The sequence below is a fragment of the Pinus tabuliformis genome, chromosome 7 (assembly GCF_031772625.1).
Source record: "Pinus tabuliformis cultivar Carrire ecotype Pingquan chromosome 7, CPIR1, whole genome shotgun sequence".
NCBI classification, from domain to species: Eukaryota; Viridiplantae; Streptophyta; class Pinopsida; order Pinales; family Pinaceae; genus Pinus; species Pinus tabuliformis.
Window position 1 is genome coordinate 1,452,545,284 of NC_142293.1, and position 72,089 is coordinate 1,452,617,372.

General features: G+C 35.8%; 1 protein-coding gene across 3 annotated transcripts; it reads right to left on the reverse strand.

The window, feature by feature from the left end:
- Window positions 1-20,430: 20,430 nt before the first annotated feature.
- Window positions 20,431-26,704, reverse strand: LOC149253180 (uncharacterized). Of its 3 annotated transcripts, none has more exons than XR_016266139.1 (4): window positions 26,462-26,704; window positions 26,100-26,181; window positions 20,824-21,308; window positions 20,439-20,724 (listed from the first exon to the last, which is right to left on the reverse strand). XR_016266139.1 is itself a non-coding variant. In XM_089456771.1 (4 exons), the coding sequence occupies exons 1-4, from the start codon at window positions 26,307-26,309 to the stop codon at window positions 20,668-20,670; spliced, it is 666 nt and encodes a 221-aa protein (XP_089312897.1). In that variant the 5' UTR covers window positions 26,310-26,377; the 3' UTR covers window positions 20,440-20,667. The 3 variants fall into 3 exon arrangements, 2 of the variants coding, with proteins under 2 accessions (XP_089312898.1, XP_089312897.1); XM_089456771.1 differs by lacking the exon at window positions 26,462-26,704 and adding an exon at window positions 26,268-26,377 and having other exon boundaries at window positions 20,440-20,724; XM_089456772.1 differs by lacking the exons at window positions 20,824-21,308; window positions 26,462-26,704 and adding an exon at window positions 26,268-26,377 and having other exon boundaries at window positions 20,431-20,724.
- Between the last annotated feature and the right edge of the window lie 45,385 nt (window positions 26,705-72,089).

Sequence of the window (72,089 nt, forward strand, 5' to 3'; positions counted from 1 at the left end):
CTCAACCTTGCAAACATGGACCTAGAAGACCAAGACTATGAGGAGGAGAACACAGGCAGTGATACCTCAGCTGATAGAGCCATGCAACCGAGAAAACCACACAAGGAGGCAGGATTATCAGAGAAGAGCCATTAAACCTTAGGGAATTGCAGGCCTTAGAGTTGGTTGTCACATGCTTCAAGTACCTTGGCTGCTATGAATTCTGTGAACAGGTTGAGAGAGTGCAATATCACCCGGAGCTCACTAGACTTTTTTTAGCACATCTTCATGACAACATGGTGACTCTTACTGGGGTAACTTTCACCATTTCATATTCTATTATTGCAGATGCTACCAGGATTCCTAATGTAGGGGAGAAGTGGTTCAAGCACCAGGATCTAGATGAGTACTATTATGAACCTTATATCAAACCCCAGTACAGAAATCAGGTGAAGAGACTATTTCCTTTCAAGTTTCTTGAGAACAAGTATGTCCCTGTGATGAAAATCATCATGAAGTATTTCACTTGTGAGGTCGGTTCTCTAGGTTGTATACTTATCATATCAGGCTCCTCATGCATTTTACCAGGGTGAGGATGTTAAACATCCCTTATTACTTGTTCAGGAGTATTGAGAAGATGGCTTTTATTGTCCAAAGGAAGCCTTACCCTCAGCAGATGAGCAACCTTTATCATTACTCCCTGATCAAGGTCATTGTGCTTCATCATCTCAGTCTCCTTAACATCCCTTGGGAGACCTTTATTTCTCATGAGATCTTCAGGGGTCCTCAAATTCCTCCACCAGTGCCTCAAGAAGCAGGAGGACCTTCTAGCCCAGTGAAAACAGATGAGGAGGCCAAGGAGACAAGAACTATTGAGGGCCCGTTTTCATGACATATCAGAGGGGTACTAGGAGATTATTTTGCAGCATATAGGCAAGTGTTTTCTCCACGGGATGTGGAAGGGGACTTGCCTTCTTCATTAGCTCATAGGCAAATGCTAGCTCCACGGGATGTGGAAGGGGCTTTTGCTTTCTTCATCGACACAGTAGGTACAGGTGCAGCAACTGCACAAAGGAAAGGACAAGATGCCGGATGATGATGAGGAGGAAAGAGACTTTGACTTGGCAGAGCATGATGAGTTTGAGCAGCATCACACTCAAACCATTGATGAGACTCAAGATGAAGAAACAATCAAAGACATAATCATACAGGAAAACGAGACTCAAATCCAAGCATTGATGGATAATTTAGAGAAGGCCAAGTATGTCATCACATACTTAGAGCAAGAAAACAAACAGTTGAGTGACAAACAAGTCCTCATGGAGTTAGAAATGCTCAAGGCAAAAAGGAAAAGTGGCAAAGAGACACAAGTCACATTGACTGCTATTGAGCAGGAGATTGAAAATGATAGGGAGAATTGGCTTGAGAGAGTCAACCTACATCTTGAGAAGCTGCTATGGAAGGCTAATAGAGACAACAAGATGATCTGACACATGGCCTATCATTACAAGACCCGAAACATAATTTGCAACATGAGGGTCAAGAAAATGAAATCTAGGCTAAGGCGGGTCTTAAAGGGCAAAAAAGAGGAGGATAGACTTAGAATGCTGGCTGAATCCTCCTTGGCTCATCAAAGCACATGATGGTGGTGCTTCACACCAATTTTGGGCAAGTTTTAAACAAATTTTGTCATTTGCAATTTTGAATTTCATTACACAGAAAAACTGCCTAAAGGTGGCGCTGCGCTTTTCCTAGGGGCACCCAATGAGGAAATGTCTTGCATTTTTGGATTCAGAGCAGTGAGGACATGCACCCTAGAAAGTTTCAAAGTTTTTGGGGCAGAATTGGTCCACCAAAAGGTCAAAAAACACCCTAAAAATGACCTTTCTGCCACTTTTTGGACACATAGAAGCAACCTTGGGAGAATCAAGTTTTGAGGGGTCAAATGAGCTCCAAATGCAGAAATTCCAGCTGTTTGGGCCAGTGGAATTGCACACCTTTCCAATGAGCTATCATGTGCTCAATTTGGATGCCGGGAAGGTTTCCAAAAGGGCCCTGAAAGTGGCGTTGCGCTTTTGCCCAGTGGCGCTGCGCTTTTCACAGTTTTTGCTCAGGGTTGCTATTTTCCAGTTTTTTATTGTAATCATGGATTCTCTCTCACAGTGGATGATTTACCATTATAAATTATGACTTGACATAATTATGATAGATAAATAGTAATAGAGGGTAGATTCATTACTTTAGTTAGTTTGAGCTCAAATGAATCAGTTTTTCGCTTTTAGAGGCAAGTTGTTGAGGTACCTATATTCCTATTTTCTTGTTCAGTGTTGGTTAGATTAACTATTCATCTTGGGGATTCGACCCCTGAGGATGGGAGGAGGTTGAAACAATGCCTATATTTTCTTCTTCTTCCTCATTGTAAAGGGTTGGACTCAGTTGGATGCTCAGAGCTTGATTGTACACCTTTGTAAGCAGTTTGGCAAGGAGATTAATAAGAATTGCAGCTATTTTTATGGGATCCCTGTGGTATGGAGTTTTAGTATAGTTTCTTCTTCTGTGATTATATGTTTACATGTTTTATGTATGCCATCATTCATTTCATTGCTTCTATTTGAATGTTTTCAAGTTTGATAGGTAGAATCCATTGTATCAGTGCTCTGCCTTGGAAATCATTCAACGTTTCACGTTTTCTGCAGTCTAGGAAGGATCCATGATTGTCACATGCCTTTCTTAGCTTCTCATCAGTCTTAAACACCTCATCCCATCAAGCCTAAAGTGCGAAAGCCTATGCCTATCTTGCCCCATATAACACCCTGCATTTCTAACCTAATTTCCCAGACCTTAACTATCCTGCTCCTCCTGATCTGACAAAACCTCTACAAATCCAATCAAATCTTTCGAGCTACTATACCTAGCCTAAAATCCTTTACCTGATCCAGTGATCTTGACTGAGATCCTTATAGAGAGAGCCCTCTCCCGCCTAGTAGGGCTAGCTACTTGGCTAAGCTTGGTTTGTGGTTACCTTGGCATTGCCTCCCTTCAGCTTGAGGTCAATCTAGGTGATAATAGTTTCCATACAAACTATTTAACATCAACATTAGAATACATATTACTATATTTCACTGGGATGACAAGCAAAAAAGATATATTTTTTATTTTTAAGAGCTTTTTTTCTTATTTATTATTGTATTTTACTAGGATGATAAGAAGGAAAATGGATGCAGGTATTGTTTTTGGAACCATTACAATCATTTGAAGCCCCATAACATAGTCATGGCCTTGAAAATCATGTAAGTGAGAACAGAGTTACTGATCAAATGAGAAAATTACCTTGTACCTGTTTTTTTGAGATAGCAAAAAATCACCCAATTTTGAAAATTGGTGATTCATAATACACATTTTTTCGAGCATATTTTTGGCACTATAAATTTTCTTATGTAGCAAGTATGATTTTTTTTTAAATGTTAGAGATTTTCATGTTGAATTTGAAAAGTGTTGATGCAACATCAACACATTTTTTTAGAGGGCTTATTTTTTACACTTTAAAGTATTTTATGTATCAAGTATGAACATCTTTTTTTTAACGATTTTCATCTTGATTTTGAAAAGTGTTGATGCAACATCAACCCTTTTTGTTTACAAAGCTTATTTTTTACACTTTAAATTTTCTAATGTATTAAATGTGGATATTTTTTTTTAAATGTTGGAAATTTTCATGTTGTAAAAAAAACATGACAAAAAAAAAATCAAATATAAGAAAATATATTAAATAAAGCAAAATATTTCAAAAAAACATATAATTTAAGGGAAAAATTAAAAATTAACCAAATAAAAAAATTCTAAAATATATATATTAAAAAAAAAATTAAAATAATTACAAAAAAAATAATTAAAAATTAAAATGTTAAATAATAATAATAATAATTACTTCGCCAACCGGCCCAGGGGTGGTAGGGGTCGATTCCAGGAATTAAGTATGAAAAATGAATTTTCTTATGTATCAGGGATGAACATTTTTTTTAAATGGTGTGATTTTCATGTTGATTTTGAAAAGTGTTGATGGCAGCATCAACACTTTTTTTAGAGGGCTTATTTTCGACACTTAATTTTTTTTATGTATCAAGTATGAACATTTTTTTTTGTTAGTGATTTTCAATACCTCTATCCACATAAAAAATCACCCAATTTTGAAAAGTGATGATTAAGAATACACCTTTTTTTTGGAGCATATTTTTGGCACTTTAAATCTTCTTATGTATCAAGTATGAACATTTTTTTTTAAATGTTAGTGATTTTCATGTTGATTTTCAAAAGTGTTGATGGAGCATCAACATATTTTTTTAGAGGGCTTATTTTTGACACTTTAATTTTTTTAATGTATCAAGTATGCACATTTTTTTTTGTCAGTGATTTTCAATACCTCTATCCACCTCAAATATTCAAGTATATATTCAAATAATTCTTTATGATTATTACTTAGCTTTTATATTTAATTTGGTTTGAGATTCATAATTATATATTTATTCACGATATTGTGTCTACAATAAAGAATATGCATCTCCTCAAAGCGATCTACATATAATAGATAGTGAGAAAGTGATGCAACCAAAGCCACATTGTTCACAACCATTACGATGTTCACGTCGCCTTCAAGGGAATTTAGGAGAAATAAATTGTATACCCTATACCATAGCTCATAATACAATGACATATAATTTATTATACATTATAATTACGTAGTTTTTCAATGCATTGTGTCTTCTTCATTTTGCATGGTCCCCATCTATTCATTATATCCATACCATTTCGCATTTTTATTGACCCATTTTTTTATTATGTTGATATCAATTTCCATATTTATTGAATATGTTCTAACTTTTGCAGAAGGAAAAAGGAATAATGATCTTGGGATAGTGAAAAGATCGAAAATTACACCAAAAGACTTGAAAGCATGTCGGATCAAGTCTCGAAAACAATACAAAGAGCATATATGCTCAACTAGTATTGCTCTTACTAAACCCACTAAGCTTACCATTTTGAGAACTAAAACAACTCACCATGTTTAGGTAACTTGAACAAGTTTACAGCGTTAACCAGTGTTTTGTGTAAAATAAGTTTCTCCTTTTATAATGAATATTGTGTTTTTGAATGATAGACTAAAATTTCTCTCGATATAGAACGGTGTGTTAGAGAAGTGTCTTTCACATTTGAAATTGTATATGCATTTTGTCTTATATTAATGATACACTTTAAAAGAGTTGCATATCAACTATACTTGTGATATATTCTTTGGAGTTCTCCTAAATTTCATGACGTAAATGTCCATGATTATAATACATAAATGGCCATGATTCTTTCCTTGATTACATGCTTGTTAGTAACTTGATCATGTCCTTTATGCACTGCTTTCACAAGATAGTAAATCTTTAATAGACACACTTAAATTTTCCTTTATATTTAAAAATTCTCAGGATTTAAGGTTTTTTATGGCCACCACATAAAGAATTATCATTGAAGAAAAAGATCAATTTTAGTTTACTCTTCATGCAATACTCTATTTTTATTATTTTTAATACAACATTTTACATGTTTATACTATATAATATTGCGATAGCTGCTTAGTTTCATTATCTAATCATTTTTCTTTGTTTTTTATTAAACAAGATAGTAAACTAAACCCTTGAAATTATTTAAAGAGTGTTGAATATATATAATATATATTTATATATATATATATATATATATATAATATATATATATATATATATAAGTTGGCAATAACTTTTGAACAATGGAAATGTCTCTTGTTTTATTATATTCTCTTGCATGAAATCTCAATTTGATACACAACCATAATAGCCTATTACACTTAACTATGGAAAAGAGACTGAATCTAAAGCATGCAAATACAATATAATTTTTAAGAACTATTTAATAACCTAAAAAGCCAAAGACAAAAATATTTAAAAATTTGTGAAAATCTCTAAATTGTATGATTAGACATTGGAACCATGTTTAGAAATGTTCTCAATATTGTTATATTTTGAACACCAACCAATACATAAATTACGATAAATCTTAGATCAGTAATAATTTATTAAGACAACACAAATTTTACATGGAAAACCCAATTGGGAAAAACCATGGGTTAAAATGTACATCAAATTTCACCTCCACTCCAATGTCCTCTACCTTCCGCTTTCTATTTATTTTGTGAGAGTCATCCAATATTTATATAGGCTATACAAAAAAATGCTACGGGAACAATACAATTTCCAACCAAAACCATGGTTCCAAAACCATGTGCAAATTATAAAACCGAATTATTATTTTTACATTGAAAACATAATTGCAGACATCTCACTTTATTTTATTTTATTATGGAGAACAAATACAACATTTAATTATTATCCATATGAATTATTTCAAATATATATTTTTTCAATTAAATGATTTATTTTAATGTTATTTATAATGATAATTTGAATAAATCTATTGTTATAAATGATAATATATTGAATTAAAGAAAATTTAAATGAAACATGAATTGTGAAAATATTAGCTTAATCAAAATTTCAAAACAATTATTCACCTAGTAATAACTCATTTAGTTTAGGAGAGAGAAAAAAATCTTAATGTGAAAAGAGTGCAAAATATTTAAAGTTTATGGCAACTATTAATGTAACTTAAATTTGTTTTATATTTTAATTTTTACAGTATGTATATATATATATATATATATATATATATACATAATTGTATTTTTTTTTAATAAGATTTTGATTTTTTTTAATGGAATATAAATTTTAAATGCAACCCCAAATTCTAGTCATTGTTTAAGCAAATTATAATAAAAAATTGTGAAAGCTTCATAATTACATTTGTTTATGTACATTGAATTTATATCATAGTTATTAATTGGCAATTAAATATCAATTATAATGAATTTGGAATGCATCAGTACAAATCTACATAGATTTCTTGGATCTCACATCTGACCTTTACATTATCAATAAAATATAATAAAATAAATTACATTTTAAAAATTGAAAAATATAATAACACAGTTAAAATTGATTTATCGTCTTAATGGAATTTTCAAGACTAGACGACATCATTATATACAAGCAGTAAATTGCAATAAAAGTTTAATTTAAAAGAAGTTTTATTTGAATGTTATTTAATTGTTATGATTTATTAGGAGCTACTTTTTTTTTAACATTAAATTTTCTGCAACTTGTTTTTATTAGTCATAAAACTTTTATTGAAATTAAGTGTAGGAAAACAAAATATGTACTTGACAAAGAGTGTCATATCATTCTTCAATGCATGATCTTTTTTTATTACTGGACCAACATGTACACATTCATCATGGTGGTACATTTGTCATGTGCATAGTATTCTTTTTCATTGAACATCATTTGTAATGTGCATGGAATTATTTTTCACTCTTTCGTATTACTTGAAATTGGTGAGGTGTCCTTCAAAAGAGATAATGTTTGTGGTCATTTCACTTCATTCTTATATGTAGAGTGAACTAATCACTCTAATTAGGAATTCAATTACAACTTGATGACCATGACCTAGGACCAAGTAAGTTTGTTTTTTTCCCTAAACAAACACTTATAAAATAAGACTCCTAATCAATGCCTTGATTTCAACTCCAGGTCCACATGTTTAATATGTAGGTTGTTCCATCCATATGTCTCACATGGAAGGCATTCATTTTATGTTAAGAGCTATAAAGGGAAAGTTTGGATAGGCCTCTCTTATCGTTGATTCCTAGTAACGCCCCTAGCACTGAAAGCGACTCAATTCTCAAGAGTACAGAAAAATATGTGATTCAACTAATTTCAAATACGATGTGCAAGTAAATCTTCCATATATCCACAAATTCCGTATATGCGCATATATGGAAGTTGCACATATATAGAAGATATGCAAATTACAAAACTTTGCATATATGGAAGAATGTGATATGAAAATACGCTTATACAAAATTTGTGTGACTTCTGTATATGTACAATTTTTGGTATATGCCACAACTTCTATATATGTACATATTTTGGTATATGCACAACTTCTATATATGTACATATTTTTGGTATATGCACAACAATAGTATATACACAACTTCTGTATATGGGCATATCTTCCGTATATGGGTAACTTTCGTATATGGGCATATTTTTTGTATATGCACATATATTGAAGTTGTCATATATGAAAATATATAGAAAATATGTGATACGTAAGATGCATATATAGAAGTTGTGTGGCTTCCGTATATGCACATATTATGTATATGTGCATGTGTTCCATATATGCACAACTTCAGTATATGTGCATATCTTTCATATATGCGCATCTCTGAAAATTGCACATATACCGTAGATGTGCATATACGGTAAATGTGCAACTTCATCTTTTGTATACGCACATGTGTTCCATATATCCACAACTTCCGTATATGTGCATATCTGAAATGTGTGACTTCTGTATATGTACATATTTTGGTATATGCACAACATCATATATACACAACTTCTGTATATGTACATATTTTTGGTATATGCACAACAATAGTATATACACAACCTCTGTATATGGGCATATCTTCCGTATATGGGTAACTTCGTATATGGGCATATTTTTTGTATATGCACATATATTGAAGTTTTTCATATATGAAATAATATAGAAAATATTGATACGAAGAGTGCATATATAGAAGTTTTGTGGCTTCCGTAATATGCACATATTATGTAATATTGCATGTGTTTCCATATATGCACAACTTCAGTATATGTGCGTAATCTTTCATATATGCGCATCTCTGAAATTGCACATAACCGTAGATGTGCTTATACGGTAAATGTGCAACTTCACTTTTGTATACGCACATGTGTTCCATATATCCACAACTTCCGTATATGTACATTTTTTTTGTGCTCTTATTCTTTTATTCCCACCATAGATAAATAAAGGAATTTTTAAAATATATATAAAAACAAAAATAAAAGAAAAAATATCTTAAATAACACTGGATCAACTTGCCAATAAAGTTTTCATCTTTACATGTTAGTATTAAAGTGGTAAAAGCTCAATCTTTATCTATTTTTGAAAATTTTATTGTAAGACATGTATAGTGTAATTTAAAACTTTAGTCTTCTTTTTCATAAATTTAAAATTAAAATAGATCTAAATAAATCATGCGTGTGTGTGTGCGCTCTCTCTTCATGTACATGATACATATATTATTACAATTAAGAAAAGTTCCATGGTAACGAGATGTTAGCCCATACATGTAACATCGAGTAAGATATAAATATATAAGTAGCTTAACTTGCAAATTTGATAATTTGTACATAAATAAAAAAAATTCATTCTAACTACATATATCAAAAGTAATGTAATATTGATAGAATATAACATCAAATCCACATCATGAATTTAAAATTCAATGAAGACATTGTCATATACACAAGTCCATATTCATATATTTGTATTCAAAATTGGTTCAACTATACATTTTTGTTTTTTACAAAATGGAACTTCATTCCCAACATAGATAATGGAAGTTCATGCCCATAGATGACATAATGGAAAATTGGCATCATGATTGATCTAGAAAATGGGTCTATAAGTCACCCTCACCACTCTTGGCACTCCCAAGTGCATTTCCAAATTGAAATTGCTGCAAAAATTACAATAATCAATTAGTTGTAAAAACCAAAATGCATAGAATCAATTCCATTAATTCATGATAAGATTTTGATCAACTACTCATTCTCACCGTGAAGATCTAAGGCAATGGAGAAGGCTGCCCTTCTTAGGTAGATGGTGGAGCATTTAGTGTTGGATATATGCGTGGTTCAAGGGTGATGGATAATGGCATGGCATAGGTGAAATATAAATAAGGTAGTGGGTGTGGGCGGTGATCCACCTGCATCAGTTGTACGATAGTGGGAATCACCCTAAGGGGGAAATTGGAATGTTCAGGATGGATAATTGAAACAATGAGAAGGGTGAGATGACTGAAGGGTAAGGGTGGGCATTGAGAAGGTTTTGGGGAGGTGGTTATAGTCATCAAAGAATTTATGAAAGAAAAAGGTGGTGGGTGTGGGGAATGATACATCCCCATCAATTTTAAAATAGGGTGAAGCACCCTCAAGGAGGAAATTGGGATGCTAATGCCTAGAGTAATGTTCCCAATCTTATATTTTTTTCAGCAATATGCCCACCAAATAATCCAAGTCGACAAGTTGGAACATTGTGATATGTGGGTCCCTTGATTGTAACAATAAAAAAGTTCATATAGTTATGCAAATGCATTGAAAATGATAATATATCGTATTTCACGTAAAATAATGCATAGTATCAAATTTCCATACCAATTTTGTGTATAATAGAATGTTTCACTAACTCAGGCATGTGGTCCACATTTCTTTGTTTTTGAGAAGATAACTCCAATTGTTCATCCATGCCTATTTTTTTGCACAAACTTGTCTAACCCTTTCAAATTGTAGTTTATCTTTCCCTGATTTTGACTTGCGACCACATCACATTTTCTTATTGAAGACCTGGAATAACATAATTTTTAGAGAGAATATACATTAAAAATATTTTTTGTCTCTTATAAAAAGAATAAACACTTCACCTTAACGCTTCAATTTCAGCAATAACATCATCTATGATGAAGGCTTGAACAACTAATCTCGTCACTCTTTATTTTCAATGGAAAATAAGGTAGAGATCCATTTACAAATATCAGCTATAGAATTGCGTTATGATATCACCCAAGCTACTGAATAAATTTCAAAAAAGTGAAATCAAAAATAGTATCATATTCACGAGTAGATAGGTTAAATTTCTTCTCTATATGTAAGGCAATTTTCTATTGAAAATGTCACTCAAACTAAGGGTTGATAGGGGGACAAAGCATTGGGATTGATCTTTCTTTCTCTTCTTAGGTGATTCTCATTCCATCACTTCAACAACTTATAAATGAACCCATCCACCTAGTTGAGTGAATGAATGAGATTGACCCCCAAATCAACCAACATATATTTGCTTCTCAACCATCCAATTAACGTTCAACTGCTTTATACAATGAATGGGAGGATCGAGATTTAGCCCAACCATTAGTTTCTTAGGTCAAATAAGTCTTATAGTGAAATGACAAAGGTCAAAGAAGGCACAACCAATAGGAGTTTTCGTCAAGTGCATAAATGTGAGGGAACAACAGACAAATCTAGTCAAGTCATCCTAAGAGGGATTAATGTCTCACGACTCTTGAGAGAGTGAGAAATTCCCAATGGGAAGACCTTATTTTTTCACCTATCTAACTAACCATATTAGTTAAGCTCTATTTGAGAAAAGAGTAAAAAATAAATAAAAGACCCACACAAGACCATCCCTTATTTTTCTATTTTATTAAAAGCGCAATAGGTTGAAGCATCCTCCATTTAAAAACAATTTCAATCGAGATAGTAATAAGAACTCAAAATATTTTAAAGAGAATGATTACCTCAATGCTAGTGTTGTCAATGAAGAGGGGAAAATATCAATGATGTGGTTGATCATGTGTGGCTTGCTAGTAATAATAGACCCCTTATTTACACTCAAATGTTGTCATTCTTGTGTCATAGCTTTGAAACAAATCAATGCAATGGACTAATGAGAATGGCAGTTTTCAATAATAAAGATGGCAAAGGAAAAAAGGGAAAAATGAAAGCACTAAATAAAGTTTTGATTTAAACAAACAAACAAAAACGATATCAAATATGTTTTATATGGCTTATTCAAATACCTATATAGATACTAACAACTGAAAACACTACATTTTTACCGTACAACATATATTTTCCTATATTTTTCCTTTTTAATTACTCCTTATGAATACACATTCTAATATTTTAATGTAAATTTCAAATACCCTCATTTTTCTTTCTATACAAGGACCAACAGAGTTTATAATCCAAATTATCCAAATTAGAGGACAACAATGACCAACCAAAATTACTGACGACCCAATAAAACACGGCAACGCCTATTTCCAACTCTATAAATCCATTAATACACCCCCTACAGACCTCAGGTCACGTACACTCTGACATCTATTTAATTTTCAGCGAACACTTTCTGGTAACCATTCTACCGAAATGGAAATCCGGTTTCCCTTTTCCAATTCTAGAGGGTTTTACAGCAACTCCGCCTGCGAATGTATATGCATACATGTATTGGATGGATGACATGGTAACCATTCTACGAAATGGAAATCCGGTTTTCCCTTTTCCAGTTTTGACAGGTTTTTTACGGGCAACTCCCCCTGTGGATGTATGCATACATGGTTCCATGTCGTACTCTTGGATGGCGGATAAAGATGAAAGGGAATGACATGTATATAACTTACCATCTCATGTCGCATACTCCACCCCACGCTGTCAATTCAACACATAATTAATGCGTATTATTTTCCAAATTTTGATTTGTATAATGGCGTTCTAAAATTCGAATTAGAATTTTGAATTTGTCAACCGGCCTTACCCTATTTTGCTATTTTGTTTTAGAAATTTGAAACAGAAAGTTGGGCCTGGGCGGAGGTGGATTCTTCATTTCAACTCAGCTCCAAACATGAACGTATCGGCAGTGGTTGGGCCCTCTGATCGAAGTCATCCACACCGCTACTCACTCCATTGAGCGGAGATCAATTCTGTCAATGGATTGAGACATGGCTCTTCACGGCAGCAACTTCCAGGGAACACCCATTGGATTGTCCATGGAAAACAAAAGAATCTCTTTGGCAACCATCGGGAAGCTCATCTTCGCTCAGTTCTAGAGCTCGTTTGTTAGAATAGCGATTTTCCTTCCCATCTCAACAGTGGCCGCAATCCCAGGTAGCTCATTCTACATTTTCACCTTTATACAACTCATTCTGATTCTGTCCGAGATATAATCATCGGTATGCTTTCCTGGGCTACTACGCTAGGGATACTTCAGATCAAGAAGGAAGTATGCATTAGGACCATGGTTTGCAGGGGGCCGAGATCACCATAGCAGCTAATTATTGTGGCCATGGTTATTGGATGAAATTTTCTTCATAAAAATACATATGAGCTTTTCAGGGGTCCCAGTGATTTGGCTGAAAATTTATTTGTGGCAGTAATAGGTTTTGTTTTTCAGAGTTACCAGTCAGGTGGTCGTGGTTAACTATTCTGGTTTTTCAAAGTAATCAGCCATACGACCATGATTAACCTTTTGAGTTTTCTTGGTAAAAAAATAAATTAAGGCTAAGCCGAAAATCTATATCCATTTCCATAGATTAAGTTTTCTTTTTTTAAGTTCAAAGGAAAAATATAACAAGAATATTATTTTATTTTATCATCACCGTTTTCTGTAATGATGTTTCATTGTTTTCTTTCCCATGGATATTATTTTGTAAACAAATATTATTTTTTTTTATTGATTATAATGTTATTTTAATAATAAAATTATGATATAGAAGGTTAAATACGTTAAAGTTTTGATCTTTTAAGATCGGTCATTCCTCTCATGTATTTATAATTTTTTTAAATTTAAAATTAGGTTTTCCATTTTTTAATTAAAAAAAAATATATTTAGAAAAAATATTATTTTTATTTATTTAATATTTAACAAATAAATATAAAAATAATTTATTTATTTTTAATATATTTTTTTATGATTAAAAAGTTTTGGAAATAATCATAAAAATGTATTTTTCATTTTCATTTTTTTGGAAGTTAGTTCATTAGTTTTTTTTGGAAGTTAATTAAAATTTAATGATTTAGAAGTAAAGACCCGTTTTATAAGAAAATTGGGTGCTTAGCTAAGCTACTAACTTAAAAAATTAAATTATTGACCATTGAAGTTATTTAAGAAATTAGTATTTTAAACATTTTCTAAAATTTTATTAATTGCAAATAGATAAGTAATGAATGAACCTTTTATTCAAATTATAGAAATATGGAAAATTTATTGCATAAAAAATGGTGGGCAACTATCCACATGGCATTCTCTCTTGCAATGTTATAATAAATTTCATAAAATTTGTTTAAACAATTTCAAAACTAATTGAAATTCAAATTTCTTTAACCAAAATAAAAAACAATATATAGTCTGCCTCTACTGCTATAAGAATATGACTATGACCTTAATTTTCAACATGTGCATTAAATTTAAGGTAAAGTGCATTTATTAATGAACTAAAAAGTCTTAGGTTTATGGTCTTTGTTCATCATTCTAAACGATTTGGAGGAAATAAATTAAAAGAGGACACCACCTATAGTAAACTATTTTCACCCCTACATTATTCATTTGAGTGTTTTGTTTAAATGACTTCACGTATTTGAGTGATATATATATATATATATATATATATATATTGGAGCAAATAAATAAAAATAAGTCACCCCCTAGATTTAATTATTTGCACCTCTACATTATTCATGTGAGTGTTTTGTTTGTATGGATGTACTTCTTTTATATATATATAGAGTGAGGAGAATCATCAAAGGTTGTTATCTTTGAATATAGGATGACTAGTAATTTCCTAAAACATTGTCACGTAAAATAAATGGTTAGTGGTCCATAAGGGAAGAGGCTTTCACTCTTGCCATATGCCTTTAGGTTTTGGGCCATTAATCTATTTCCTTACATTAAAAGAAGATGAGTTATTAGCTAATCATAAGTAGTTTTAGGTCTTACTCAAGGACCATTTGGGAAATTTCATTCCTTATAGTATCCCCAAAATAGCTAGTATCCCTTGTGCTCCATCACTGATAATGCTAAATAGAGCTCATGTGGTATGAAGTATCCACCTCAACCTAGCTCCATATATGAAGCGAGGATACTATACTCAATTGTAGTTTTAAAATGTGAAGCATTATCATAATTATGTTTTAAAAAAATGTGTGGAGCAATAAGGAGATTAAGAATAAAATAGATTTGAATTACTAAAAAGAAATCATCAACTTCAAGTTATAGGGTTCAAACTATCTTCTTATGGTTGAAAGTTAGAACAAATTACTTCGGTTTATAAGGAATTAAGTATTGGAAAAGGCATAATACAACTTTACACAAACAACTCAAATTGGTGAGATAAATAATGTAGAGGATGAAAAAACTCTCTTCAAGTGGTAATGTGCCATGACATCAAATTCAATTTTCAAAACATTATAACTATAATCTTAATGTTATGGGCATTATAATTATTTGCGGTGAAGTAATTAACTCATTTGTTGGTATTGATATGAAATTTAAGTATTCAATTGTGTATTAGTGGTATGTGAACCCAGCAATGAAACAGTAGAACCAAAACAAAATTTGGAGAAGAGGAATGGAGAATGTTGTTAGAATCAATCAATTCAATTTTCAAAACATTATAACTATAATCTTAATCTTATGGGTATTATAATTATTTGCGGTGATATAATTAACTCATTTGTTGGTATTGATATGAAATTTAACTATTCAATTGTGTATTAGTGGTATGTGAACCCACCAATGAAACAGTAGAACCAAAACAAAATTTGGAGAAGAGGAATGGAGAATGTTGTTAGAATCAATCAATTAATTTAGTTTCAAATGTTTTAGTTAGAATGACACAATCTCACCTAAATACTTTTAAACCTAACACCCTTCATGAATATATGAGATCTTTTGCGCGTGTGCAACTTCCATATAAGAACATATACAAAAGTTCCGCATATACAAAATATATGCACATATACAGAAGTTGTGCATATACCAATTATGCACAAATTCTGCATATGCGCATATATGGAAGTTGTCAACCCTCCTCATCCGTTAGCTCTCCTAGAAGTCAATTCTCTTTGATGTCTCATGTTTCAAGCGAAGGATTGAATCCTTCCTCGTCCTCCATTAACCAGTTCCCTCCCCTGGTCTAAGTGAACCAAACCCCTCTCTCCTCGTCTTCCCCTTCTTCATCAGTTGTTAACCTTTCGATAAAGAGAGATCAATCTCTACCTCCTATACCCCCATTAAGGTAAACATCGATGTTAGTTAGAGACTAAGACTAAGACACTAGTTCTATTGACTATCAATATTATTCTCTTTTCTTCCTCTTGACTTCCCTTCTGCTTCGACCTCCTTAACACCGAGATATCATCATCACCGAGACTGAGATCTCTTTACTCGTCGTGACCTTTTCTCTATGGTAGTATAGAGACTTCCTCACTGCGTAATACTGCAATATAATGGCACCTAAGTTGTGAGGCATCAAACCCTTCTCACTGTGGTAGCATTAAAGTGTAATGATACCGAATTATGAGACCTTCAAACTCTTCTTGTTGTGGTAGCTCTGAATTGTGGTAACACCGAAGTTGTCATTATAATTGTTATCTGAATCTCAGAGGTATACCCGAACTCCTTGACTGTGAGATAACACCAAACTTACCTCTACAATATTATATCTTTATCCAAGCTCCTTTAGCGAACTTGCCTCTGCAATCCTGTAGCTTATCTGAGCTTCTTCACTGAACTGATATTCGAACTTGGCTCGTGTGGAAATGCAAAGACCCTTCACACACATATATAGTGGCTTTTCTATATAGATAAGTCGACATGTTTATATGAATATGTGTCTCCATAAGGTGAAGCCCACATGAGTTATCCACTTTATCTAGAGGTCGAATTGAAGAGGAGAACTTGTACCTGTCTTTGGAGGGCTACTCGACCATTTTATTGACTCATATACATTTGTAACAGGACCAAGAATGGTTCTTCATACATGAAATTGACTCTATTTGACTCGTATGACAAATCCTAAAGGCTCTTAATGGGATCCATCTAAAAAGAAAACTTCTTTCTCATGAAACCCACGAGTCAAGCATACAATCATTTTATTTTTCTTCTTTACATAAATTACACAAAACACATAATTACACATCATTATGAAGACCGAACCTAGTTACACTTTTCAACACTTCCTCTTAACTAGGGAGTTATTCAATATGGTACTTGACCATTCTCAATGAAGAATTTCTCATAAGAAGAATCATATTGGTATCCCATCTTTATAGCATCATATCAACCAACAAGGTCACATAGAAAAGCCTTGACTAATAGTTCTATCTCTCCACAGGATCTAAGCTCAATGTTGGTGAGACTAATGATTTATATACACTCTCATCATTATCTCTCCCTAAACATACCCCACTCGAGTTCTTAGGCTGTGTTCCATTAGGACTATTCTTATCTTAGATTCCCAATCCTCAAAGAATACAGGTCCTCTACGACTACTCTTATCTTGGATGCCTTATCTCATCTTTAAAGAGGATCGGATGCCAGATATTTAACCAGTCCTTCATTCTTTCTTCCCAGTGAAGACAATAATGATGTGTCTATCTCTCTCTATTAATTATGGAGGACATATCTATTCCAATAAAGGAATGTACTCATTCCTATAGAAGGAATGTACCCTCTTAATTAGGGACCTACAACAACTGCTCAAGTGTAGACGGAAACAAAACCAATCGCTTGAAGAGATCCTTCCTTTGATGTCATGAATTTATTTGTCAAGTAGTCTTCATCTTTTGGGACATCTTCATAGGTCACAAACCATGCATCACTTTCATCCATGAGTCAGTCATGTCATCATTCCTTTCATCAGAAAGTGATCCATCAATCAAGTTGCCTTCTTCATGCTATCTTATTTGGAAAGATCTTATACCCTTCTACATGGCATTTTTGGAAGACCTACATAAGACCATCTAGATATTGTTAAAAAATATGAAATGAACACTTGAATCAAAATCACCTTTGTGATGGTGTTTCATCATGACATCTTCTTACATTTCACACATATCTTAATATATATATATATATATATATATATATATATATATATATATATTGTCAAGGATCTCCATCTTTTGCAGACTTCCATTAGATTATCCATATCTTTCAGGGATGTTTCATAGTCAAATCTTTCACTTCTTGGAATGTGTTGACTGCCTTCTTCCATGGTTGCATAGTCTATGCTCTCTTCATTTCTTTCTTCACACATGACATTCCTAGGAACTTCCAATTAGAGTTCCTCTAGTTGTTGTCAACCACCTCATATTCCATATGAGGACATATTATGTTGATTTCATCTAGTGTGACACATGCCTTATAGCATCGACTTTCATGGGAGGAGATTCCTTTTCTTTGATCATGCTTCTCAAGATAGAGTAGTGATCCATGTTACCTACAACCATACAACATGACTTTATAATATTGAATACAAGCATACATACCTATTTTACCTTTAGGTTATCTATGATTATTTCAACAGCTTCCTTGATTGAAAAGAGCTTCAACTCCTTGATTTGCTTCATCTCTTATGCCATCATACCATTATCCTATGAATTCCACAAGTTGGAGTTCCTGATGAAACACTTGCTTCCTCTCTATATTGGCGAACCTTCTGATATATGCGCAACTACCGTATATGAGTATATCTTTCGTATATGTGAAGTTTTTGTATATGCGCATATTTTTCGTATATGCACATACACATGTACAACTGCAACCTTCATATATACAGAACCCCAATATATATGCGTATTTTCCATATGTGCACAACTTTTGTGTATACACATACAGAAATTGTGCACTGTAGAGAAAGTATGCACATTTACAAAAGATACACACATATACGGAACAAACAACAACAAAAAAAAGCATATATACGGAAGATATGCGCATATACAGAAGTTGTGCAGAACTCTAACCTCCATATATGTGCATGTTTTCCGTATACGCACTTCTTCCGTATAGGCACATAAGATATGCGCATATGGAGGCTATCAGATGTGCCTATATGGAGGATATGCGTATATACGGAAGTTGCACATGCACATGATATATGCACATATCTTCCGTATATGTGTAGCTTTAATATATACATTTCAAGTATATGTGCATATCTTCTGAATATGTGTATATACGGAAGATATGTTAATATACGTAAGATACACATATAGAGAGAATATGCACACATATAAAAGTTCTGCATATACGGAAGATATGTGCAGGTAGAGAAGTTGAACATATACAAAAAGTTGAGAATAACTTCAACTTTCTTATATACTCAACTTTAACCTCCATATATATGTGGATTTCTGTTTATGTGCATACACAGAAAATATGCACATACATATAAGTTGTGCACATACGGAAGATATGTGATACGGAATATGTACATATACAGAAGTTGTGCTACCTCCGTATATAAAATTTATGCTTTTTCATAAATACACATCTTCTATATATGTTCAAATATTCTGTAAATACACGTAACTTATGTATATGTGCACATCTTCCATATATGCGCAACTTCCGTATATGAATATATCTTTCGTATATGTGAAGCTTTTGTATATGCACATATTTTTCGTATATGCACGTACACATGTACAACTGCAACTTTCATATATACACAGCTCCAATTATATGCTTATTTTCCATATGTGCACAACTTCTGTATGCATATTATGGTCCAAGTTGTGCACAACTTCTTTATATACTTAGCTTTTGTATATTATATGTGCATATACATAAGTTTCACATATATAGAGGATATACGCATATACGGAAGTTGTGCATATCTTATACACAACTTTCGTATATACGTAGCTTCCATATATGCGCAAATACAAAAGTTGAAAATAACTTCAACCTTCTTATATATTCAACTTTAACCTCCATATATATGTGGACCTTCTGTTTATGTACATATACGGAAAATATGCACATACATATAAGTTGTGCACATACGGAAGATATGCGATACAAAATATGCACATATATGAAGTTGTGCTACTTCTGTATATAAAATTTATGCTTCTTTCGTAAATACACATCTTCTATATATGTTCAAATCTTTCATATATGTGTATATCTTTTTTATATGTGAAACTTTTGTATATGTGCATATTTTTTGTATATGTGTATATTTTTCATATATGCACATATACGAAAAAAATGCATATACAGAAAAAAAATAAAATAAATAAATAAATAAATAAATTGTGCATTTACGGAAGATATGCGCATATGTGGAAGCTGTGCAGAGCTCTAACCTTTATATATACGTTTTTTGCCCTATACTTCGTGTATTCTCTTAATTTATTAAACAAGAAGTCAATCCATGGTAATGATATGTTTGTCGAGGCATGCAACATCAAATAAGATATAAATATAAAAGTAACTTAAATTGCAAACTTGATCATTTGTAAATAATAAAAGCAAAATCCATTACAACTACATTCATCAAAAGTAATGTAACATTGATAGAATATAACATTGCATTCACACAAGGATTTAAAATTCAATGAAGAAGTTGTCATAAACACAAGTCTAAAGTTATGTATTTTTATTCAAAATTGGTCCAACTATACATTTTTCTTTTTTACAAAATAGAACTTCATTTCCAACATAGATAATGGAATCTCATGCCTATAAATAACATAATGGAAAAACAACATCATGATCGATCTAAAGTATGGGTCTATAAGTCACCCTCGTCCCTCTTGGCACTCCCAGATGGATTTCCAAATTGATATCTTTGCAAAAATTACATTTCCAACATAGATAATGGAATCTCATACCCATAAATGACATAATGGAAAAACAGCATCATGATCGATCTAAAATATGGGTCTATAATTCACCCTCGTCCATCTTGGCACTCCCAGGTGGATTTCCAAATTGATATCTCTGCAAAAATTACAATAATCAATTAATTGTAAAAATTGAAAGGCATAGAATCAATTTCATTAATTCATGATGATATTTTGATCAAATACTCATTCTCACCATGAGGATCTGAGGCAATGGAGAAGACAACCCTTCCTGGGTGGAGCACTTGGTGATAGATATAGACATGGTGGAAGTGAAATAGGGAAAAGGTAGTGGGTGTGGGCGACGATACACCCCCACCAATTGTACGATAGTGGGAATCACTGTAGGCCAGGGGGTTAACCTAAGGGGGGAAATTGGAATGTTAAGAGTGGATGATTTAAAAAATAAGAATGGTGGATGACTAAAGGGTATGGGTGAGCATTGGGAAGGTATTACAAAGGTGGTTATAGGCATGGAAGAATTTATGAAGGAAAAAGGTAGTGGGTGTGGGCGATGATACATCCTAATTGGTTGTACAATAGGGGTAAGCACCTTTGGGGAGGATATTGGGATGTTAATGGCTGAAGTAGTGTTTCCAATGCTAGATCTTTTTTCAATAGCATGTTCATCAAATAAACGAATTCGACAATTTGAAATGTTGTGAGATGTGGGTCCCTCAGCTGTAACAATAAAAAAAGTTCATATAGTTATGCAAATGTATTGAACATGATAATATATCGCATTTAACGTAAAACAATGCATAGCATGAAATTTCCATAACAATATTGGGTATAATAGAATCTTGCATTATCTCAGGCGCGTGGTCCACATTTCTTTGTTTTTTAGAAGATAACTCCAATTGTTCATCCATTCTTTTTTTTCTTGCATGAACTCATCCAACCCTTTCAACCCTTGAAGAGAGAAGAGAGTTTTTTCATCCTCTACATTATTTATCTCACTAATTTGAGTTGTTTTTGTAAAGTTGTATTATGCCTTTTCCAATACCTAATTTCTTATAAACTGAAGTATTTTTTTCTAACTTTCAACGATAAGAAGATAGTTTGAACCCTATAACTTGAAGTTTATGATTTCTTTTTAGTAATTCAACTCTATTTTATTCTTAATCTCCTTATTGCTCCACATTTTTTTTTTAAATAATTATGATAATGCTTCACATTTTAAAACTACAATTGAGTATAGTATCCTAGCTTCATATATGGAGCTAGGTTGAGGTGGATACTTCATACCACATGAGCTCTATTTAACATTATCAGTGATGGAGCACAAGGGATACTAGCTATTTTGGGGATACTATAAGGGATGAAATTTCCCAAATGGTCCTTTAGTAAGACCTAAAACTACTTATGATTAGCTAATAATTCATCTTCTTTTAATGTAAGGAAATAGATTAATGGCCCAAAACCTAAAGGCATATGGCAAGAGTGAAATCCTATCCCCTTAAATAGAAATTACTAGTAATCCTTTATTCAAAGATAACAACCTTTGATGATTCTCCTCTTTCTCTCTCTCTCTCTCTATATATATATAAGTAGTACATCCATACAAACAAAACACTCACATGAATAATGTAGAGGTGCAAATAATTAAATCTACGGGGTCACTTATTTTTATTTATTTGCTCCACATATATATATATATATATATATATATATATATATATATTTTATTTATTTGCTCCACATATATATATATATATATATATATATAACACTCAAATAAGTGAAGTCATTTAAAGAAAACACTCAAATGAATAATGTAGGGATGAATATAGTTTACTATAGGTGGTGTCCTCTTTTAATTTATTTCCTCCAAATAGTTTAGAATGATGAACAAAGACCATAAACCTAAGACTTTTTAGTTTATTAATAAATGCACTTTACCTTAAATTTAATGCACATGTTGAAAATTAAGGTCATAGTCATATTCTTGTACCAGTAGAGGCATAGTATATATTGTTTTTTATTTTGGTTAAAGAAATTTGAATTTCAATTAGTTTTGAAATTGTTTAAACAAATTTTATGAAATTTATTATAACATTGCAAGAGAGAATGCCATGTGGATAGTTGCCCACCATTTTTTGTGCAAGAAACTTTCCATATTTCTATCATTTCAATAAAAAATTCATTCATTACTTATCTATTTACAATTAATAAAATTTTAGAAAATGTTTAAAATACTAATTTCTTAAATAACTTCAATGGTCAATAATTTAATTTTTTAAGTTAGTAGCTTAGCTAAGCACCCAATTTTCTTATAAAACGGGTCTTTATTTCTAAATCATTAAATTTTAATTAACTTCCAAAAACACTAATGAACTAACTTCCAAAGAAATGAAAATAAAAAATACATTTTTATGATTATTTCCAAAACTTTTTAATCATAAAAGAATATATTAAAAATAAATTAATTATTTTTTATATTTATTTGTTAAATATTAAATAAATCAAAATAATATTTTTCCTAAATAATTTTTTTAATTAAAAAATTAAAAACCTAATTTTAAATTAAAAAAAATATATAAATACATGAGAGGAATGACCGATCTTAAAAGATCAAAACTTTAACGTATTTAACCTTCTATATCAGAATTTTATTATTAAAATAACATTATAATTAATCAAAAAAATAAAATTAATATTTGTTTACAAAATAATATCCATGGGAAAGAAAACAATGAAACATCATTACAGAAAACGGTGATATAAAATAAAATAATATTCTTGTTATATTTTTCCTTTGAACTTTAAAAAAGAAAACTTAATTTATGGAAATGGATATAGATTTTCGGCTTCGCCTTAATTTATTTTTTTACCAAGAAAACTCAAAAGGTTAATCATGGTCGTATCGCTGATTACTTTGAAAAACCAGAATAGTTAACCACGACCACGTGACTGGTAACTCTAAAAAAACAAAACCTATTACTGCCACCAATAAAGCTCATACGTATTTTTATGAAGAAAATTTCATCCAATAACCATGGCCACAATAACTAGCTGCCATGGTGATCTCGGCGCCCTGCAAACCATGGTCCTAATGCATACTTCCTTCTTGATCTGAAGTATCCCTAGCGTAGTAGCCCAGGCAAGCATACCGATGATTATATCTCGGACAGAATCAAAATGAGTTGTATAAAGGTGAAAATGTAGAATGAGCTACCTGGGATTGCGGCCACTGTTGAGATGGGAAGGAAAATCGCTATTCTAACAAACGAGCTCCAGCACTTGGAGATCGGGTTGTTTCCTCAAGTTGCTCTTGGAGATCGGGTTGTTTCCTCAAGTTGCTCTAATGGACGGAAGGCTAAAATCAATTCATGGGTCCTCTGCCTAGTAGCTTGGTTCACCAAATGAATTGAAAGGATTGAATTTTGGAGCAAAATAATCCTCCAACAGTTTGTTCATTGACATTATATTAGGTAAACAATTTACAAATCTTTACCACTCAAATAACAAAAATTCCAGCGCTTATTTCTAGGATTTTGTAAGCTAACAATTCTTACATATTTGGATCTCTATTTCAATTGCTTGGACGTGGACAAGACAAATTCCATCTGATCTGAAAACGAAAGAGGCACTTCAATTTTTGTTTGATATATAACCAACATATAGAGTTCACCCTAATTTTTGGTGTTGGAAAACGCAGTTGCCCGGTTGGTTGTTTACCAGGTTTTTTGGAAATCCACTTTGCCAATTTCTTTAGAATTTGCCGATGCTTTATGCTTTCACGAGTAATTCAACTATACAGTCTTCGTTACAATGAATCCAGTGAGCTAAATATAACTATACGCTATTGCGAAGGTTGCTAGGCGTTTGACCGCTATCCGCTCACTCACATTTATGCAAATTCTAACTTTAATTTTATAAGGAACCTTTGACCAAGAGCTGTTAACCGAAGTGAGCGACCCACTAAAGCTATGGACGTAAAATGAGAAACTAACTTTGCCTTTAATCGATCAATCGTTGGAACCATAGTTGCCAAATACGGGTGTATTGGCGAAAAAGTACGGAAATTCGCCGATTCACTTTGGTATGATAGATAATTTGGCAAATTCGAATTCGGTTTCGAAGACCAAAAATTATATTTAAAAACCAAAACCGTTTCCATATTGAAAAAAAATTCTAAAATGTTCTTCTATCAACTGTGTTCCAAGTCCACGACAACATTATTATCGAGAGCCTGGTTTATTCCTAACAAAGCAAGGAAAGGTTCCAAAGTAACCAAATCTGGAACATTCTATTGACTATGCTAGTTTTCGGGTTCCAAAGTAACCAAATCTGGAACATTCTATTGACTATGCTAGTTTTCATCACGAAAGGCTTATACTTTCCAAAACACTCTACAGTATCATTATTAGCTGGCTTATTCTGGAACTACCCCTTTCTGGAGCTTATGCTTAAAATGAACAACACAGAGTGACACTTAAAAACTATAACTTTTGTTTATATAATTTTTTTAATGCAGTTGCAAAGATTATAGGTTTGTATTTGTGAATGGAATAATATTAAAAACGGTAACTTTTGTATTGAAAAAAATTACTAAAATGGCAAATAGTAGTTACAAATAAGTATATTTATATGTTATTTTTATATTGAAAAATAGTTATAATAAAATAGTACGTAAATTTATATGTTATTTCTATATTGAAAATAAATTAGAAAATAACAACTAAAATAGTACGTAAATTTATATGTTATTTTTATATTGAAAATAAATTAGAAAATAACAACTAAAATAGTACGTAAATTTATATGTTATTTCTATATTGAAAACAAATTAGAAAATAACAACTAAAATAGTACGTAAATTTATATGTTATTTCTATATTGAAAACAAATTAGAAAATAACAACTTGTAACTACATTTGATAATAATTTGTGAATGGTATAATAAGTAAATTTACAATATTAAATTTCATATATAAATTTTTAAAAATATATTAAGTATTTGTAAGATGTGTATTCTCTGATTTTTGGTAGAGACGAATTTTTTTTATCAAATCGAATTCGAATTCGGCAACTATAATTAGAACATAAACTAGATCTGGGACGGGAACAACAACAAAAAATGTTGAGAACACTGGATCTTTCGAACGAGTGGTGAATATGGCTACAGCCAATCGCGGCCTCCTTTTCCTTCTAAGGCAAGGCAACTGCTCACACAATGGGTGAGTTATATGCAATACCATTACATAGTTTGCAGAAATAATGGTTATTCATAGGTTTCATAAGACCATGTGGTCTCGACAAAAGGTTCAGTCAACCACTACTTTTCAAACTTCAAACTCAGCAACCACTAAAATTAAAATGACCATTCATTGTCTTCTCACAAAATATTTACATGAAAATTAAACATGTGCAGAGCAGTATACACCTTGTGTTTCTTTCTCAACATTCAATGACTTCTTTTCTTAATACAAATAAAAAAAATGTAAACATGGGTAGCTAAACACATACCGTTGTTTTTTCTCTTTTCAATTCTACCCATTCCATTCAAAGCTCTGTAATGTACCGTTTCCAATATTTTCTCCTCCACTAACTGCACAGCGATAATAAAAATGTATTGGACAAAATGCCAAGGGAACAGGTAATTGTTCTAAGAGAAAACACTCGAGGTGTCTTTACCTGAATACCAGAAATCCCTGGTACAAACCACCATGGCCCCATGGATTTCAGAAATGGAACAAATTTTTTTTACTATGCTAAACACTGATAACCGGACTCCGGACTCAAATGATAAAATAGGAATGAAATTAAAAGGCAGTTTTAGACATAGATATATAGAGGGTAGGGTGTCACCGGTCGTATCAGTCACATACCTAATGTGACAGGCGTGCCATTCACGCCACTGCTGCGTCGCACAGTCGATGTCCTTCAAACCAGCGATGTGATGGATACGGTCTTCTTTCAGTCTGATGGATGTCGGTCTCGTGGCCTCCATCCATTATTCTGGTCAGGATATTCTGTGCAGATAGATATTAGGGTAGGGCCGATAAACGTCAGGGTAGGGTTTCATCGGTCTTATCAGTGACAAACATAACACTACGAAAACTTGCAGACGTGCCTTTCACGCCACTGCTGTGTCGCACATTTGATGTCCTTCAAACCGGCGACGTGATAGATATGGGCAGAAAATAACTAAGGCTTGGCCTCATGACGTCCAGGCTCCAACGATTATTCTGCCCCATATTTTAATAATTCAAAGTTAAAAATAATGAGGTAAATGGACTTTTATCAAAAATTTAGTTTATATTCTCTTTTTAATTTTCAATTTTTTTCACAAATTGAAAATTGATGAGCGGAGGAGATGCTTAAAGGATCAGGCCCACGCTTGAAGCATATACTTCCTTAGCATATTATATTTTGTTTGTTTTATTGAACAGTTTAAAAAGTCTTCCAGTTACACCAAGCGTAATTATTTCAGTATGAGGATGTCTCTTTAAGTATTAGCACAACCATGAGCAGAACATATAATAAATTGATTTAAATAGAAGTCGAGTCATATTATGAATACAAATAATATTATCTTTTTGTCAATGAAAATTAATGAAGACTATTTATTTAACATCAAAATTTTAATAATAAAAATTATATTTGCATTCAATCCATTTTGATTCATAGTATTTATTGTCATGTTTTTATATTAATTAGACATATAAAAGACATGAATAATATTAGTAAAGACAAGTAAATAGAGAAATGGAATCATCTTTTTAGATAGACCTAGCTTTCATACTCTTTCTTCCAAGATAGTTGCTCATTTAAGAGAATCTATTTATGAATTCCCTGACAAGAAGTATAGAAGTCATTATTTTCTTGAGATTCCATAAAATATTTCGATTGGATTTTTCGATCGCGTTGTCAAAGAAAATAAGCGGGGAGGAGGAGGATTGATAAAACTGTGTGATTCCAGATTCCAGATCTTTTCAGTATAAAATTGGTATTGGTCGTGGCATAATACCAAAGGAGAGCTCATTGGTGCTTGGACCCTTATGACCGTTGCAAAGTGAAACATTAGAAATATCATGATCTTGGGGGATTCAAAATGTGTTATCAATTCGCTTTCAAGAGCAACAAAGCTAGAGGTCTTGAATTTGGCTACGTGGAAAGACATAGGCGGTTAAGGAAAGACATGGGGGGTCAATTCATGTTGGTCAGATTGCCAAATATTTGGCTACTCTGGGGGATTGCCAAATATTTAGACTTCATATGGGCTGTTAAGGACATGGACGGTTAAGGAAAGACATGGGTGGTCAGTTCATGTTCATCAGATTGCCAAATATTTGGCTACTCCGCGTGATTAGCAAGTCTAATCAACAATCAAGATAAGCTCAGGGGTTGGGAACAAGGTAGCAATCTAGATAATCTCAGGGATTGGGAACAAGGAGGCATACTTGGGTGTTGGGGTTGGAAACAAGGTGGCATACATGGGTGCCCATTACAAAAAGGTTGTCGCTCAAAGAGCTTTGCTACAACAGTCCTTAACAAAAAAAACGAACAGTCGACACAATGCTATGGATGCCCTGGATTTTTTATGTAACTTCACAAAATGATGAAGTCCATATGAAAAAGTACCCGTGGCATTCCTGAAGCCAAATTAGACAATAATGTTGTGCGAGAGGTTCTGAAAACAAATGGAGCAGAGAAGCTTGCTTTGTCTAAACAACATAGCACCCTTGCAAAGGTGGAAAAAATTCGCAAAGGCTTGGAAGGTTGTACAATGGCAAAGAAGAAATGTTTGAAGCTTGTAAAAGAGGAACCCAGCGAATTCAAACAAAACAAAAAACACCCTTACAAGGTGATCTTTTATTACGTTGTCTATGAAATCCAATGTTTTTTCTAACTTTTTCTGACACATCTATCTTGCCTAAGACGAAAACACTTTGTGCAATAATTTACTTAAGTGTTGTGTATTTCTTCTTTGTCTATACAATACTATATATAGAATGTCAAACATGAAATCACAAACATTGAAAAATCATGCCCGCAGAAACCAGTTGGTGACAATCCCCAAGACGCCGAGGTGGCAAGCCTACGTGGCGGTTGGCCTGCGTTCAACTTTTCCCGCGCTCGTATTTGCTTGGGGTTTTAGGTAAGGTTTTAATGGGCAATTAATTCTCCTCCATCCCGAGGTGGTCTCGGTCTGTGTGACACAGCTCTATGGCGCGGTCTGTTGTGGTTGAGTTGGTTATGTTTCTGTCGGTTTTGGTTCTGCTCCCCTGCGTTCTTACCTGGTTCGTTTTGTAAGGAAAGGATGGCGCTCTGCCTCCCGCTATCTTTTGGGTCCTTCTTTGGCTTTGGTCCTCTGTCGTTTTGTTAACTATGTGATGGTGTTTCGTTGGACCTGGTGGTTACTTCTTGCATGGTTTTTCCGAGGAGGTTTTTGGCTCTGTGGTCACCCTAGGTACACCTTGGCTTCTCTGTATTTGTTCACGGATATTTGATTTTACCAGGTTGACGGCACTGTTTTTAACTGTTTCAGTGGTTGCATTGTTTTACCAGGCCCTCTGCCTGACTCTCCCAGCGATGGCTTGACGGCTTCTACTCGAGGTAATTCCTCTACTCTGGTTTCAATTCTCCGTTTCCTTTTACTTTCGCTGACAGCTTTGCTCCTGGTGCGCAGACGGTGGTCTTGTGGCTCTGTGGACGTTGTTTATGCTCTGTTGGGTCTCGGTATTTGCTGGCCCTCTAGCCATTGGTTGCGCTCTATTGTGTCTCAGCTTTCCTTGGCTCTGGTGTCGTTGGCTATGCTCTATTACTCTCAGTTTTGTGGCTCAGCTATGGAGCCCGGCCTCCTATTCAGGTATCCATTGTGGGTATTCATCCTACCCTCTCTCTGTTCTTTATCATGGGTTTATGGTTATGCTGCCTCACTAATTCTCTGTTTGTCTGTGCAGGTACTCAACCCTCGTCACAATGGTTGCAAGGGTTTGGTCTTTGGGGAAAATGTTGGGGTCTTCGCCCTTCTCGTCCGGCTTTACGCAAACCGGGTAGGGTCCTTCCTGTTTACGCTATGCGGTCATATATATATTTTGTTGATAGTAGTTAGGCTATGCCTTTGTCCGTTCTCGGTCTTAGTTGGTCTGTCGATAGGTGGCCTCCTATGCACCGTGTCCTCTGCTGTAACTTTTGTTTATGAATTTTGGAAAACGTTTATGTATCCCGTCTTTGGTTGTTGGTAATTCTTTGGTCTCTGCTCAATTTGGTTTGTTCTGGGTTGTGTGGAACCCTCCTTGGCCCGTGTCGATTGTATGAGGACTGTTATGGATGGCTTTTGAAGGCTTTGTGCCTCGGACCTGCGTGGGATTACAGAATGCTATCTTTTTGTGCTATCGTGGACTTTAACAAATGTTTACACACACACACACACACACATATATATATATATATATATTGTAAATTTTCACTGTTAAATAAATAGCATGCTTTTGTGAAATACCTAGATGGTTTCTTCTGCTGTGTTTGGCTCCTTCAGTTTGATGCGCAATTTGATTAACAGTCATTCAATTTTGTCATTAATTTCTATGCACATTACATAATTCTTGTCATTTACGGAAAACAATAATGGATACTTGTAAGCTTCAATTTACTTTTTAAAAATATATTTCAGAGCTACGCTCTCTAGTCTCTTTTCTTTTGGATGGCAGCAACCCCACCTTTGTCTTTGGGTTGCCTATTTAAGTTACTGGTAGCCTCATTCTGTTGAGGAACTACCTACAGTTACAATGTAGTTACATTCCAGTTTTTGGTCATTTGTTTCCTAACTTATTTAAAACTAATTTCTAATCTAACTATTGTTCAAATTAAAGGAAAACATTGGCTGTGACAACCTTCTTTTAAACAAAAAATAAAAATAAACTAAAAGTGAATTTAATTTTAACATCTTGTCCAGTTGTCGCCTCCCAAATTGGATGCTCCTGCATTAGGCTCTCGGGGTGAATGAATCTCATGGCTCCTGTCCATGAGCTCTTCAATCGAATACTCAGCGCTTTGAATCTGTCCGCCATCCAACCAGGTACTATAAGTACTCCTTTTGTTGTGTTTGCCTAGCTACCTGAGTATCCAATATTTGTTCGATCTCTAGAGGCTTAGCTGGGGGCATCTGTCTGACCCATGTCTCTGTCTCTCCTTCTCCCTGGGTGTCCCATGTGTATTCTGTTGAACTGTCCTCCACATTAGCAGTAATGTAAGGGTACAGGTCTGCCACATTGAAAATGGGCGAGATCCTGATACCCGGGGGTAGTTGCAGTTCATATGCGTTGGCAGAGAACTTTCGCAGTATCCGGCAAGGCCCTATTTTTTCAGTTTGAGCTTGTTATATTCCCCTTTAGGAAACCTCTCTTTCCGTAGATGTGCCAATACCAGGTCTCCTACATTGAATTGCACTTCCCGTCGTTTTAAGTCTGCCTTTTGTTTATATCTTTGGTTGTTGTCCTGCAATTTGGTTTTCACCTGTTCATGAAGTTCGTTGATCACCTTTGCGAAATATTCACCATCAACACTCCTTCATTCCAACCGACCCAAATCCTGCAACTCGTGCACACCATGGGGGTGCATTCCATATAGGATTTGGAAAGGACTTTTGCCCGTACTCCTGTTGGGTGAATCGTTATAAGCGAACTCTGCTTGTGCGAGTACGCGATCCCACTGTCGTGAATTTTCACCAACCAGACTACGTAACAGATTCCCCAGACTTCGGTTCACTACCTCAGTCTGCCCATCAATCTGTGGATGATAAGTTGAGATGAAATTTAATTTAGTATCTATCTTCTTCCACAAAGTCTACCAAAAATGATCCGTTAACTTCACGTTCCTATCTAAAATAATAGACTTTCGCAAGCCATATAGTCTGACAATTTCTGTGAAGAACAAGTGGGCTACATGCGTGGCATCGCTGGTCTTTTTACAGGGAATAAAATGCACCATCTTAGTAAAGTGATCCACTACTACCATGATTGAATTGTACCCCTTCTGTGTCCTTGGCAAGCCTAAGACAAAGTCTAAACTGACTGAGTCCCATGGTCTGTCCGGAATAGGTAGCGGTGTATACAATCCCGTATTTTGACTATGTCCCTTTGCCAGTTGACACATATTACATCTAGCCACATATCTCTGTACATCGCGCAGCATCTTCAGTCAATAATAGAAGTGACTTACTTGGTCCAAAGTCTTGTCTATGCCAAAATGTCCAGCTAGACCCCCACTATGTTTCTCCTGAATTAAGTTTTCCCTCATTGAACATTCTAGGATACACAATTGTCCTCCCCTGAACAACAATCCTTCTTGTATATTATAGTCTAGCCACAAACTGTTGTCCCTCAACAGTGGATTCTGGCAAGCTTCGTATGCTTCCTTAAAGTCTGCATCTGTTTCATACAGATCCTTGAGATGCTCAAAGCCTAACACCTGCACTCTGCTTTCCTGTAAAATCAAACTCCTCTTGCTTAACGCATCTGCCACTTTGTTGGCTTGTCCACTGATGTGTTTCAGCACAAACATAAAACTCTGGAGGTATTCCACCCACTTCGCATGTTTATGGTTCAGCTTATGCTGTTGCATGACATATTGCAAAGCGGAATTGTCTGAAAACAGAACAAATTCATTTCCCATTAAGTAATGTCTCCAATGTTTCAGCGCTTGTACCACTGCATAAAACTCCTTGTCGTAGGACGTATATTTTTGTCTACTCTCATTCAACTTCTCGCTAAAATAGGCCACTGGTTTGTCCTCTTGGCTGAGTACTGCTCCAATGGCTATCCCACTGGCATCGCAACGAACTTGAAAAAGTTTGTTGAAATCTGGTAACCTCAAAATGGGTCTTTCGGTGATCTTCTTTTTCAGCAGTTGAAAACTCTTTTCAGCCAACTCCGTCCAATGAAAAGGTTGATTTGCTTTTTTAATGGTATCCACCATGGGTGCACAAATCCCACTGAAATCTTTTATAAATTTCCGATAAAAACTCGCCAACCCATGAAAACTCTGTACTTCAAACAAACTCTTGGGGGATGGCCAGCTAACTATGGCTGCAACCTTTTCTGGATCCATCTTTAATTCGTTTTCTGAAATCATGAACCCCAAATAAATTAACTCCTTAAAAAACATACACTTTTTCAAATTTAACAGCAACTTATTCTGCTGCAATTTTTCCAAGACACACCTGACGTGTCAGAAATGTTCTTCCCTTGTCTTACTGAAAATAAGGATATCATCTAAATACACAATCATGAACTTTCCAATATATTCCTTCAGCATCTCATTCATCAAGTGCATGAATGTGCTGGGTGCATTTCTCAATCCAAATGGCATGACCAGCCATTCATACCGACCTTCGTTGGTCTTGAAAGCAGTCTTCCACTCGTCTCCTTCTCGAATCTGAATCTGATGATAACCGCTTTTTAAATCAATCTTCGAAAAATAAGCCGCTCCGCTCAAATAATCCATCATATGATCCATCCATGGTAAGGGAAACCTGTACCTAATGGTAATCTTATTTATTGCTCGAGAATCAGTACACATCTGCCACTCTCCTCCTTTCTTGGGAGCTAAGACTGTTGGAACCACACAAGGAATTAAACTCTCTCGAATCAACCCTTTGTCCAACAACTCCTGTACGTGCTTCTTGATCTCCTCATTGTCCTTTGGACTCATTTGGTAAGCAACTTTGTTTGGTAAACTAGATCCTTGAATAAAATCAATATGGTGACTGATACTCCTTCTTGGTGGTAATTTATCCGGTAAATCATCCACTACAATGTTGCTAAACACCTATAGCATATCTTGTATCTCCTCATGCAAATCAGTAATCTCAGTGGGGATTAACACTGCTCTTGGCCTTCGCACAATTGCAAACTTTATTTCATCATATCCAATCTGTTGTAGGAACTCATTTCCTCCTAACAATAACACTTTTGTTCATTGTTTTCTGTTATATCTTCTTCTTTCATGGGTACCAGCGTATGCTTGATCCCATCTTTCGCAAACTTATAACAGTTTGTCTTCCCATCGTGGACTACTTTCCTGTCATACTGCCATGGTCTACCCAACAGTATATGGCACACATCCATCGGCATAATATCACAAGTTACCTTATCCTTATACCTACCAATATGAAACTCCACTTCACACTGCTCATCAACCAGCAATTGATATCATTTTTGTAACCAAGACACCTGGTATGGGGTTGGGTGCTTCAATATTTTTAAATCCAGTTTCTCTACCATTTCAGTGGCTACCAGGTTATCAGTGCTTCCGCTATAAATAATCAGTTTACAACATTTCCCATGTGATTTACACACAGTTCGGAACAGTGCTTTCCGTTGTGTCTGATCAGCTAATTCTTTAGCTAGTTTCAACAATACCTTGTTCAACACCAAGGCCTCTCCTGTCTCAGGCATGTTCTCCACTTCTTGAGGTGGTGCCTCAGCTTCCTCCGGTTGAGAAACATATGCTCCTCTTTGTCCTGCTTGATCACTTTCAGGACATTCAAAAGATCAGTGTCCCCACTTGTGACACTTGTAACACTGATAGGCATTTCCTCTGCCTTTGCCATTACCTCTTCCTCGCTGGTAAGGCCTTCCTCCTCTAGTGTTACCTTCTTTATCAGTTGGTCCTGCAGTTTTTGAACTGCTGCCTTCTTCATTGTTGTTGGCAGTTCTGCCTCTGCCAAAAGACTGTCCTCTTCCTCGGCCAGATCCACATCCTCTTCTGGCATTCTGCTTCCTGGTGATCTTCTCTTCTACTTTTAAAGCACTTTGATAGGCTTCCTCTATGGACTTGGGGGAGAGAATACTAATCTCATCCAGTATCTCCATTCATAATCCGTTCACAAACCTCGTTGTTTAGTATCTTCGACATAACCCGCTCGCAGATTCACTTTATAGAATTATTTTGTATATTCCTTCATAGTCATTGCCCTTTGTTTCAAGTTCTGTACCTGTCTATATAGAGCAATTTGATAGTCTTTGGGTAAAAACTTACTTTTCATCTTGGCGATCATCCTGTTCCATTTTTTTATTGGTGGCTTATTTGACCTTCCCCTTTCTTCCTGCACACTGTCTCATCACAGTGCTGCATGTTCCTTTAGTTTCGTGGCTGCAAACCTGGCCTTATTATCCTCACTAATTTCTTCACATTCGAAGTATTTATCCAACTCGCTAATCCAGTCCAACAATACTTCTATAGATAAACTGCCATCATAGTTCGAAAGCTCTGGCTTCAGTTTGCTGCTTGCTAACAAAATAGACCTCAATAATTTTATCTTTGGCCCTTCCTCATCGGATCCATCCATCGTAGCTGCAACTTCTTCTTCACTATCGTCACCACCTTCTGGATCCCTACGCCTCCCTGCTTCTACTGCTGCCAATCTGGCACTTAGGATCCTGATTTCTTTGCGCAATCCTTCGTCGGCTACTCTCCGAATAGCTCTACCTCGACCTCTTCTTCCTACTTCCATATTTTTTCTTCCTTAAGGAAAGAACTTGCTCTGATACCAAAATTTGGTGACAATCCCCGAGACGCTGAGGTGGCAAGCCTACGTGGCAATTGGCCTGCGTTCAACTTTTCCCGCACTCATATTTGTTTGGGGTTTTATTTTTAATGGGAAATTAATTCTCCTCCGTCCCGAGGTGGTCTCGGTCTATGTGACACAACTCTATGGCGTGGTCTGTTGTGGTTGAGTTGGTTATGTTTCCGCCGGTTTTGGTTCTGCTCCCCTGCGTTCTTACCTGGTTCGTTCTGCAAGGAAAGGATGGCGCTCTGCCTCCCGCTGTCTTTTGGGTCCTTCTTCGGCTCTGGTCCTTTGTCATTTTGTTAACTGTGTGATGGTGTTTCATTGGACCTGGTGGTTGCTTCTCACATGGTTTTTTCGAGGAGGTTTTGGGCTCTGTGATCACCCTGGGTACGCCTTGGCTTCTCTGTATTTGTTCACGGATATTTGATTTTACCAGGTTGACGACACTATTTTTAATTGTTTTAGTGGTTGCATTGTTTTACTAGACCCTCTGCCCGTCTCTCCCGATGATGGCTTGACGGCTTCTACTCGAGGTAATTCCTCTGCTTCAATTTCAATTCTCTGTTTCCTTTTACTTTCGCTTAGCTTTGCTCCTCGTGCGCAGACAGTGGTCTTGTGGCTCTGTGGCTGTGGTTTATGCTCTGTTGGGTCTCGGTATTTGCTGGCCCTCTGGCCGTTGGTTGCGCTCTGTTGTGTCTCGGCTTTCCTTGGCTCTGGTGCCGTTGGCTATGCTTTGTTGGTCTCAGTTTTGTGGCTCGGCTATGGAGCCCGACCTCCTCTTCAGGTATCCGCTGTGGGTATTCATCCTACCCTCTCTCTGTTCTTTATCATGGGTTTATGGTTATGCTGCCTCACTAATTCTCTGTTTGTCTGTGCAGGTACTTGGCCCTCATCATGGTGGTTGCAAGGGTTTGGTCTTTGGGGAAAATGCTGGGGTCTTCATCCTTTTGGTCCGGCTTTACGCAAACCGGGTAGGGTCCTTCCTGTTTACGCTATGTGGTCATATATATTTTGTTGGTAGCAGTTAGGCTATGCCTCTGTCTGTTCTCGGTCTTAGTTGGTCTGTCGATAGGTGGCCTCCTGTGCACCATGTCCTCTGCTGTAACTTTTGTTTATGAATTTGGGAAAAAGTTTATGTATCCCATCTCTGGCTATTGGTAATGCTTCGGTCTCTACTCAGTTTGGTTTGTTCTGGGTTGTGTGGAACCCTCCTTGGCCTGTGTCGATTGTATGAGGATTGTTATGGATGGTTTTTGAAGGCTCTGTGCCTCGGACCTGTGTGGGGTTACAGAATGCTATCTTTTTGTGCTACCGTGGACTTTGACAAATGATTATACACACACACACACACACACACACATATATATATTCTAAATTTTCACTGTTAAATCAATAGCATGCTTTTGTGAAATACCTGGATGTCTTCTTCTGTTGTGTTTGGATCCTTCAGTTTAATGCGCAATTTGATTAACAGTCATTCAATTCTGTCATTAATTTCTATGCACAATACATAATTCTGAAAATGAGATATTAACTCAGACAAATATATAAATCACACATAAAAACCAGACACACAATATTGGCGGGAAAAGGCTGAAGCCTCATGCTTCTCTCTCACTTTCATACATAATTCCTCAAAAAAATTGAATATAGTGTTACAAATAAATAGATGAGAGACAATGTTCTCAAGATAGTGCATGCTATCTTAGACACCTTTGGTTGAGATAATTTCTCCTTTGGTTGAGATAATTTCTCACCAGACACACACCAATATAGGAGTTACCTAAACTAACTCCTATCTTAGAGGAACAACCCAAGAGTTAGGCACAAATTCCTAACTTGGAATATTTAATTAATTAATTAATTTTTGGATTTATTATTGTTTTATGAGAGAGTCTAACATTCCCCCCCTTAATGATAAATCCAAAATAAGAACAAGGAACCATATTCCAAGTTCTCATGTTGATCCTCGAAAACATTGCCTGAAAAAACCGCCAAAACTGGATGCTGGAAAAAACTCAAATCTGAAGAGAACATGAATCAGATGCATGCCTGATTCATCTCTGAATGTTTCTTGACAACTCCATCACATGCCAAGCCACAAAAGGATCCAACTGTCCTTTGTTTGAAAACAGCATCCGGTGTCCATTGACACAATTTGATGAATGTCCACTGGCGTGTTTTGCTGATGATGATTGCCCACTGGTTGAAGATGTCGAAAAACAACTCAATGTTGCTTTTGCTATGATGAAAGCTTCTCACTGCTGCTTTGGCTGTCGATCGCCCACTAGCGAATTTGCTGATGCTCACTACTGATGACAAATGCCCACTGGCTGCTTCACTGATGTTGTCGAGACTTTCAGTCTGACAACCACTTATCAATTTCATTGACATTTTGCCCCCTTTGTCAGCTGAAAGGAGAGACAATCTTCTCCAAAATAGATTTGAACTCCCCCCCTTCACGTGTAGGAGAGTTTCACTGTTGTATTCCCTCATTCAACTGCATGAGAGTACCATCATCTGTTCACTGCTGGCTGCACTATGTAGGATTGTAGTCGGTTGTAGAACTGAGACAATCGTTTGACTGTGGATGACCATTCCCAAGGATCAATCCATTCATAATGTGTCTTCAATCTAGCTGATTTTTGTTGGTTGCGACATTTTTCTGAGGAATGATTGGGCTTGCCACAATGGCAACACGGATGGAGATCAAAACATTGATCTTCCATATGACCGGCTCTTTGACAATGAGAGCATTTCGGTTGAACATGAACTTCAGGTTGCGTGCAATTCGGGTTGACTACTACTTTCTCAGAACCTGCTGAGGTGAGTTGTTCAAGAAATCATGCACTCACAAACTTATTTGGCTTGGAATAATCTGGGATATGTAAGTTGGTGGCATCAGTGACATATCCTAAGCCTCGTCGATTCTTGTTATTTTTAATCTCTTCCCAGGGCTTGATGATGGGTTTGGAAGAAATTTGAATTTGATCATGAACAACTTCGACACTTGAAGTTGTTTGGATGAGTGATTTGGAATCAACATCTTTATCTTCATTTGCATGGTTGAATGACTTGGAAGAAGCACTCTTCTGTTGCAGCTCATCTCTTTGTAGTTGCGATTCTAGTTGAAGAAACTCAATGGTTTCATGTGTTTATTGTAGATGCTGTGAAAGATCAGCAAGAGTTTCTTTGCTGACGTGCACCATGTCTTCATCACTGGAGATGATCAAACTGTGAAGAATGTTTAACAACTGAATATGTTGCACCATCTGAACTTGCTCACTTGAACTCAGGCTCTCTTGTCGTAGATGTCGTGCTTTGAACTGTTTCACTTGATTTTGTTACTTGAATGACAGGCTCGCTTGTTATGGGACTTGAATGGCACGCTCGCTTGATGACGATCGCGTTTGTGTGAACTCCCACTTGAATGAATAGCCACGCTTGCTTGATGTCGATCTCAACTTGCTTGATTGGTGTTAGAGTTGAACTTGTTGTGGTTGCTGTGATGGTTGTTTCAAGGAGTTAAAACTCATGGACTCACTTGATTGCTTTAAAGGAAGGGTGTCGAACACTGTCGAAAATGCACCCAAAAAAGCTTACAATGATTTCAATGATTCACTACAATGACTCAATTCAAGACGTGGGTGTCGGTTTCAACCGAGAATGCACCCTTACAATTCAATGTAAATTGAGTTTGATTACAAGTTCAAAAATGTTGATGTAGACTGTGCTTTGAAACGTTGAAGTTTACAGATTCATTAACTTGAATGTAGACTTTGCTTTGAAATGCTGGAGTCTGCAGATTCATGAACTTGATTGTATTGAGTGAATTTGATTGTTGAGGTAGAATACTGATGTTGAAAACTTTGATTATTTGTTGTAGTGATGCAAATGCATGTGTTGAGCTTAATTATCCTCCCTTGCAGCTATTTCGTTACAAATATTGTGCGTGCTTGCATTGAACTTTATGTGTGTTAAATGAGATCATTTATGTGTCAAAACTAGACACAAATAAAAAACAACAACATGAAGCATGCACCATCATCAACACACTCTTCGTGTACCTAAGATCCCCTTATTCAATTTCGGGCGGATCTAGGACACAATCACCACAAAAATGATATCTTTATTAAACTTTGGAGTACATAATTGCTCAGCTTCACAATATCTTCATGAAATCAAAGTTCTAGAACTTTTTAAAAGAAAAATGTCTTCAGAAAATTGACTCAACCTTCTAGAAATAAAAATATTCACTTATCTCTCCAAATCTTCTGCAATTGAATGCCAGACAGCAAGAATAATATTCTCAGATGGCAATCTAATCGAATTCGGGAAGCACATCAAAGCAGAAAAGATAATTCTACAAAATCCGGGCCATTTCCTCTGCGATTCGGATACTCTGTTCGTAGATCGTTATATGGCGGCTGTTGATTCAGACGAGGAATTGAAGATGGGGCAGCTCTATTTACTCCTTCCACTGCGTAAATTGCACTACGTGCTATCGGTCTCCTTGTTGAAGAACATGCTGAGAGAAATATGTGGAAAGATAATGCTGGTACCCTCAATCTCTTTGGAAAAAACGATTCTATCTTAGTCTGTTGATCGATCTCCTAATTAACTTGTCAAGATTGATCCACTTTACAGACATAAAAGATTCGGCTCGGTCTTCAATGTGTCTAGGCTGCGACCTCCCTTTCAATGATTCGACTACCAATGGAAAAAAAACATGCGCATGCAGTTCTATCCGCAGGTTACGTGCACATATAATTTGGCCCTTTCTTATATCGATTCCACTTGAACTCTGTATCAAATACCTCGACCTCCTCAAGGTGTACAACTTAACCAGTCTCAACAGATTAATGGCCTCGATTTCTTGGAAAATTCAATGAGGAAAAGTGCATAGAAGGAAAAATTGCGGCCTCAGGATGATGAAGAGATTTCCTTCAGACTTGTGTAGCAGATTTTCCACAAAAACCAACCTTCTGTTGCTAGCGGATTTTCTCCAGTGCTTTAAAAAACTACGGACAAACGTCGGTTCGCCTGAACAATCTTTGAATTAGTCGGCCATTAGAAATCAATGACTTTATGTTTTGCATTTGCAGGCTATATAGCATAAATTCCCAGCTGATGATTCAAGAAACCGTCAGAAATCTGAAAAAAAAGAAGAAATATTTAAGAGGTCAACAGAATTTTTGAAAATAGCTTTGATCGTTTAGCTCCAAAAATGGATCGAAGGCAGGATTCGGCACGGTGCCTGCGAGGATTTATTTCCAAATTTAGAACTCCAACCCGGAGTCCAGATGTTAAGCAGAAGCCTGGCCCTTCTAGACTGGCAATGGTTGCTTCACAGTCAACGACCTTTGCAGAGGAAGCCTCCAGAGCCTCTTCGACGTGCCGTGGCCGATTGTTTGTCTGCGTCTCATCATGCGACGTCTGCATTCACGTCGGAAGCATTGCGGACACTTCAGGATTATTTGGCAAATGCATCAACTGTTGACATTGGATACATGGGGCCATCAGCTAGAAGGATATGGGATACGATATACAACAGAGAGCGCACCGGATCTCCGCTCATTTCATTTCATTTCATATAAATAGATTAAAAAATTTCAACGTTAAATTACTCATTGTATCGGCGTTTAACTAAAATGTCAACTCCTTTCACGAAATATGCACGTCATTGGTCAAAATATTTTGCAGAGATGCATACGCACAAGCATAATCGAATCCTAGAACGACGACTCTTTTGTGGACTGCTGAATAGTCACTGCCTGACGGTTGTTAGGCGGCAGAGAGCCTGTCCTGGTGTGACGAGGCCTCCACGGCATCTATCACTGCCAATCACTCGCCAGATTGGCGACTGACTTGATTTATACAGAACGACAGTGGTCTTGGTAATCACTGCGATATTTCCGGAGATTCATTTCCACAATTTATCGTAGTCATGGCACTACGCCAGTCAAACGCCACGGAGTTAGAAACCCCTACGAAGGCCACAATTCCACGTAGGCACACTTTTATGCTTCTATATTCAACACAGATCTTCCAGCGCGACGCTTCTGTTCATCACACAAAAACTCCAGCGATTGCCCAAAGGATCTTTTGTAGTTTCCAGATCCGCAGATCTTTCTCTCCAGCTAGCAATGACATTCCAAATGCAACCTCACAACCCTCGGCTCTTGCACCAATCTGCAGGGTCGGTTTCCACATAGGCAGGATTTAACCTAGAACAGCTCCGATACCACATAATGAAAATGAGATATTAACTCAGACAAATATATAAATCACACATAAAAACCAGACACACAATATTGGCGGGAAAAGGCTGAAGCCTCATGCTTCTCTCTCACTTTCATACATAATTCCTCAAAAAAATTGAATATAGTGTTACAAATAAATAGATGAGAGACAGTGTTCTCAAGATAGTGCGTGCTATCTTAGACACCTTTGGTTGAGATAATTTCTCCTTTGGTTGAGATAATTTCTCACCAGACACACACCAATATAGGAGTTACCTAAACTAACTCCTACCTTAGAGGAACAACCCAAGAGTTAGGCACAAATTCCTAACTTGGAATATTTAATTAATTTATTTATTTTTGGATTTATTATTGTTTTATGAGAGAGTCTAACAAATTCTTGTCATTTATGGAAAACAATAATGGATACCTGGAAGCTTCAATCTAATTTTTAAAAATATATTTCAGAGCTACGCTCTCTGGTCTCTTTTCTTTTGGATGGCAGCAACCCCACCTTTGTCTTTGGCTTGCCTATTTAAGTTGCTGGTAGCCTCATTCTGTTGAGGAACTACCTACAGTTGCAATGTAGTTACATTCCAGTTTCTGGCAGTTTGTTTCCTAACCTATTTAAAACTAATTTATAATCTAACTACTATTCAAATTAAAGGAAAACATTGGCTGTGACAACCTTCTTTTAAACATAAAATAAAATTAAACTAAAAGTGAATTTAATTTTAACAGTTTGTCCAGCTGTCACCTCCCTAATTGGATGCTCTTGCATCACCAGTTTTCGATACTTACCAAAAACAAAAGCTTTAGAATCACTATGAATCATGTCCATGACTCCTCCCTTTCTAGTTTTTGTCTCAGACACACCTGCATTGAAACCATATTTTATTTTATCAATACTGCCAACCAAAGCAGCAATAGTAGAAATAAAATTGCAAAGAACTAGAAAATCCAAAGGAATGGAGTTACCCGATGCCCAAATCAAAATACAATGAGCTGCCTTTCATTCAAACCAGCCACGCGCTCAATGAAAACACTAATATTTCTGTTAAAGCCAGACGCTGTGAGAAAATTCCTCCAAATCAATCTTGTTTTCATATGGAATTTTGTTATACAATGCACCACCAAACATTTGCACACCTTGTGTTAATGGCAAGTATATGCAATCAACCCAACAGATCACTTTGTGATATGCAATCAACATGACAGATTTAAGTTTCAATTTGATATGAGAATGGCAGATTTGAATTTCAATTTGATATGAGAATAGTTATTATAGCTAACTATTTATGTTTTTTCATTGCTATTTAAGGAAAAATATGGGATGTAAAATAATCTATTAGTGATGTATAAGTTGTAGATTTTTTCTTTTATCAAATGCTTTTAAGTTTTTGGATGTTAACTTATCTCTTTATATCTAAGGAAGACGAGCTTTAACCAATAGAAAGTAGTTTTAAGTCTTATCTCAAGGCCAAAAGGAAGTTTTGACCTAGAGAATATACACAAGAAAGTTATTATTATTTGTAAGTATGAGTATTTGTTGAGACTAATTTCAATGAGATCATGTGCTTTCTAGTAACATTTAGCCTTAATTCCATACATAAAGCCATATACTACCCCTATTTATAGTTTAACCTCTTACTCAAGAGGAATATAATATCATTAATTATATATATGTGATAATATTTTAACATCAATATTTTTTTATAATTTTTAAACATGAAAAACTAATAGTAAAACAACAACATTTAGGTTATATTAACATGTTTTTGTTAAGAATTGTTTAGTTCATAACAATATGAGTAATAGCATTAATTAGTAAATGTTATTAGGATAATGTAAGTGTATTATCCATGCATATGACATTTATTGGGTGCAATATGTGATGCACTTGTGTGCTTCATATGTGGGCATTATCTAATTTGCATTTATATTCATAATTGGTTTGCATAGGTATTACAAATCATATCGAATTGCAACGATGTGTGTTAACCATGACGATGATGATGATGTTACCTCCCATTGAGACTAAGATTAGTTTATTAAACTATAACAAAAACAAAAAACAAAAAATCCTTTCTGTTGTTCTTAAGCCACAATATTTTTCCAATAAAATCATGAGCTCACTTTGGTTTTGATGAGTCAAAACACAATATCAATATTAAATATATTATAAATGCTTTGAAAGTGATATTTAATCTTTATATCATGCTTTAGGAGAGATGGTTGGGCATAAGGATTTCATTAGGGGAATTTTGAGGTCTAAAATGGGTCTCCTAAGGAAATTATAAAATAATAGTGGAAATAGTAAAATACGATTAGATTACACCATCAAATTTTAGGGAGAAAAAAGAAAAAACTATTTTTTCAACTTGTATTTTCAGCTTCTCTCCCTATGGGTTTACATAAATTTCGAGCGGAAACACTTGTTGGATACAAAATTTGATTCCTCATCCAAGGAGTACCCATGTTGCATAATTTCAATGAACCCTACTACATGAAAAATGGGAAATACATGAAAAACGTTATTGCAATCACGTTTTTCATGTATTTATCATTTTTCGTGTAGCAGGGTCCATCGAAAGTATGCAACATGAGTACTCCTTGGATGAGGAACTAAATTTTGCATGCAACAATTACTCCTACTCGAAATTTGGGTAAAACCTTAGGGAGAGTTGAAAATACGAATTGAAAAAATAGTTTTATTATTTTTCTATTTTTTAATCTTTTTACTTTTTTACTCCAAATATGGTGAATCATCCCCCATGGTTGACATCATCATATTGTCCTATTGGTTCTTATAAAGTTTATTTTCATTGTACATTTGTTTTAGGAGTCCCATTTTAGACCTCAAAAAGTACCCTAATGGGAAATAGGGGAGTTCAAACGCAAACCACTCAATGCTCAATTTTTTGATACCCCAAACACTGATGAAACAACGATGGCCATACAAAAGTTTTGTCGAACCACTGGAGGAGACTAAGGCTGGTTATAGAAAAACGTAAAAAAATTACCACACTGCCAATGAACTAGAAACATCTATAGAACTCGTGAGAAGGAAGACTGTGATACTGATAAGATGATGAGAAAGAGCCCACTATATTGAAATTTCCATCTAACCCATATAGATTGCAGAATTCCAAATTGAAAGTAGGAACCAAAGAGTTACCTTCACGCACTAGAGCTTGAACCAGCCTGAGGTTGTTAGAATTAGGAAGCTTAGGGATTGTCGGGGTGGATTGAGAGCCAGTGAGGCCCGTCCTTTAAAATTCCCAAGAACTAGAGTGTCGAACTCATAATCTCGCCACGTAGAGGAGGAGAAACTGAAACCAGTCGCAAAACTGCTAGAAATTTGGACACATAGATGCCACGCTTAATTCCAGACCCAAAACCACAACCAAATTAACAAACCACAAAAGTGATGGAGAAATATGGGATACGAAATCAGACATGAATGGAGTTGGAACAAGACGAAACATGGATTTATCACTCATTCCCCATCAATCCACACATTCCTCATCAGTTGAACATTAAATTTCCCAGTGCAACTTTCGTAGAGAGCCATAGATTCTTATCAGGATCCCTTTGGAATAAGTACAAAAAGAAAAAGAAAAAAAATGACTAGAACCAGTGGTAGAATCACGGGTTCAGTTGGCATAATCACGAGTTCAGTTGGAATATATGGGAGCCACCATACCAAAGGAAACTTCCAGGTGTATGAAAACCATTTATCTATATAGGTGGGAAAGACAATGCATCACTTAAAAACTTTAGTTTGCTCTACACCAACAATATAGGATGAAGCCCATGAATATAGTTTTCATGGCAGTACATTTGATGTCATTTCTCGCTAGAATTTTCGTTGTTCAGGGTTATATCCAAATCTGCAATGTGAATAAGGATGATTTAAGGCCTTTCAAACCCACAGTAAAACACATTTTATTGCACAACCTCTTTGCACAATTGGTTCAAGCTTGTTGCAGTGTTTTACACATGACAAATTTAATGGTGCTTATGTGTAATGGAAAATAAGTATCTTGGGATTCTTTACATGTTCGGAATTGACCCAGATCTAGCTAAGGCTGTGCATGAAAAGTGTAAATTAAGTTCAAAAAACTCAATTTTTACTTTCACTAAGTTAAAAAGTATACATAATAATGACTCTTTATAAGATTCGAAACTATAAATACTTTAAAATGAAAGATTCCTTTTCATTTTTGCAGATTCGAAACTATAAATACTTTAAAATATATAATGCATTTCCATTTTCGCTTGTAATTCTCCAAAGAAAAAAAAACCATTCATCTATCTCAAGGTACTACTTATCTTTGTTAATTAATACATTTGCTAGATTTGTATTTGGTTGAAATTAAGTAGATATCTAAGCTTTTGATTTAATTATATCTAAAATAATGCTCGAAAACATGTAGCAATTTATCTACAAACAAACTAGCTAAATATTTGATACATCCATGTCGCAATGTCAACTCAACTTAATATTAGTGTGAAAAATATAATGAAATCTATATATGAAAAACCCACATTATGTGCAATTTCCATTTTAAAATGGCTTCACGAATTGATGGTGCAAACAACATATAAATTTGGAAATGGAATGTTGAAAATCAAAATGCAATAACAACGGAAGCCAAAACATTAGAAAACAAGAAAATGTGATGATAGCAGGCCCCTCTTGTGGCCTGCTCTATGTGCCTAGGATTCGAGGGGCCTGCTCTATGTGCCTAGGATTCGTCGAGTCAATTCCTTTTATCCTTACAATTTTGTTTTGTATGGATCCCAAGATTTACAACCAAATTTTCCTTTATAATTTTTACCTCATTTTATACTCTGACCAATCGAAGAACTTCACCTCTTCTAGATCCACTATCTACGCCTGTTCCTTCATTCTCCAGGAGGCATAGCACTAATCTTCAATGAATTCGAAAACCCCTTGAAGTCATGGTCAAGTTAAAACACGCCACCCAACAAATATACCAAGGCCTGAATTAATTTTAGGTTTGATTGGAGGTCACGGTCGGAATTTTTTTTGTGAAGTCGGGGTTGGAATTTTTCTTCCTCTACGAGTCCTTCATGCTATGATCCCGGCTAATTTGTAGCACTTTCAAAATTTGGAATCTTGTGTCCATATTTAATACTTGCAAGGAAAAACAAACATATCTACAAATCTTTCGTGATTTTGCTCTTTTTTTTTAACATTTAAACACTACAAAATTAATATTCGATAGACAAACTAGTCCACTACTTACCCCATTTATAGAACTAGCATAACCCCAAAGCGGTGGAAGCAGACGTCGAACAAAAGGCAGAGTTTATGCTTTTTTTAATCATAGTGAAATGAATGGTTATTAAAGGTTGGGTATTGAAACCATGTAGACAGTGAAGAGTATTACAATCATTTGTAAGATAATGTATCATAATCAAATGCAAACTTTGCTAATATAAAAATAATGGTGTGTTGTATTTATATAAGAACATCTTTGTATAATTGAAATAATGCTTCAACTCTAGTAAATAGAGGGTCACCATAATGAATTGAGACAAATTCACGAGTAGACAACACAACTCAATTAGATGCTAGAAACCATTGATTGAAATGAGAGCAACAACCCATCATGCACCACAATATCATTACTTTAGAAATTTCCCATCATAGTGGAGTGTTGGGTTTGATCATTGTCCTTTCATAAAGTATATATGTTCCATGACCTAGGCCTAAATTCCATTACAAACAAATTGTATATTCCTTTCATGGGATTTTGTGATAGTTACTAATTAGATTAGTGTTTGTTGCATTCCCCTTTTTCTTCTCTCAATAAAGTGAATCAAAATTCTGACAAGTTCAATAGTCTTTGGTTAGGTTGATGTTTGTTTCTTTCATGTTTTCCTTCTCTTTACGGGAGTGAATAATAATCCTAGGAATTTCAATATTCCTCTCAAGTGACACTTGTGAAGAGAAGATATATGATCACATTCATTATCTCTGAAATTCTTAGTTAGTACCCTCTCCTCCCTTACAACCAACTTTGAGAACCAAGATTTGAGGTTAAAATTGATAAACAATTATCTCTCATAAATTAAAGTCATGTAAAGTGGTGTGTCTTTGTTATATAACATTCTATGATCAATATAGAGTACATCACTTTAATAGCACAAGAAATGCACATTTCCACAATGCAGGTAAGCAGAGTCACTCCGCATGGAAATTTTGAGTTGCAATAATTAAGTGCAACACACATCAATCATCATAACTTAACATCTTCACATTAATTTGTCACTCTATAAAAATACAAAAATCAAGGAAAAAGAACAATCATCCAGTCCAACCTGATTTAACCACCACATAACCTTGATTAAATCCAGACACATTCAACACATATATGTACATTTTCATCTAGGTGAATATATAACATAAAGAAACTATCCAATTACAAAGGAAAAACAACACAAAAAATAGAAAAACAACAAAACAAACAAAAATGAATGTGACACATAATAGGTAAAAGGTATGAAACAGGCCAAACTCTTCCGCTTAGAGCATTAAAAATTCTTTTTATGATACTTTTATATAATTTTCCCCAGTTGATAAGCTTTTAAGGGTTTTCTGGGGTGACCATAGAAAATATTTTCTATTGAAATATAGTGATGCAAGAAATATAAATGCACATAGAAACCATAAATAACAGGAAAAAGTCTATAACAGGCCAAACTGTTGAGCTCACTATATTAAATTTTGTGTTTATTGTGGTTATCTACAATTTTCGCAAGGCTGCAAGTTTCAAGCTTTTTCTAGGGGAGACCATAGAAAGCAAGATAATCCAGTTGCATGCTAAGAACAACAAGAAGTGTTTTCCATGGATGGAATGGCCCGAAAGCAAAAATTGAGTGTTTTCCATGGATGGAACAACCCGAAAGAAAAAAGTGAGAAATACTTAACCTTGTCACAAATATCTCATACAATTTACTAATATATATGTCGTTTAACTCTTACCTGATCTTCCTGCATGTAACACTTCGAGGTCTCTTTGTTTCTTCCATGATTATATTTATAAGTATTTTGAAAAAATTGCATTTGAATCTTTAGACTATATTAGTGTGGTACATTTCTCGTTTCTATAGATCCTTTTCCACTTGGTTCCTTCAAGTATTTGCATTTATTGCAGGTTTGTAATTATTTACCCTTCCCACAATAGATGGAATCTAAGTTATATGGAGCTTCATTACCTAGGCTACAAATAAAAAGATTAAACACATGATACCTACAAATATATTAAAAATGAAAGTGTAGACACCCTTTCAGGAATATTAGTGAAACACCTATCGATAAAATTTATGGTAGAAATCACCATTTATATCTTCTTGCTGACCTTGCTTTATGCATATGCTATTCAACATAGACTATTTTGTAGGATTTTAAATATTTTTTTCATTGCAATGCATCTAAGCTTTGGCCCCCTTCTCCTCAGGAAATAGTTTAAAGAACTACTAATCACTTGAAATCCAGGGTTCAATATCCTATATACAATGGACACTTGTCATCCATCCTCCAGTACTCCCAGTCTTCTCCACGATGAAAACACGGATATACCCTCAATCAATCAGAAAACCAAAATCAAATCCTAATAGTGTTTAAGAAAGAAAATTGAATATCAACCCCCATATGAATGTATCATCTATAAAAACCCTTTCTTGAGAAAACTTCCACTTATCGTTCTCTCGGGAAATGGATGACTGCATTTGTCTTAGGAAAGGTTTTATATATAAGATAATACATGATCAACCCCCCTTTCTGTTAATGTCACTGCCAAGAACACTTTCCGTTAATGCCACTTTAGTTTGTGTTAATCATTTGTTTTTGTTATGTATTTATAGGTCTGAGAGAATCCTCAAATATCATAAACTTCATGGATTGATGAAAAACATAGCTTGCATCTAAAGTCCTTTGAGGATGCATTTATTAAGAGACTCTATGAGTATGGTCGTTGTAGATATTCCTATAAAAGATGGGCAAATGAAAGGATGACTACCTTTGTCTCAAGAAAGGGTTCATGACACTTGTGTTTAGTAGAAGATAATGTCTTAGAGCTACTAAAAGAAACAGTTGACCTAGTTGCTTCAATGAGTCATCCCCAAGACAATTGGGCAAATACTATTTTTCCTCCTTAGACTCGACATATTTTGAACCTACAAACCAAAAAATTGCAGGAGGGTTCCAAATCGAAAAGAAAAGTCAACAACAGACAACTTAAGCAGTAAAAAGAAACATCTTTCCACTAAATTTTGTAGCCCTAGGAAGAAAATCTGAAACATCAAAAACACAAAAAATAAACAGAATGAATTTGAAAGCTCGTGAATTACCTCGAGAGGACACATTGCAGAAATCTCTGTAAAATTCCTTGCCCTCTTAAGGATGTCACCTTCTTCACTTTGTCTGACCTTTTGGAATCCATTAGCTTTCTCAGCCTTCAACCCCTGAGCCAAAGGTTTGTAATTCTTACATATTACTACAAAAACATTACAGGTCGGTCGAATATGCTTGGAGATACATGTTGAGTATTAGGCATTTTCGGTACTCACACTTCCACAAATAATCCAGACATTGGAAACACAGTCAACTAGAGATAAATATAAGAAATATAAATCAAATTAGAGGTCGATTTCAGGAAATTACTCCACAGTCAGCAGAGAAATCAAAGTTGCAGGGCATGATAGCTGGGAGAATCCCCTTACCCATTTTCCTTCTCCAATGTTCCTTCTTTCAAATCCTTTTGGGAATCATAATAGAACCATTCGTTGTGCTTCAACCCTGCCACATCATTAATTCTTCACAGAACCTTAGAACCATGCAAAATGCAATCCTTCTCAAGTGACATTACGTATCATTAATGTGCCTTCCCAAAAATTCCCTATTGACGGTGTTGTGACTCATCCCATTAATGTACCTTCTTAAATTCTCTGTTGACAGTGATTGTGTTGTGACTGATCCCATTAATGTACGTTCTGAAATTCTTAGTTGAGGGTGCTTTCAGTCACAACGTAACATGTATTTGCAATTGAAAAATTAAGCGGTTTTCTTAACAATTTTTTCAAGACAACTTAATAGATGCTTGTTACTCATTGGATGCGGACGAACGATGAAAAATACCCAAAGACCTCTCCCTCAAAGAATGCCTTCGGCGTAATTAATTAATGTGTGTGTCCATCTACAAAAGCCAACCATTATCCAGTGAATCTACTGGTTAAGGGCATGCTCAAATTTAGATGTGTCCCATAACTTGAAAACTTGTGGATAATGTTTAATGTAACACTAGCCAACTTCTAGAATTTCATGGTTTCCCTAACAATCTTCTTCTTCTTCTTCTTATGTGTAGCAGTAAAAAAATGAAAATAAGCGACCAGGGGTGGATGTGAATATCACTTGTTGGTATGCTACGAGTCGTCCTAATAAATCACACTTTATTTAGACATGTATTTAGGGCCACAAATAAGTTCCATGTGGATTAGATCCTGGTGGGCTCCAGTATTGTAGCAATAATGCTACAACTCCTGGAGCTTCCAATCTCTAATTTTATCAACCCGGTAGTTCGTACAAACTTGGAAGCGACGGTGCTGTATGCACAAGTACTAGCTCTTGTCGCAGCTGTCACTTGGTCAGCTAGCACAAGTCCGCTAGGGCTCAAGCCAACTTCTATATGTTCTCAGAAGAAGCTTTCTAAATGATGGACGAAGGCTATCTTAGAGGAAATTAATCTACTTTGAAAAAACGAACTGAAAGCCAACCAAAACATGGAAACCCTAGTAAACCCTAATCTGACTAGCTTAACCTCTATGATGCAATGGTGGGAGTGCAAGTGTCTGGAAATGATGCCATTACTTGTAATGATGTGAAATGCATGAACTTAAACTACTTCTATTGAAAAGAACATGTTTTTGTATTTTTGCTTAAATGGTTGGAGTGATGATGATTTTGTTTCTTATTAGGGTTTGGTTGTGCAGAGGTGGTGCGAAGGGAAGGAAAGCTTGGGAAAGGTCAGGGGGGCTAGGAGAGGTTCCAGGGGATCTCTAACATCATCCCACAGAAGTTCCACACGTTCAGATGCTCAGCAACCGAGTTTGCAGGCTTCTACAGGATGTCTGCAGGGGTTTCTACAGGATGTTCAGAGATTTCTACAGGATGTTCTGAAAAGAGGATTTTGGAGCATGGATGGAGGGAAAAAGATGATGGAATGAGTATGGGGGTGAAATAGGGGTGTGAAGAGGTCTAGGACTTGGAGGATGGAGTTGAGGAGAAGGTGTGGATGGCTGGACTTGTTCCAAGAAGACTGAAGTAATGTTGCACAAAAAGATGAGAATCATGGCAAAGTAAGCGAATGAGGTAAATGTAAGGTAAGGGTTCTGAGTGAAGGATGAAACAGGTCGGTTGGATGGGGTATGTGCAGGTAAGGAAGGGTAATAGGTACTCTGCAAGTGGTTTTCCAAACTGAACGAACACACACATATAAAACCTATGACCTAGTTACTTTAATCTAATCGGACCTAACAGCAAAAGGAAATGGATAGAAGTTTATTCGAAATGAAATACGTGAAATGACTCTACAACTAAGCAATCATAAACTGAAGCATGCAATCAAAACTGATATCAAGTTCGACCACTAAAAATCCAACACTACTAATTGCATGGTGAAGCAAAGAATGTGTTTTTGTGGGCAGCAAGGTTACATTGGTCCCAGCTCATGATTCCACTGAAGGGGAGGTGAGATCCAAAGTACTTGGTAGCCTTTTTCTGAATATATTCCCTGTGATTAACATATCAAGTAAATCTGAACATGAAGAACCTTTTTAATCATCAAAAGCAACCTAAATAACACAACAAGTTTTAAATCTAAATAGCAGATTTTACTCTAAGAATGCAGCAAACACATAAAGATAAACAAGGGAGGTACTGGGCGCTTGAGATGGGCCCAACCCCAAGAGCTACAGCCTCCCAAGAGAGATTTAGAGCTGGTGCAAAGCTGGATTCATCTTTATTGATCAAGAAATGAAAAGTTACATCAAAACTGTCCACAAGAAGAACTCGAAAATGAGCTGACAACAAAACTAATCTATGGCCTAAAAATCGAACTACAAAATGACTACAACAAGACTATGAAATGACTAACTATTGGCTACAAAAATTACTAACCACTAGCTACGAAAATGACTACCAACTAGCTCCCCAAAATGACTAACTGAAATGAGGTCTTAAGCCCTCTTATTTATACAATTTGAGGACCCAACAGTCCTCCTAATATTTAGGGACTTGGCTGCCCAAGACTTGTAGTTAACAGCAGTCCAACTTGACTTGCTTGGTTGCCCTTGTGCTCATTGATTTGGTGGCCTTTGAACTCCGAGCTGATGGTGGAGAATTCGAGGTAAGGGTCCATAAATGAGGGGGACACGTTCCTACAAATCCTCTAGCTTGTTCTCCCACGAATTTGGCTGCCAAGTGCTCATTAAGACCTTCAATTTTGTCTCCAAGTGGACCAAAAAGGCTACACAAAGCACCCATTAGACTTGTTGGCATAATGACTAACCAAATTCACTCTATTAACATAAAAATAATCAAAAACATGCAATAAACAAATGAGAATGGTGGACTAAGCCAAATTAGGAGGTTGAATGAGCCCAAATATTTGTCCATTTTTGGGGCTCATCAGATCCATCACATGAGAGCTCCCAAATACATGTATGAATTAAAATGAGAAACAAAATCAACTAAATCAATCGACTTCTAGTTTTTAATTCTCACTTTCCACGCTAAATTTCGATTCATGCAACACAAAACACGTTTGTGGACATTATTGGCATCATGATGGATTGTTACCTCATTCTCGATTAGCACAACCTATATTGTTATGCTATCTTACCATTTTTTTATCTTATGAGTATGATTGCACTTTCGTATTACAAATACTCTAGAACGTGCAATAGATTTTAAATTTATATTAAAAAAATATTAGGAAATGGGTGTGAAGTTGACCACCTATTAATTCAGTCAAACTTCTCAAATATTTTTCAATTGGTAAAAGCATAACTTAAGAAAACGAAAAAAATTGCGAATTATTTTATTCACATTTATTTGTCATGCCATTGGCTCTATGCAGAAGTACGATGAGCCATAACGCCACTAAATGTTGGATTAAATGTTTTGTCTCGGCCATCATATTTGGCAACATTTTTATGGCTCTTGGTACAGCTTCACATGCCCTTCCACCTCAAGGGCCACGATCTCCTCTTGAGATCTGATGGAAATGATTAGTCTAGGGTTATTTTTTTGGCAAGAGCTAACGAGCATATTATAGGGTATTAAATGCCCGGCTACATGCGTCTCGTTAGCTCTTTAACATACGCGCACATTTTTTATTTATCTATCACTGCATGCGCGCGTGTTAAAGAGTTAACGGGGGCGCATGTAGCTGGGCATTTAATGCCCTATAGTATGCCCGTTAGCTCTTGCCTATTTTTTCCAGAGAAAAACCCATGTCCTCTTTCCTTTTATGTTTTGGATTTTCTATTTGCAGTCATGAAGGTAAGTTTTATGAAGTTCCACCAGAGTTTTGAACCTGGGTCTTGATTGTGGCAAATTTGTATCAGGAATGGCTGGAGCCTCACCGATAGTAAGTGGACAGGACGTCGATAACCATGCAACACTCCCACTTCTCTAAGCAGAGGTAAAATACAACCTTACAACTTCAATCGAGTAAATTATATGTTGGGTAGCTAACATGGTTGTGTTTTTTTTCTCATAGAAATAGGACACATTTCGCCTCTTTATACTCTTTTCAAGATTGGTTTGAGATCTTGGAGACGGCTCTTATGGTTTTTATTTGTAAGATCTTGAACTCCTTTATTCCGTTGTTTACATATTTTGGACTAGTTTTATGTGCGTGTTGATTATTTATTTATTTTTTAATGTTTTGTGCATGTTGATTTTATTCTTTTTTTAATGTTTTGTGAATGATTCATTAGTGTATTTTTTCTATCTTTCTGTGAGCTGGTTTCATAACACTATAACAAAGTATTTTTATAAGACTTCACATATTATCAAAAATTCATAATAAATCAAATAAAAAACCATAGCGAACCATAGTAGTGCATATATTACCATTTGACAATAAGGCTGACATTGAAAGTCATAACAATTTTAGAACGAGAATAAAATTTCAAAAAAAATTGTTCATCCCATTTCATACGAAAATTTGTTTAAAGAAAATACATTTTAAGTTGGTAAAATCACTTGTAGGCCTTGAAGCTATTCTCTCTTAAGTTTTTTCTCTACTTCTCTATCAAAAACATCTACACATTATCAAATAATTGACTCGGTCATCGATAAAATCTATATAATATCATAAAAAAGATGTGGATTGTAAATTCATTTTATTTTAATAATTTATTTTTAATTTATATGAATTTCAATGGATTTATTATATATGATCATTATTTCATCTATTTAATAACATATATCTAATTTTTTTAATAAAACTCAAATACAAATATAAAATAAAAGTTATGCAATCAAATTTATATAATTTACAATTTAATTAAACTTATATAAAATTTAAGATATGTTATTAATTTGAATGCAAATATTATATATAATCAAAATTTTATATACTCTAAATAAAATCTACTTCTGTATCCATTAAATACTATATGATATTAATATAAATAATACTATCTATATTATTTATTAGATAAAACATTCCAAATATATCTATGTCCATTTATTGATTTGAATATAAATATTATATTTGTTAACATTAAATTTAAAGATAAAATAGGGAAATTCTATTTAACTTATGCTTTAAATTTTTAACATCTTTCTCAACTTGAGTGTAAAAACATCTTAACTATTTAGTCATTATAATCTTTATGTAATTTTACTTATACTTTGTGCATATTTAAATGAAAGTGTTTTATATACACATGTTTTTATTTTTGAAATATTGTATATATTATATGTATATAGAGATGAATATTTTGTTTGATGCATTTATTTTATATAAAAAATATTAATAATTTAAATCTAAATGTTAGTACATAATAAAGATTTTTATTTCTAGAATATAAAATATTCTTATAATAATGATCATCTATATTATGTAATATTTACTTGTTGGTTATAATTAAAGTTTCAAAGTTTTATACGTGTCATTCATGGTTGGTGATGCAGGAGCATCCAATTGAGGGTATCATGACCGGGTGTTTAGTCTTAGCTAAGGAGGACAGGTTCATTATCATTTAGTTTCATTTACATTTGTTGATCAAAACAGTGTCTAGGAACTTGTTTTTATTTCATTATTAGTTAAGGGATATTTAGGAACAGTACAGTTAGGTTAGGGTCATTACCACCACATTGCTTTGTCTTTTTATTAATTTATCTTAAAACTGTCTTTTCATTTAAAAAAAATGTTGTAAATCTTACAGCACAAGAAAACCTGAAATAGTTATCAATTATGTAACTATAAAAGCAACTGAAGAATAACTGTGAACAGTTCAGGTAACTGTCTGATAACAATACAAAAACCAATGTAATACATTTTGAAGGGGTTCAATGCACGAGAACAGGAATACAAAAAAGGAGAAAATAATTTTCAAACACCAAAGTATCTGAATCCATCTGCAAACAGCCTGTCTGTGATATTTATTTCTTCCCTCTAATTACTGTATGTGTCGATTAAACAACACTGCGTGTTTCCATTAATCTTTCCTACAAAACAGAGATATAGTTCCTAAGTTCAAACAATGAAGCCATAACAGAGTGTTCCTAACACGGAGTTCCGGCAACAACAACAATTCCCAAACATACGAAAGCAGACAACAGCTACGAGACAGTTCTCAACAGAATGCGGATGCAATTACTATAGAACGCAATCATAACAGAGGTAACCCATTTACACAAAATTTTCTTATTAATTCCTCCTTTATAAATATAATGCTGGCATACACAAAGAACAGTTCAGAGATCTAGATAATAACAAAGTAAGGCAAGACCAAAAATCAAACCCTGAAGGCCGGGGTTGAACCCTAGTCGGTCACAAGAGAAAAGGTAGAATTAATTACATGTAGCCATAGCCCGAAACGTAGGCGAAATTACATACAGACGGAACCGAAGGTCACTTAGTAACAAAAGATAAATAAACGAAGGAGCATTGGGACTTTCCCAGTGTCATGACAGAGAAAATAAGACTACAAATTAAGTAACAGCAGCAGAGAACGACCCTACCAGAGTCATTGGGTTGTAACCGTTTCAGAGACCAAGCCTGGAGCAAACCCCAACCTGCCATAGAGAACCAGCAAAGCCATGTCAGTTAACTGTATGCCAAGAAAAACCTGAAAGTGAAAGTTGACAAGCAAAGCAAGAAGAGTTGGCTTACCTGAAGAGTTATGGCGTTGGAGGAACGAAACCCCAACTGAGTCACAGTCACAAGTGAAAACCCTGTAGATAAAGGAGCGACTGCCATTAGTGTCGAAGAAAAACGAAGAAGACTAGCTATAGCATGAACGGGTGAACTTACCTTGCCAGGACCAAGCGAAGCCGAGGAAGTCCACTGTGACTGAGACCTGCCAGAACATAAAACAGTCATACATCAACCAGAGAACCAATAATCGGAAGCCTAACTAGAAAAATTGAAGCAGAGCAAGATAAGGGAACGAAGGAAAGCATAGTAACCACGCAGGAGGTTAAAGAGCCAACAGAGGAATGAAGTAAACCCTCTCACAAAGTCGACGAAGCCTTCAATACAGTGCCCAGGAAACCAGGTGACAAAATAGCAAGTGTGGGCGGAGTTACCTTGCCACCAGGTGGAGGAACCCATAGCCAGGTGCATACACAGCGTTACTGCCCAGCTCTACACAGTTGTAAGCATGTTGACGAGAGCACACAAACCCTCATCGCGATAGAGAGAAACCGGGAAATGCCAAAGTGAAGTGAAACGAGGGTTTTAGCAAAACCAAAGAGCGGGAAGGAGAAAATCGAGGCGATTACAAGCCAACGCACTAGCAATAACTCCACAATCAATGCCAACAGACAAATATCCTTGTTAATAAAATGCTTACGACTAATCATATGTGTTGACCCAAATCATATATTAATCATTGTTTAATTAACGTTAATCCATAGTTATGGGTTGGTCCCATCATATTGTGGTATCGGAGCAGGTTTTGGAGTTTTCCTGAGAAATGGAAGTTGGAAGACAAGGTCATGGAAGAGGTGCTCGGAGAGTAGCAGAGGAAGGATTGCGAGAGGAAATCAGGATCCTTACTGCGCGTTTGGAGGCAGTTGAAGCAGGAAGGAGAAGGGATCCGGAGGTAGGAGATGACAACGAAGAGGAAGCAATAGTTGCGACAGATGGATCGGACGAAGAAGGGCCGGAAATTAGATTTTTGAGGTCGGTCCCATTGGCTAGCAGCAAGCCTAATCCAGAAATTCCAAATTACGACGACAGCCTGTCCACAGAAGTTTTGTTGGACTGGATCAACGAATTGGACAAATGTTTCGAATGTGAAGAGGTTAGTGAAGATCAGAGACTTAAGTTCACTGCAACAAAGCTGAAAGGACACGCAACCCTGTGGTGGGACAGTGTCCAAGCGGAAAGAAAAAGGATGAACAAGTTGGCAATAAAGAAATGGCCAAGAATGGTGGCCAAGTTGAAGGGCTGATTTTTGCCCAAAGATTACCAGATTGCACTGCATCGGCAAGTGCAGAATCTAAGGCAAAAAGGGATGATAGTGAGAGAGTATACTGAAGAATTCTACCGAGTAAATTTAAGAGCTAGTTACACAGAGGAAACCCCAGAAAAAACAGCAAGGTATGTAAATGGTCTGAGATTGGAAATATTAGATGAGATAAGCATTCTTTCCCCAAAAAATATAGAGGAAGCTTACCAGAGTGCCATGAAGGCAGAGGAGAAGATCACCAGAAAACAAAATGCTAGGAGAGGATGGGGAACCGGCAGAGGAAGAGGACAGTCCTATGGCAGAGGATGAACTGCCAATAATAGTGAAGAGGGCAGTAGTTCCAAAACTTCAGGGACAATAGAAAAAGGAGACAACACTAGAGGTGGAAGGCCATATCAGAGAGGAAGAGGAAATGGCCGAGGCAGAGGAGCTGCCTATCAGTGCTACAGGTGCCACAAGTGGGGGCACAGATCTTTTGAGTGTCCTGAAGCAGAACAAGCTGGTCAAAGGGGAGTGTATGTTGCACAGCTAGAGGAAGCAGAGGCACCACCCCAGGAAGCAGAAAATGTGCCAGAAACAGGGGAAGCCTTAGTTTTGAATAAAGTGCTATTGAAACCAACCAAGGAGACAACTGAACAAACTCAAAGGAAGGCATTATTCCGGACAGTTTGTAAGTCGCATGGAAAATGCTGCAAGTTGATTATCGACAGTGGGAGCATGGATAATCTGGTTGCCACAAAGATGGTAGAGAAGTTGGGTTTGAAGCGGCTGAAGCACCCCACTCCTTACAAGGTATCGTGTCTGCAAAAAGGCCATCAGTTGTTGATGGACGAACAGTGTGAAGTTGAGTTCCATATTGGTAGGTATAAGGAAAAAGTTGTTTGTGATATTATGCCAATGGACGTATGTCATATACTATTAGGAAGGCCATGGCAGTATGACCGGAAGGTAGTGCATGATGGGAAGACAAATTGTTACAAGTTTGTCAAAGATGGGATTAAGCACACACTTGTGCCCATCAAGGAGGAGGAGACAACAGAAACAAGCAGGACGAAAGTGTTACTAATGGGTGGAAAATAGTTTTTGAAGCAGATTGAAGATAGTGAAGTGAACTATGCTATGGTGAGAAAGGCAAAAACAATGTTGCTACACACAAAAATGTCTGATTTACTTGCAGAAATTCAAACAGTGCTACAAGAATTTATCGATATTGTAGTGGACGATTTACCAGATAAATTGCCTCCTAAGAGAAGTATAAGTCATCACATTGAGTTTATACCTGGAGCAAGTCTACCGAACAAGGCAGCATACCGAATGAGCCCCAAAGATAATGAGGAAATTAGAAAACAGGTGCAAGAATTGCTGGATAAAGGGCTGATAAGGGAGAGTTTGAGCCCCTGCGCAGTTCCAACAGTTCTCGCTCCCAAGAAAGGAGGAGAATGGCAAATGTGCACGGATTCGAGGGCCATCAATAAGATTACCATCAGGTACAGATTTCCACTGCCACAGATGGACAATATGATGGACTGCCTGAGCGGGGCAGCATACTTCTCGAAGATTGATCTGAAGAGTGGTTATCATCAGATTCGAATCAGGGAAGGGGATGAGTGGAAGACAACCTTCAAGACCAATGAAGGGCTGTATGAGTGGCTAGTAATGCCATTCGGATTAAGTAATGCCCCTAGTACCTTTATGCGACTGATGAATGAAATGTTGAAAGAGTTCATTGGAAAGTTTGTAATAGTGTATCTTGATGATATATTAATTTTCAGCAAGACTAAGGAGGAACACTTTCGACATGTTCGAAGTGTGCTGGAAAAATTGCAGCAGAATAAGCTACTGATAAATCTTAAAAAATGTACTTTTCTTCAAAGAGAACTAGTTTATCTGGGTTTTGTGATTGCAGAGAATGAGTTGAAGATGGACCCAGAGAAGATTGCAGCAATCATTAACTGGCCATCCCCAAAAAGTCTGTTTGAGGTACGTAGTTTTCATGGGCTGGCAAGTTTTTATCGCAAATTTATAAGGAATTTCAGTGAGATCTGCGCACCTATGTTGGATACTATAAAGAAGGCAAGTCAACCTTTTCATTGGACTGAGGCAACAGAGAAAAGCTTTCAGCTACTGAAGAAGAAGATCACAGAAAGACCAATCCTGAGATTGCCAGATTTTAACAAGCTTTTTCAGGTTCGCTGTGATGCAAGCAGTACGGCCATTGGAGTTGTACTTAGCCAAGAAGACAAACCTGTTGCGTTTTTCAGCGAGAATTTGAACGAGAGTAGTCAGAAGTATTCATCTTATGACAAAGAATTCTATGCTGTCGTCCAAGCACTGAAGCATTGGAGACACTATCTACTGGGGAGTGATTTTGTTTTATTTTCTGATAATTATGCACTGCAATACGTGATGCAATAGCATAAACTGAATCACAAGCATGCTAAGTGGGTCGAATATCTACAGAGTTTCACTTTTGTGTTGAAACACATTAGCGGTAGGCCAACAAGGTGGCAGATGCGTTGAGCAGAAGAGCCTTGCTCTTGCAGGAGAGTACAATACAAGTGCTGGGCTTTGAGCATTTGAAAGACTTGTATAAGACTGACGCGAATTTCAAAGAGGCTTATGAAGCCTGTCAGAATCCTTTGCTAAGAAACAATAGTCCATGGTTGGACTATAATTTACAGGAGAAATTGTTTAAAGGGGGACAGTAATGCATACCCGATTGTTCAATGAGAGAGAATATCATTCGGGAGAAGCATAGTGGAGGTCTAGCTGGGCATTTCAGCATAGACAAAACATTAGATCAGCTCAACCATTTTTATTATTGGCCAAGAATGCGAAGGGATGTGCAAATATTTGTGACCAGATGTAAAGTGTGTCAGTTGGAAAAAGGACACAGTCAAAATACGGGACTCTACACACCATTGCCCATTCTGAGTAGACCGTGGGACTCAGTCAGTTTGGGCTTTGTCTTGGGTCTACCAAGGACACAGCGGGGTTATGATTTTTTGATGGTAGTAGTAGACCCGTTCTCGAAAATTGCACATTTCATACCTTGTAAAAAAACCAGCGATGCCACTCACGTGGCCCACTTATTTTTCACAGAGATCGTCAGGCTACATGACCTACCTAAGTCCATTATTTCTGACAGGGACGTAAATTTTATAGGGAACTTCTGGCGCACCTTGTGGAAAAAGATGGACACACAGTTAAGTTTCAGTTTTTCTTATCACCCGCAGACCAACGGGCAAACAGAGGTGGTAAATAGGAGCTTGGGGAACCTGCTACGATGTTTGGTCGGGGAGAATTCATGAATGTGGGATCGTGTACTTGCCCAGGCGAAGTTCGCTTACAACGACTCACCCAATCGCAGCACGAGGTACAGTCCTTTTCAGATCTTATATGGCATGCATCCTCACGGAGTGCATGAGTTACGAGATCTAGGACAACAGGAAAGACAGAGTGCTGATGGGGAAGATTTCGCCAAAGCAATGAATGACCTACACTAGCAGGTAAAGATGAAGTTGCAAGAAAATAGTCAAAAGTATAAGCAGCGGGCAGATCTGAAAAGACGAGAGGTACAGTTTAACGTGGGGGATGATGTCCTCGTGCATTTGCGCAAGGAACGTTTTCCTAGAGGTGCATATAACAAACTGCAATACAAAAATATTGGCCCTTGTAAAATTCTGCGAAAATTTTTAGCCATGCTTATGAATTACAACTGCCACTAGGAATAGGCATCTCACCCATCTTTAACGTGGTAGACTTGTTTCCATATACTTCCAGTCCTGAGGAAGAAAGTACAGCACGGCCTACACGGGACACACAGGAAGGAAGTGAGACTTGGATGAGGCAAATGCCTTCAACTCATCCCCTTGAGATTGAGAGGATCCTCGACACTCAAGTGGCCAAGCGAACTCAGCTGAAAGAATACCTGCAGTATCTGGTCAAGTGGAAGAACCGTCCCATTGAGGACATTTCATGGCTTGACGCTAGACAAATACAGCAGGTGAGCTATTAAGTCGAGAAGCTCATGGACCGGAGTCATGAATTTTTCTTACCCTGGGAGCCTGATGCAGGAGCATCCAGCTAAGGGTACCATGACCGGGTGTTTAGTCTCAGCTAAGGAGGATAGGTTCATTATCATTTAGTTTCATTTACATTTGTTGATCAAAACAATGTCTAGGAACTTGTTTTTATTTCATTATTAGTTAAGGGATATTTAGGAACAGTACAGTTAGGTTAGGGTCATTACCACCACATTGTTTTGTCTTTTTATTAATTTATCTTACAATTGTCTTTTCATTTAAAAAAAATATTGTAAATCTTACAACACAAGAAAACCCGAAATAGTTATCAATTATGTAACTATAAAAGCAACTGAACAGTTCGGGTAACTGTCTGATAACAATACAAAAACCAATGTAATACATTTTGAAGGGGTTCAATGCACGAGAACATGAATGCAAAAAAGGAGAAAATAATTTTCAAGCACCGGAGTATCTGAATCCATCTGCAAACAGTCTGTCTATGATATTTATTTCTTCCCTCTAATTACTGTATGTGTCAATTAAACAACACTGCGTGTTTCCATTGATCTTTCCTACCAAACAGAGATATAGTTCCTGAGTTCAAACAACGAAGCCATAGCAGAGTGTTCCTAACACGGAGTTCCAACAACAACAATAGTTCCTAAACATACGAAAGTAGACAACAGCTACGAGATAGTTATCAACAGAACGCAGATGCAACTACTGTACAATGCAATCATAACAGAGGTAACCCATTTACACATAATTTTCTTATTAATTCCTCCTTTATAAATATAATGCTGGCATACACAAAGAATAGTTCAGAGTGCTAGATAATAACAGAGTAAGGCAAGACCAAAAATCAAACCCTGAAGGCCGGGGTTGAACCCTAGTCGGTCACAAGAGAAAAGGCAGAATTAACTACATGTAGCCATAGCCCGAAATGCAGGCGAAATTACATACAGACGGAACCGAAGGTCACTTAGTAACAAAAGATAAATAAGCGAAGGAGCATTGGGACTTACCCAGTGTCATGACCGAGAAAATAAGACTACAAATTAAGTAATAGCAGCAGAGAGCGACCCTACCGGAGTCAATGGGTTGTAACCGTTTCGGAGACCAAGCCTGGAGCAAACCCCAACCTGCCATAGAGAACCAGCAAAGCCATGTCAGTTAACTGTATGCCAAGAGCAACCTGAAAGTGAAAGTTGACAAGCAAAGCAAGAAGAGTTGGCTTACCTGAAGAGTTATGGCGTTGGAGGAACGAAACCCCAACTGAGTCACAGTCACAAGTGAAAACCCTGCAGACAAAGGAGCGACTGCCATTAGTGTCGAAGAAAAACAAAGAAGACTAGCTATAGCATGAACGGGTGAACTTACCTTGCCAGGACCAAGCGAAGCCGAGGAAGTCCACTGTGACTGAGACCTGTCAGAACATAAAACAGTCATACATCAACCAGAGAACCAATAACCGGAAGCCTAACTAGAAAAATTAAAGCAGAGAAAGATAAGGGAACAAAGGAAAGCATAGTAACCACGCAGGAGGTTAAAGAGCCAACAAAGGAATGAAGTAAACCCTCTCAAAAAGTCGACGAAGCCTTCAATACAGTGCCCAGTCAACCAGGTGACGAAATAGCAAGTGTGGGCGGAGTTACCTTGCCACCAGGTGGAGGAACCCATAGCCAGGTGCATACAGAGCGTTACTACCCAGCTCTACACAGTCGCAAGCAGGCCGATGAGAGCACACAAACCCTCATTGCGACAGACAGAATCCGGGAAATGCCAAAGTGAAGTGAAACGAGGGTTTTAGCAAAACCAAAGAGCGGGAAGGAGAAAATCGAGGTGAGTACAAGCCAACGCACCAACAATAACTCCACAATCAATGCCAACAGACAAATATCCTTGTTAATCAACCGCTTAAGACTAATTGTATGTGTTGACCCAAATCATATATTAATCATTGTTTAATTAACGTTAATCCATAGTTACGGGCTGGTCCCATCAGTTCGATGTAATGTCAATATCATTTTAGATATTGTCTAATCTTCATGATGAGTGTTGAAGGAGTTATATATCTTCCTTGTGCTAAAAAGTAGAAATAGCACATAGGGATGAATTAAAAAAAATTACTGTCAATTTCTTTATCTATCTAATTATGTTATCTACCATGAACATTGAAGTGTTTTGTTTATAGTTGATATTGAATTTATTTTTTTGTTATTAATATTTATGTTTACTATTGAAATATTATTACATTTTTTATGTAGTTATTATTTTATTTATCTTAATGTTACGTGACAACATCTCTCACTTTCCCATACTCAGTTGTAGAGTGCCTCTAGAACCAGTGTCTTGCTTTCCCATACTGAGTTGTAGAGTGCCTCTAGAAGCAGTAATTACTATAAATATTAATACTAAACAATTTTTTATTATAATTTTACTAAATATATAAATTCATCACATTAATGTTGAATACACACACACACATACATACATACATACATACATACATACATACATACATACATACATATATAGATATATATATATATATATATATATATATATATATATATATATATATATATATATATATATATATATATATATATATATATATATATATATATATGTCAAATAGATTGTATTTATATTAATTTTTTAAGGGGTATCTTCCCAATCTATTGAAAAGAACTAGTAATCTTCATCATATAATTGTTTAATAATAAAAAATTTACATGAAATGAATTTTCTTGTTCGCCTTAAACATAAAACAAATCATTTCTAAAATACTTTAACTATTCTCAAAAAATCATAGTAAACCAAAGAACAAACCATAGTAAACCATAGCAGTGCATATATTTCCATTTGACATCATTGTTGACATGAAAAGTACAACAATATTTAGTATAAGAAATGAATTTTAGAACTAAGCCTCCACTCATTACATTTCATTGGAGAAATAGTTGATTTCATTTGAAAAAATAGTTCATTATATTTGATTGGAATATTTTTTTAAGAAAAAAAAAAGACATTTTAAATTTGTAAAATGACACATAGACCGTTCTCTTCTAAGTTTGTTCCCCCTCCCCTATAACAAATATCTACACATCTTCAAATGATTGACTTCATCATTGATAAAATCTATAAAGTTTCATAAAAAATGTGGGGTGGAGATTCATTTCTAATAAGGATCTTACATCAACTATGTAATCAAGACATTTTTCTATCTCAGTAATTTCATATATAATTGACATCAACTTTGGCGCATCTTCATTGTCGAGAATTGCATGACAATAAAAACATAAACATAGAAAAAGATTTAGCATTCTTCAAAAAAATGTTAATATTACTTAAAAAAAAAATTCCCACATATTAAGAGTATAAGATTAATAGAACACATATACGAATACCACCATTTTTTTACTAATATTTATGTAGCAAGTTAAATTACACACATTATAAAAAGTACGTTTTTTTTTCTTCTTTTCTCGAATAGAGTGTTTACAGGTGTGAAATTTACATGAAGAAGATTTATGGTTAAATACAATAATAAATTTTAAATCAATATGCACTACGATATGTATTCTTACAAGCAAAGTTTATCTAAAAACACATGAAATGGAGCTACTCATTATAGAAATTGATAACAAAAGGAGTAACGTTTTTCCCCAACAAACATTATGTAAATGTGCCTAGAGGAAGCTAATATTTGTACATGATTATTCTATCCCTACACAAGAACTATTAACTTATTAAGTTTACCTTTCATCAAAATTCACATGTTCAAATATGGAATCAATGGCTTTGTCGGCATGTTTGTGCCAATTTATTGAATTGCTACATTATTTGGTTGAGATTTTATCATAAACAATTAAAGAAAAACAAAGTTAGAGTTATTGAATGACATAGCGCACTAAATATCCAATTAGATAAGCATTCATTCAATTATATAAATAAACAACAATAATTAATAAATGTATACCTGATGAACCCTTGACAATATCACCCAAGCCACTGGGACACCATTACAATGCTTGTTGAATACAAAAACACCATTAGTCTCTGGGACATCACATATCATCCAAGCCACTTGGATACCATTACAATGCTTGTCAAATACCATTAAGGTATAAAGTTGATACTACATTCAAATCACATAATTATAAGTCTTAATTTCAACTAAAAAGAATTATTGTTTATCACTATAGAAATGAAAAAAAATTGATAATATGCACCCCATGCATATTTGTACTAAATGTAGAATCCATTGACATAGCATTGTTGTGTAAATGTGTTATCATCATGGAACACTCCGATGTGTTTGTATACCTACAATAAATGGTATTTTTTTGCACAATATCATGCTTTTGATAGAAAAATTAACTATATATAAATGTTTGTATACCTACAATAAATGGTATTTTTGCACAATATCATGCTTTTGATAGAAAAAATAACTATATAAAAATGGAATGTATAAACATTCGACCCTTTTTGGATCACTGTCATCCCTCATATATTACTTTTGTCTAATATTATTGTAAATGTTAGAAATATCTATCATTTTCATTGAAGTGTCCCGACCCAACCATGTGAATAACTCACCAGAATGGTTCACCACATCAAAGATTAATTTGGCCCAAACCATTGTGACATTAAAACCATCTTCAACCGTTCGTTTCGCTTTGGCTCATAAATCCAAGGATATATGTGGCACATACTTGAACATTTGAGTTCTGTCCACTGCACTCTTTCCATGATGGAAAGCACTAGATTGATCAAAATGTCTACACTTAGTGTATTTTATAATAGCATCATTTGGACGCACATAAAGATGATGCATGATGAAGTGACATCTACAACCAACTTTTATGCTTTGGCCTAGACTATGGTTTTTTTTTTTTTTTCAATCGTTTTGGATTATTTGTATTTTCATGTTGACTAGAGACCATATGCACACCAATAACTAAATAAGAAAAATGATAAGAATTTAGAAAACATGTCTACACATTTTGACTTCATTTGAACTTGAATTAGATGTATCTAATTAATTGAATAAATAAAGACTTACATGGAAGGTCAATATGTGTTAATGCGATCACATACAACATCCTCCACATTTTTAGATCGATTTGTATTAACAACAAATTGAGTGAGAGCATATTCATCTAATTTCTATTTATTTATAAAATCTTTCAGTTGACTACACAGAATAATAGCAATTTGATTCCCATTCAATTTATGTCCATGTTAGATCTTTAACAGAAAATTCTATCATATCTTATGGGTCTTCAGTGTCTAGTTCCATAATTTCATCCCACATTCCCATTTATAGAGTACCTATAAAAATTTGAAGTATTAAGAGAACAACAAATATGACAATAAGCTTTTATAAATATTTTCCTATATGGTCTAAATATGCATGTTATTATATCTGTGTGCAATTACAAAAGTCACACATATACAAAAGTGGAAAGCGCATTTATGAAAGTTTATTTTTCTATATCTGCTTGCATATCCATTTACATACACATAAGTGCTTGCATATACAAAGATGGCTTCTTCCATTGAAAGGAATTGATTTTGGGGGAGTTGTTTTTGTCTGCTTCTCTTTCCTGGTGGAGACTGACATAAGGTGAGATGTATGGTGGCAAAAAGCACATGGGTGAACTCCTCATGGGGCTTCTTCCTTAAAGACACAATAAATGGTATGAGTCACCTCATCCATGGTCTAAGTAGCAAGGATTGTTGGTGTCACCGTATTGGCCTAAGATAGAAGTTGCCCCCAGCAGATAATCGTTGAACAAGGAAGCCCAATCAACGAAGGGCTTGCTTGTACCACAAGAGGTATAGGGACAAGAATTGTCCCAATAGGTATATGCATACCAAAAATCTTGCCTCTATTCGAAAATGTCTATGAGTTATAACTAAGCAAAGGGTTCCAACCAAATGGATTGTTGAAGGTGGTCGAACTGATAACCCCCGAATGGGTGATAACCGAAGGTCCATGAGTTAATATGAAAGGAGTATGGGCAGGAAAATGTGAACACCACCCATAATATATGTAGTTGGGATTCTTGGACTATGCATAGTTTGAAAGTACGATAACTATTCAACATAGTTTAACTGGTTGCAGGTGGGGTAGGTAGCAGTGGAGCAAAGGTGTCCACAAAATACCATAACTCACAATGCATTGATGGATGGTTATGTTCTGTATAGTGACCAAGATCTAGAAAGAAACTATAGATGGAAGTCATGGTGTAGCATTATCCAAATCAAAAGCCATCAAATGTGAATTAGAAGGGTCAATTGCACTTAATGTGGAAACAAGGGCTTTCCTTTGGGTTGGGAAATTTTGCAAAACCTCTAAAGCTAACATAGCTAATGGGGATTGAGCTATACCATTGACGATTTTATCGTTGTGAGCTACCTTTGAATTATGCTTGAGATGACATAGTGGCATTTCGATCATTCGTGGGATGGTTACTACAACGGTTCAAATTAACGTCAAAGGTGGCGTGGTTATAGAATTGGTTGATGTGGAAGGATTGGTTTACAGAGGGGCTCCATAATCCCAAGTTTCATGTTTGTAGGAGAACATTTTCTCCGGCCTGAAAATGTCATGATTGTGCAGGTCACTGGAACTTTCCCCAATTGGGTTTTGATATTGGTGGGGGGTGAGCTCGTGTTGGGTTCCCACTACTCCCTACTGTCAGATAGGAGTTTGCATGAATGCAGGTTGTTGATTCATCCCTGCCTTCCTTCTGACTCCCTTCTTCCTCTTCAACTCTAGGAGTTATGGGAAATGATGGGTTTAATGCTCATAATCCCCACCAATAGCACATGAGTGATTAGTCCTTAAACTAGGGTTCTTACTCTGATTTTGTGGGTTATCATTATTCTAACTCTAGTTCTAATTTCAGTTAGGGGGGTTTCCCCCAACCCCATAGATGTTGGTTTTGGTTGTTGCCCCCCTACCTAGGTTCCCCTAATTGTTTGTTCTTTACTTTCTTCTTATTTGCATTTGAAAGGTTTGTCGTGTTTAACTGTTCAAACGACTCTTATTGTTATGGGAAAGAAGCTTGCACAAAATTGACCCCTATGTTAGGCTAAGCCTTGGAGTGTTGGAAAAGGGTAGTAAGGCTTCCCTTGTCCTGGGTTAGTGTAAGTGGTTTGGAAGATGTACACCACCTTTGCGGCATGTGGGGTGTACTGGCCACCCCGCATGGGATGTTGTTCATTACCCTAAATGATAGATAACTGAGAGGGAGAAGGTTGATTGGGATAATATCCCGTGTTTGGTGGAATTTGAGCTGTGGGTGGATCACCATATTATGGGAAATGGGTTTGTCCACTATACACATTTCCATACTATTGGAAAGTGTTTGGGGGTTGATTTTAGGTGATGGTTCCAATCAACCATCTAAAGCATTTAATGCTTCTAGTTGATGTTGTCCAAATGACTGTAACCGAGGGGCATCGGGCAACATAAAGTAAAGGTGCCCCAACTAGTATAAACAAGCTAAATTTATTGAGCTTGGCTAATAGCCTCTTATTTTGTTTGTGGTCGGGTTGTGGCCAAGTCTTTTTTTATCGCTGGCACAAGAGATTTTAGAAAAAAATCGAGGGGAAGATCCTTTGTTTAGTTCACTTTGCATATGTTACGACACTTCCACCACTCATGGACATGGTATGAACTATGTGTGGAGGTGATATGTCAAAAGTGGGTGAGGAGATCTAACGCAGTATCATGGAGAACTAGGAGTTGAAACAATGTGAGGAATGAGCGAGCAAGGGTTTCAAGCGTGCGATGGGAACCAACTGCCTTGCATACATACCACTTTGTTGCAAGGCCTGTGAGGGTGCGTTGAAATACCCTCATACGAACTGATTCCTTAGTGATGCTTTCCTTCAAATTTTGGTATATTTCAAGGCAATTTGGGTGGCATAGGTGGGCATGGTTAATTATGGGCAATGGGACCATTTGTGAGCTTTCTTAAATCTGGGAGATTCAAGGAAGCTAGAAATGGGATGTGATTGGTATTCTCCATCGTAAAATGATTTTGAACTATGATGTGTAAAGGGGTCCCTTGTGGGGAAGTATGTCTAGGACTACCCGGTGGGGTAGCATGTGGACTCCCCTCAGGGGTAATGAAAGGGGTACCTTGAGTGGTAGGGGTCCCAAGCAAGGTTTCTCCAATCAAAGATGATCCAACCACACTGGATGAATGATGTCCAGATGGTGTGAGACTTGACACACCTCCCGGTAAAAGGGGGAGGTTTAGGACGTGACGAGAGCAACGAGTAACCCTTGGTTCCCCTATGGTTCCCTTATGGTTGTGTGTTACTATAACTACCCCTAGTTGATTTCTTATGTAAATAAAAATAAGACAAGGTCATGGGACATGTATTCCAAGCTTAATGTTGGGTAAAACACACTGATGGGTATCGCTTGTGGTTAATAAATGGCTATGGAAAGTGGCAAAGGAAAAGAGGAATTAATTGGCATTTATTTATGAAAATAAAGGAAAATTGGAGAAAAAGAAGATGAAGGGTCACAGATTTGCATGAGGAGGAAATTGAAAGACAAATTAAGGAATGATTCCATCGTCAATTTGTACAGGGGAAACAATCAAACAAGTTAATGACTTGAATCAATCGATAAAGTTTATAGAGGGTTGATTTTTGTTTAGTTGTTTGAGTAGGTTATCGTTTGATTGTTAAAGAGAGAAGGCATAAAATGCAAGTTTTTAATTTGAAATTGAAATTGCGCCTATTGAAATCCCCATTCAAAATTTCAAAATCCTCCCGTTAGGCTCACACACATGGGCATACGCTTGGTTGGTGTAATGCTGAAAGAGTCGAGGATGGAGGCAGAGTTGTAACACAGACAGAGAGAAACATAGCTAGAGCAGAGATAGAGATAGTGGCCAAGATCATCCATCAAGGCTAGATGGTGATGAGGATGGAGAGATACAAAGTTGGTGCAGGGGTGATGTAAGGGCCTGATTCCTGTTATTAGAGCCTCAATCTATTATACACTAACAGATCTATTTTCCTGCTGATTTAAAAGTAATAAAATGAGGTTACTGACCTTCTTACATAGCTTTAAACATTTAGCATCTTATCATTTTATCATAAGCAACATAAATTAAGGTGAGCATTCCATTGATATCAACTTAACAAGAGTAGTCCATGGAAAAATACCTGTTCCGGTGGTTGATGATGATACCTTTGTCTTATAGCTCCAGCTGAACGCTCCTTATCACCAACCCAACCGGATTTACCTCCCAGCCAACTAGGAAATAAATTCCTAGCCCAGGAAACCTCCACAGGTTTCCTAGCCCTCCGTGCCCAAGTCCAACCAGATATAGTGTGTCCTCAAGAAGAATGTGCAAAACCAGATAACAATACTTTCCTCCTCTCAAACCCAAGAAACCTCCATAGGTTTCCAAGGTCTCCCAAAATCATAACAAGTCCAAACAATCACAACCAACCCCCACAATCATAAGCAAGACCCCCAACCCCCCTTTCTTCCTTCCCCCTTCCCTTTTTATACCCTCCTTCCCTTCTCCATCTCAACCACCTCTCATTAATGTCATTAACTTCTCATCCATCCTTACAGTTGACTTCTCTTCTCCCAAGTAAGCTAGGAGTACATTTGGAAATGTGACATGAATATAAAATTGAGAATTTAATGGGAAAGGATCATGTCTTCTCCCAAGTAAATCTGAAAAGTACATTTGGGAATGTGAGGTGAATATATATATATTGATAATTAAATGGAGAGGACTATGTCTTCTCCCAAGTAAATGTGAGGGTACATTGGGGAATGTGAGATGTAATTACATGGAGAGGACCATGTCTTCTCCTTAGTAAATGTGAGGGTACATTGGGGAATGTGAAATGAATATATATA

Bases quoted from the DNA above. Each gene is read 5' to 3' on its own strand.
- LOC149253180 (XM_089456771.1), bottom strand. From the start codon at position 26,309: ATGGGGCCATGGTGGTTTGTACCAGGGATTTCTGGTATTCAG. The intron at 26,182-26,267 runs GTAAAGACACCT...ATCGCTGTGCAG, and splicing joins CAGGGATTTCTGGTATTCAG to TTAGTGGAGGAGAAAATATT. The intron at 21,309-26,099 runs GTATGTGTTTAG...TTATTGTTACAG, and splicing joins TGAAAAGAGAAAAAACAACG to CTGAGGGACCCACATCTCAC.